The 72,089-nt window shown below is 39.2% G+C and overlaps 2 protein-coding genes across 8 annotated transcripts; both read right to left on the reverse strand.

The window, feature by feature from the left end:
- Positions 1–2,062: 2,062 nt before the first annotated feature.
- Positions 2,063–48,537, reverse strand: LOC149211148 (putative LRR receptor-like serine/threonine-protein kinase At1g67720). 7 transcript variants are annotated; one of them, XM_089394544.1, is made up of 8 exons: positions 48,383–48,537; positions 48,187–48,277; positions 3,492–3,670; positions 3,287–3,413; positions 3,120–3,188; positions 2,817–3,003; positions 2,597–2,703; positions 2,063–2,462 (listed from the first exon to the last, which is right to left on the reverse strand). In XM_089394544.1, the coding sequence occupies exons 1-8, from the start codon at positions 48,437–48,439 to the stop codon at positions 2,437–2,439; spliced, it is 843 nt and encodes a 280-aa protein (XP_089250670.1). In that variant the 5' UTR covers positions 48,440–48,537; the 3' UTR covers positions 2,063–2,436. The 7 variants fall into 7 exon arrangements, with proteins under 7 accessions (XP_089250670.1, XP_089250669.1, XP_089250665.1 ...); XM_089394543.1 differs by lacking the exon at positions 3,492–3,670 and adding an exon at positions 47,733–47,911; XM_089394539.1 differs by having other exon boundaries at positions 48,187–48,537.
- Positions 46,110–47,475, reverse strand: LOC149211149 (putative serine/threonine-protein kinase PBL9). Its single transcript, XM_089394545.1, has 4 exons — positions 47,322–47,475; positions 47,019–47,205; positions 46,773–46,905; positions 46,110–46,538 (listed from the first exon to the last, which is right to left on the reverse strand). The coding sequence occupies exons 2-4, from the start codon at positions 47,171–47,173 to the stop codon at positions 46,323–46,325; spliced, it is 504 nt and encodes a 167-aa protein (XP_089250671.1). The 5' UTR covers positions 47,174–47,205; positions 47,322–47,475; the 3' UTR covers positions 46,110–46,322.
- Positions 48,538–72,089: the final 23,552 nt, after the last annotated feature.

Raw genomic sequence — 72,089 nt, forward strand, 5'->3', positions numbered from 1 at the left:
AGTATGAGATTTAAAGTTCAAATCCCACTAAGTTAAGCCAACTAAAACGTAATATTTTGTATCTATTTATTTATTATATTTTTAGAATGTGGTATGTATATTGTAATTGTTTTGAAATACAAATATCTTTAATTTATTACTTTTATGTAATCTTTAATATGGGATAAAAAGAAGTTCCTCTTTGAAACTTTAGTCACTCCTGTTATCTTATATCGCTGTGAAGTTTGGGGCTGCAGCATCTCCAGAGAATCATGGAGAAAGATTGAGCAAATCCAGAAGCGTTTTATAACTTATAACCTGAAAATTAAAAGTAATACACCCTATCCTATTCTCCTTATAGAAGCAGGTCTTTCTCCTATTGAGAGCCTAGCTATGCTCAGGTTTCTGTTGTACAAGCACAAGCTCAATAACATAGACAATCATAGACTTCCTAAGCTAGCTTTAAATTCCAGCCAAAACCACCTAAGGCTTAACCGAGGATGGCATAATGACACAAGGGCCTGGTTAAACTATTGGGAGATCAATGAGAATGATGCTTTGCAAAACATAAATAACATTAAAGATATTGTTACTTCTAAGTTCAAAGAAAAATTGTGGTGTGAGAAAGATTTAGCGTCTAAAAGAAAATTAAGTTATTATAAGAAGGTCATCAACCCCACCCTTGAAGATCAAAAGTATCTCTCTATTTTAACTAGCTCAAAGAAGAAAATTAATATAGCAAAGATTAGAACGAATTCTCATGAGCTCCATAGTGAAACTGGCCGTTGGGCAGTTCCTAAAACGCCATGGATGGAAAGGATCTGCCATATTTGTGAGAATAGGAGCATCGAGGATGAAAACTACTTCCTCTTAGAGTGCCTTGCATACAACCACATTAGATCTCAATTTCACAACCTTTGTCACAATACTGACCTTCCTAGCCTTTTACAATGCCAAAATTATAGTGAACTCGGGAGGCTTCTCTCAAAGCTTTTTGAGCATAGGAATAAAATCTTAAATCAAAATAAATAATTTGTCTTTTTAGGTCCTCTCAAAGCTTTTTGAGCATAGGAATAAAATCTTAAATCAAAATAAATAATTTGTCTTTTTAGGTCCGATAGATCATTATTTGGTCTCAACGGACGTTAACCATCACCATCATCATCATCATCATTATAATTTTCAAATAAATATACATTAAATTAAATACTTAAAAATTAGTTAAAAGAAAAATTTTATATTTTAATTTTATAATAATTAAAAAATTAATATAATTAGCATATTCTAATTTTATATTTAATTAAAAATGATTAATGAAAAAAGAAAAGTATAATAAAAAAGAAAGAAATTGATATGATTAAACTTAATGTGGTTTGAATATCTACTTTCAAAAATTTAAAATATAATTATCTTCTATTTAGAATGCAAATTTCTAGAATGCAATGACAAAGGGATAGAAGATGAATTGATATTCAGTAAATCTTTCCACTAAAAGTTGTTGAGTTCTTCAGAGTTAACAAATAGTTGTATTTATAGAAGATGATGTGAATCGTAAGTGAAATAACAACCTCCATATAATTGCAAGATAGTAGTAGCCTGCAAATTGAGGGACTTACAGTGCACTATGAGAGTCAATTTTGTAGGTATTAGAATAGATATGGTTTTGTCTTAATTGTTCGCTGTCTTAAATGGGAGGTTTTGTCTTAATTGCTATTGTCTTAAGTGAGCATTCTCTTAAAAATAAAGTTTTGCCTTAAAATATTTAAAATTGTCTCAACGTGTTTTTGTCTTAAATATAAATTGTTCTATTAAATTTTAATGAAAATTAACTACAAGAAAAAGTGATTTTTAAAGATGTTACATAATATAACAAGACATGACAACATCTCTTCCATATTGGACCCTGGTGCTATAATTTTTCTCACTAATTTAAATTTGATTAGTCAAAATTAGCTATATTTGTTGAACAATATGCATTACTTAATGAACTACTTATATATAAATATTTCTCCAAACTCCACCCAACTTTACACAATATTAATAATAACATTTCATTTGCAGGTAGACTATATTTACATCCAACATTAAAACTAGTTCAACTTAATTTCAATCTAATTAAACATCCATAATATTTAAACTCTAATATCTTCCCGCTTAAAACTTTACCCGACCCCTCTATATCTCTTTGTTTTGCAACAGGAAGCTCTTTTAACTTTGCTTTCTTAAATGCATGTGAAGCCTCACTTTTTCATACAAGATAGCCTCTTTCAGCTCTCCCACTTTACTTTCTCATACATAAAAGCCTCTTTCAACTCTCCTACTACCGCACTGATGCCAGGCCTAGAAGATAAACTCTGAAGACATCTAAGGGCCACTTTGGCAACGATAGTGATTGATTTCATGTGATATTTTCCTTCCATTTCCTTGTCTATGATTTCCAATATTTTTCCTGGGTTTTCATTGATCCCCACATAATCTCTCACCTGGGAATTTAGAGACAAACTAGAAAATCAGAAATTGTGTAGTTAATTCGGATAATCATACATAATGTTTGGATAACTAATTATAAATAAAATCTATGTTTGGCTTACTAATAATAAATAAAATCCTTACCCACGTTGAGAGTAATCTTTCCGCACTCGGTAGATCCCTATCGAAGGCATTTCTCCCACTCCAAAACTATATACATCATTTTTCTGAGTCACATGACCAGTGGAAAGATACCTGTAAAAACATCTCTAGGTATAAATGGAATTGCCGCTACTCTTAACAATCAATTGAATTCCTATGGCATCCAAAAGAGTATTCGAAAGAGAATGCAAGTATTTGTAACTTACTCTGGATCCGCGTATCTGTAAGTTCCTTTCACTATATCCACGATAGGAGCCTTCCTATCCATTGTCATCTTTGACAAACCGAAATCGCCCAGTTTTCCATTCAAATTGCTGTCGAGAAGGATGTTAGCAGTCTTCACATGCCTGTGAATTATCATTGGAGTGCAACACACGTGTAGGTATTGCAGTGCTTCAGACAGAAATGGAGGATGGAATATCAGATGAAAAATATGGTTAACCACTATTTCTGGGATTCAAATACATTTACGCTCAAATAATGTAGTGCGAAAAACTTAAATTTATTACCCTCAGCCACATCGATTGCTATTTTGAGCCTGCTCTTCCAATTTAGTTTAGGAAGTCCTGCGCTCTGACCTGGAAAACAAATAACTCTCTGCCTGTCGTAAATCTTTTCAAAATATTTATTTATTGCGTCAACCCAACCAAACAATATTAGAGTGTAAAATATTTACCATAAAGACGGTCACTTAAACGCATTCCGCACATGTAATCATGAATAAGCATATGCTTTCCGGATTCATCGCAGTACCCCAGCAAAGACAACAAGTTCTTATGATGGACTCTAGAAATAAGGTGGACCTGCACATATTTTTTCTTGTCAATTCTGTGTGCACCCAAATGATTCAGAAATTGGATCATATTGAATCTCATAATTACCTCAGTGAGAAACTCCCGAATTTCTTGTTCGCTATTCGATGACAGCACTTCTACTGCGATCTCTTTTCCGTCTGGCATCTTGCCAAAGAACACCGGTCCAAAGGTACTTTCGCAAAGTTTCTGACTAAAAGTTTGCGTGGCTTCCTTCATCTCTTGCAGAGTAAAAATCATCGTGTCTTCTGCAATCCATGTAAATTTACAAAGTATGAAAGTGCCCTCTGGCATAGTTTTTTCTTCTTTTTCTATTTTAAGGGGTGTGCCAAGTCAACTCAACTATCGGAGACGAACCCATAATCTCAGAGCTAATGACTTAGCCCATTATTTCAACCAACTAGGTACAACTAAAAAAAATTCATAACTTCATAGGGGAGTTTCCCAATATATTTCTTCATAAAAATCGGGTTCCTTACCTTTATTGAGGATATGTCTTTCCCTGAATTCAAGTTCCTGACCTTCACTGAAGGGCTGTTTTGCCCTAAATTTCTTCCAATATATATTAATCTGTTTTGCCCTAAATTTCTTCCAATATATATTAATTCTCACCATCAAAGCTAAAGCAATTATTAAACCCCCACTTCTATTTATTCCGAGATTCACACTTACTCTGTTCTTTCTTGGATTATTTCTGGTTTCCTGAATACAATCCCCACCCTTATACATACAGAGTTAACGATTCCCAGAGTATCTGCAACGCACCGAATGAAGAGATTTTCAATGAATTCGTGAACCTCCTGCTGTAAGATTTTATAGACTTTCAACCGTATAGGTATTACTGTCTGTGCCATTCCTTTCTATGAACCACCAATACTTTTTAACCACACTGTCAAGATTGACATTTCGTGTCTGTCACGGAGACGTGTTGTAAACGCCATGGGTGTTTGACAATGCACTTTGAACCTCTGGTCAATATTACAGCAGCACTGTGTTGGTCACCGACCGCTCATTCTACTCCCCGCCACGGCGGGGTCCGAACTCACATAATTGAAGTTCTTAGTAAGGTGTAACTATAATTTTTTATTTAATTAGTTTTTTTAATTAAATTGAATTAAATTCATTCACTTAGCAATCAAAAGAAATCAATGTCACATAGTTTGATAATGATTAGGTTCATTATCAGGTTCGGTTTGAGTTTGAATTTTTTTGACTAGTTTAGATAAAGTTATATATTAGGTTAGTCTATATATATTTTTTATTTGTATAGATATATTAATTTGAAAATGAAATATAACATAAAATTGTAAGAAATCAATATTATTAAAAAAAATTGCTATCACTAACATAGAAACTGCAAAAATAGATTATAAGCTTGATTTTTAACATGAGATTATGAGTTTTGATTTATATACGAACATAAAAATTACAAAGATAAATTACAAACTTAAATTTTGACATAAAATTATAAATTTTGATCTATAAATTTATAATTTATAGAATTATAAAATTATAAATTATAAAATTATAAAATTATAAATTATAAAATTATAAATTTATAGAATTATAGAATTATAAAATTATAAAATTATAAAATTATAAATTTTGAAATAAAATTATAAATTTTGATCCATAAAATTTGATGAAATTCATCCAACCTCACTCTTTTTAAAGTTTGCCAAAATTCACACCTCACAATTAAACTTCGACCAACCTAGTTATGCATGGAGTTATTTAGGGGTGGTTAATTTCCTAATGGGTGATTTTGATAAAGAAACCGCTGACTTCCATGTGACATTCGCGTAGGCTGGTTAATTTCCCACCAACGCATGGGATTTTTTTTAATATAAAATTAATTAAATAATTAAAAAAATGATATTATTAGTGGGGCATAGAACCGTGAGTGGGTAGTTTGGAAACCATCAATCATAGATATAGGAATCCACCCCAAGTCAGGTCAATACAGTGTCCATCTAATTGCCAATTACTTTTAAAAAATTTAAAGATGCCAATTACTCTTTAAAAAAATATGATTCCACCCCAAGTCAGGTCAATACAGTGTCCATCTAATTGCCAATTACTTTTAAAATTTTTAAAGATGCCAATTACTCTTTAAAAAAATTGTATATTGTATTGTGTATGTTATATTTTTTTAAATGTTATAATTTAGTAATGGTTTTCTAAGGTGTAAAGGTATATTAAAAAAATAGAAAATTTGGGAAGATCATTTTGAAAAATTAAATCTATTATTATTATTATCTAATTTTAAAATCACATCTAAGCCAAACACTGTTATTTGTAATATAAAACTCTTATTTGTAATAAAATAAATATTATATAGAAATCAAGATTGAGCTCCTTCTAAATAAAATAAAAAAATAAATGGTAAAAGTCTTTTATTGCATTTAAAAGCAAGATGGTGTGGTATACTTTTGTTTGAAAGTAGGATGAAAGAATGTGACATTTAGGTTACGCAGGACTTTTTTCCCTTCACAACGAAAAGAAGAAAAGAACCGAAGCCACATCGCTATGAAGGATTTAGCTTAACTTTAGTTCACTGTGCTTCAGTGCCTTTATCCTTAAATATGGACTTGGCACATAACAAATTTGACAGAAAAGGTAAGTCAAGTTGATAATTATGCAGAAAAGAATGAGAGCAAGGAGAGGATGGGGGACATGTATCACTTAATAAGAGTAAGGAGAGGATGGAGGACATGTATCACTTAATGGCGGTCTCACTTCCACCTATTTTTGTGAATGACTTAGATAGATCCCTCCTACAAGATACCTTTGAGAGGCTCAATAAGAGAGTCATTTGGGAGGATGCCTTAGAGAGATTCGTAAAGTGAACCCTCCATCAATTCCATGATGATTCCGTCCATGGTCTTGTCATTCTATTATAAAACATAGTGAGTTGAGTTGTGAATTGCTGCTTCAGAGCTTTGCAATATCTATTTCAATTTCATTAAAAACTTACATATGGTAGAAGCCTCTCCTTTCCAAGAATTGTATTGAACACAACCAATCTTCTCCAAGTAAATCAAATATAAACACAATGCAATGCAACGGAGAAAAGCTCAGAGCTCAGAGAATTGAATTGGGATTTTGTTGGCAATGTAATGGGTGCTATGTAACATGATAATTTGAATAAAATTAAGTGATATTGTGATCAATGTAATGGGTGATTTGTAATATGATAGAATTAATATCTCCAACAATTTCTATATTATACATAAATTGTAGCTACAATAGCAATATGAACTAATTTGTTATATGATGAGCCATAACAAGTAGAATTAATAGCTCCCAACAATTTCTATATTGTAGATAAACTACATATACAATAACAAGATAAGTTGATTCATTGTTCGTGTAGAGTATATTGGACAAAATATTTTTACCAAATGGGAGCTTTCCATAAAAGAGTACCTTTCTCTGAGCAAATTGTTTTTTCCACAAGATACTAAGAGATATAAGAGAAGAGCTTCATTTGAAACAATAACAATTTTTTAAATCATATTAGAGTCCACAACCCCAAATTGAAGAGATTTCATAGCCAAAGAAGCCCTTAATTTCTCGTAGACTACGTATAACCCCTCACAGATTCACAGTTGTGGCTTCTCCGGATGTCTACCATGATTGTTGTTTAATTGAAATAACATCAATTAATAGGTACAAGACAAGTAGGAGCTAATTCTCCAAGTCCCTCCCTTAACGAGTTCTTGTCTTGATCTTCTTGTCTACAACATCTTCATTAGCTTCTTTAAAAATCCTCGAAATCTCATAGAGTGAACTCCATCAAGTTGTCTCATAACCCTCAGAAAGGTGTAGTTAGCAAATTGGATTCTCAAGTTCCACTCTCAAACTCCTGAACCATGGATCTCCCGAAGTCAATTACTAAACAACGTCCCAAGTTGTCGCATAACCTCACCAAAAGACCACTTTCATGTCTTCAACAAATGAGGGATCCTTCCCTAGATCCACAACTGCCAAACTAACTCGACAACCATCCATGTTGATTTTTACACCACTTGATCTCTTAAATAATAGCTTCAGACACAATCAATTACATGTTTGCAAAAGTTGAACTGCTAGTCATTCTATGGATGAGCTCCCATCTACCGAGATACATGGGTACCAATTGTTGTATTCACCAGTTATATAGAAGAGTCGTCTAGATACATAATGTATCTAGAGTTAGTTTTACAAATGACCTCCTTATCGGATTTTGAAGGTTCATCATTAATTAATTTTTACTAGCAAACTTCTACAAAAACAAACTTCTAAAATTTTATTAAAAAATATATTACTAATTAATATCATTGTCCCTCTACAAAACACACTCACAATAACATAGCATCATGTAGAATAGAACATCCATGTAATTCGACCACTTTTGTTATGAGCTCATTCTCCTTATCCGGCCTACCATTTGCTTTGGCAGTAACATCATTAGGTTGTGAAGACTGTTGGGTTGATTTATCATCATAGCTTAAACCAATCTCATTGGTCTTGTCACCAAGAGTTCCATCAAACAATGAAAAGAGGTCGAGATACTTCTTATTAAAATAAGCTAATTACTCCTGCATGAGGAGTTGGCTAAAATTAGAGAGTCAGTTAACTGAATGTTGAGTGTTGAGTGTTGAGCGTTGAGTCAAGTCGAGTTAAGTCATAGTCGAATTAAGTGTGTGGTTGCATGTCAAGATATTTTAGGCGAGTCGCTAGTTGGAAAAGGTTAAATATCCTTCACCCGGTTCATTGTAATTATCAAGTTTTGTGTGATCAATAGAAGAGTCACAACTCATGTGTTTTGTGTGTGAATTTTTGTTTAAGCTCCTCTTCCTTTCCAACAAATTGGTATCAGAGCTTTAAATTCATCTAACTCAAAATCACCTGTAAAAATCATGTCATCAACATATAAGCAAACAATCAAAATACGTCCATGCTCATTTACCTTTGTGTACAAGGTAGGCTCAATGTTGTTTTTGCAAAATCCATTCTTGATAATGTAGCTATCAATTCTACTATACCAAGCTCTAGGTGCTTGCTTGAATCCATAGAGCACTTTCTTCAACATATAAACTCTATCTTCTTTACCTTCAACTTCATATCCTGGAGGTTGTTGCACATAAATTTCTTCTTCTAGAATTCCATTCAAGAAGCCTGATTTCACATCTATCTGATATACTTTCCACTTGTTTTGAGTTGTTGTGGCTAGAACTGCTCTTACAGTATCCAATCTGGCTACTGGAGAAAATGTTTCTCCAAAATCTATTCCCGGTTGCTAGGAGAATCCTTTTGCTACAAGTCTTGCTTTAAATCTGTCAATTTCACCTTTCTCATTCAATTTTGTCTTGTACACCCACTTCACAGCAATGATATTTCTGTCCTTTGCTAAATCAACCAAATCCCATGTATTATTCTTTTTATCTTTCTTCAATTGTTCCCTCTTTGCATTAGTGAGAGCTTGTTCTTCTTCTTTAGTTTGAGGTTCTGAAAACCCAAACGCGACATAATCCCAAACATCATGAACCTGCAATGTGGTCACCATCTTACTGGACCACGCATCATAATCTTTCCCTGTAAACGATGGGAACTGGGGTTGGAAATTGGAGAAAGCCATCTTTCTTCAAAAACCCTAAATTTTTCTTTTTATAAACTTGCAAAGCTCCTCAAAAAACTCCTTATGAATAAATTCCTTTTAATAAAGCCCTTGTTATCTCTTTTTTTCATAAAAAATTTGACAAATCAAAGGTGAGACTGTTGAAGAAAGTGTAACTAGCTTCGGTCTTCATAATGACATGATCTTTTTATTTGATGTAATAAAAGAGAATAAATTATTTTTGTAATCTTTTTGCATGGGTTTCATGAGCAAGAAGTGTCACTAAGTAAAAGACTTCTTCTTGATGTCTTTAGGATTTATTTAAATGTCAAAGAGTCATGTCATGTGTACAAAAACTCTTTATGAGTTCATGTAAATATGTACAAGTCTTCCAAGTTGTATAACAACCCTCCAAGACCAAGATCAATGCCTCAAAAACAAGCCTACAAAAGTTTGCAAGCCAAATCATCAAAGGATCTTCATGTCGGCTTCAATAAATAAATTAAATATATATTTAAATGACATGTCGGATCAACACAAGGTCACGTTGGTTCAAAGGTTCATGTCAGCTTGCAAATATGGCACAACTACTATAAATAGCCTATTGAATCATCCACAAAAGGAAGAACAAAACTCACATAGAGGGATAGATGCAGTGAAGAGGAGCTGCAGTAAAGAGGAGACACAATAAGAAGGAGCCACAGTCAAGTGAAGTAGTCGTAGTAAGAATGAAGTCACAGTCAAGGTGAATGAAGTCGTTGTCAAGGTTAATGAAGTCACAGTCAAGGTTAGGTGAGCCGCAGTCTAGAAGGCAGAGAGAACACATGCTAGATCTCGCATGGAGAGGCAGGGTCTGACTACACCTCGGCTAGGGTATAAGGCACAATCATGACCAGCACTCATAAATATGATATGGATGCATATCAGGTTGATATTCTACCTGTGGATCAATCTCGAATGAGAGAAGGAGTATAGATCTCGGATGAGGTAACTATAGTAAGCTCTAAACTACATGGAGACCTAACCCTTGGTATGACAATCTTCATATTACATGGATAAGGTATGATAGTATACAGTCATGGTAATCCTGTAGAATACTAATCCGGATTTAAACAGGAATGCAACAAATTATAGAGATAACCATAAACACAAAGATGCAGCGGAAATAATACTTCATTTCATTAATGTAAAATACTAAAATATGCTTACAAACAGAAATGGAAATACACCAGCTAGGGCGATGGTAGCTTATCTCTGAGAAGAGATGTGGCGGCTACATGCCCTTTGAACTGAACCACAATGAGGCTCTAGGGCCTTTTTATTATTGAACAATAAGAGCAAACCCTAAACAACCAAAACCCTAACTCAAGGAGATGTAACACCAAGAGTTTATGGGCCTTGTTGGGGTGAGTTGGACAGCCAACTTCCCGGGTCGTGACTTGGTCATATTATCTCCGTTTGACGTGCATGATAGCCCATTGGAAAGATCTCTCTGAGGACTATGATGGAAAATCTTATTTTAGATAAAAAATCACTGGTGGTAGATTTCCAAAAAAACATCATTTAGGGCCTCAAAATGGCTTCGGAAGTTTAGGACCTAAAAAATTGCTAAAAATAGTAAAATGTGCTACAATTAAGGAAACTGAAAAACTGAAAGAAGCAATGGTGGGGATCCACGTGGAATTGGTGGGTGGCCACTAATATCCACCTGAATCATTCCTGCCCCCTTAGGAAGCAATGTTCCCCATTGCGTTGAGTTCCTCCATGAGATGAGGAAACTTCTGCTGAACTCGGTCCCTGGTGAGCCACTTGCCCTGGTGAAGGAGTTGGCTTGTTTTGACAACTCGATACAGTTGGATATTCTGCTGGTGAGTGTGCTTGATGTGTCCATGATCCAATTAGTTGCAGCTTGTTCCATGCAATCTGGATTTAACTCTGTGGGTGTGAGTTGTTCTGCAATGTCAGATGTGTCTAGTAATGGTGGAAAGTATGGCCGAAGGTGGTCCACATTGAACACTGGGTGCAGGCCAAGGAATGGGGGAATGCTGAGCTCAAATGCATTGTCTCCCATAGCCTTGGTAATGGTGTAAGGACCATATCAGAGTGGTCTGAGTTTCTGATAGGCTCCGGTAAGGCGTTCCTTTTGCAAATGCAACTAGACTTTGTCACCCACCTGAAACTTGTGTGGCACCCGATGTTGATCATGTCGCTGCTTGTACTTGGCATTTGATTTCTCCAGAATGTCATGGACCTACTGACGAATATGTTGGATGTGCTCAATGAAGCTATTTGCCTTATCTGTTTTAGACTAGACATGAGTTGAATCTACGTGAGTAGCTGCAAATGGCATGGCCACATCAATGGGACATAGTGGCTGGAATCTCAAGCCCACCTGAAAAGGGTTGTGGCAAATCGAGCTGTGGAGAGCCCAGTTGTAGCTGTTCTAAACATAAGGGAGGCTCTCGTCCCATGTGCGTGGATTCTTTGAGTTGTACATCTGCAGAATGTGTACGATCATCCTATTTATAACCTCTATTTGGCCATCAGTTTGAGTATGGAAGGTTGTGGACTTAGTGAGTTTGGTGTCCAGCATCAACCAGAGACTGGACCAAAATGTACTAAGGAACCTGATGTCTTGATCTAAGATGATACATTGTGGGATCCCAAAGTGTAACCACACTCGTTCAAAGAAGAGTTTAGCAGTGGCTTCAGCTGTGATATTCTTCTTGCAGGCCGCCATAATGGCCATCTTCGAGAACCTGTTGATGACCACAAAAACACAGTTGTTTCCATGCTTAGTGTAAGGAAGGCCTGACATGTAATCCATGGAGATGGATTCCCAAGGTCGACTAGGGGTAGGCAGCAGGCTATAAAGGCCTTGCTTCTTGATGGTCGGTTTGGCAATGGCACAGGCAGTGCATGATCTGATGTACTTCCCGACATCCTGTCAAAGATTTGGCCAATAGAAATACTTTTGCAGTACTGCCACCGTTTTCTCAACCCCAAAATGCCCAGCAACCCAAATGTAGTGTGCTTCCCAAATCATCTTGGCACGCTCGCTTGAAGGAACACAAAGGTGACGCAGGTGGCATAACAGGGCATCCTTGAGGTGAAAATCTGGAACATGTTGACCCTCCAAGAGTGTCTGGTATGTTTGGTTGAATTCTGGGTCACTTTTTTAGAGAAGTGGCCAATCAGAAGTCTCATGCCCACAAGAGTTGAGCACAATGGTTAACGCCATGATCGGTGGTCGACTAAGGCAATTGGCAACATTATTGGTGCTGCCCTTCTTATACTTGATATTCAAATGGAACTGTTGCAGGTATATGGACCACTTTTGATGGCGATCATTCTGCAATTTCCCTTGGGTCTGTATGAACTACAGGGGTCAGTGGTCTATGTGGATGACCGTTTCCTTCCCCAAAATGTAATGCTTCCATTATCGGCTGGCCTGAACAATGGAATACATCTCTTTGTCATAAGTGGGATACTTTTGGACTGTGTCTGAAAGTGTCTCACTGTGATATGCCACTAGATGCCCGTGTTGAGTAAGGACTACCCCAATAGCATAGTTAGAGGCATCTGTCTCGACCTCAAATGGTTGTTGCAAGTCTGGTAATGCGAGCACTGGTGCCAAGAAGAGGCAAGCTTTCAACTCTGTGAATGCCTTCTGTTGAGATTCAGACCAAAAGAATTTTGTTTTTTCTCCTCCCTTGGTAACTTGACTCAATGGCCAAGTGATATGAGAAAATCCCAACACGAACCTAAGGTAGAAGTTGGCAAGACCTAGAAATCTGTGAAGCTCTATCAGAGTGGTTGGAGATGGCCTCATGAAGGTTGCAGGAGCATTCGTCAATCCGAAAGGCATAACCAACCATTTGAAAAGGCCCTCCTTGGCTTTGAAGGCAGTCTTCCACACATCAAAGGGTTCGATTGGTACTTGGTGATATCCAGACTTCAAGTCGATCTTGCTGAAATATTTTTCCCCCTTCAGTTGGTCCAAGAGGTCATCAATCCATGGGATCAGGTACCTATTATGGACAGTGATCTTGTTTAGCGCCCGATAGTCAATATAGAGTCTCGAAGTCCCATCCTTCTTTTGTACCAACACGATCAGGCTCCCACAGGGCGATGAACTCGGACAGATGTGACCTTTCTACAGTAGCTCCTGAATCTGCCTCTTGATTTCATCATTCATGTTAGTGGCCCAGTCTATCCCTAGCAATGCAGGATACAGGCTACTTTCGTCCATGATTTCAATAACTTTGAAATCCGTCCAGGTACTTGCGCCATCAATATCTACTGTAATTCCTTGCAACCTTCCCATGGGCAAGATCTTCTGTTGATTGGCCATCCGCAATTGAATAGGCGACCATTGTAGTGTAGGCTTACCCATGCGCTCCCACGTCTGTTTAGGTAATATGTTTGCATCCGAACCTAGGTCCAGAATGACCTGATCCATCTCGTAGTCGCCAATCTGCACCGTTAATCGCATCTCCCGACCCATTCGCGACACATGTCTTCCTAATTTCTGGACCGCATGAGGTTCACCCCACCCTGTGCACCTATTAATCACTTCTTGTAACCCTCTAACTGCCCTGTTGTCGCGAAGCAATTTTATGCATGTCTCTAAGAAGGTAGTCAACATTGAGGAATCCCTATCTGGCTCAGGTCGATCCCTACTACCTTGGGTAGAGACACCCGTGAAGCTTTCCCTAGCTTCCATATTGGTCACCCCATCATCCTCTCCTATGGCTGCACCGCTCCATAATACCATGTTTATCTTGGGTTCGTCGTTGCGTGGTTCGGATCTCATCATCTGTACATTTTGCATTGTTGTAGGAGGCGCTGCCTTTTTGTCGCAGATCTATGCTATCAACATGGGGCAATCTAATAGCTCATGATCGAATTGCTCACAAGAAGGGCATGACACTCGAGTTGGATTGGTACAATCTCGCACGTAATGTCCTGGTCCCCCACAATTGTAGCAGATTAGCTACCCGCAACCCCTTCCTGGTCCCATTCTGCCCCGTCCTCGACCACGTCCTGGGAACCCACCGCGCACAAACACCACAGCTGAATCCTGACCTCGCCCCTTAGTCTGCATTTTGTAGGCCGGTGTCTGGTCCATCAACATTTGATAGCTACGACAATCTCTTTCTTCGTGACCCACCGATCTACAAAAGTTGCAAAAGAGCTACTAGGGGGTCTAGTTGTATCTTGGCAATAGATGACAGTTAATCAGTATTGTGCTTCCCTCCTACCTAACAGATTATGCACTAGAGCGGGGCAATCATGCTCGGTCCTGCCTGTACCTCTAGTCGCAAGGGTGTTGGCCCCCCTGTTACCACAAAATTCACTGAGACCGGACAGTGGTCTTTATCATGTCCTTGGCTCCTACACTTTATACACCATACTTCTTCCCAGACTTCTAGGCGCAGTATCTGGTCTTGTTTTAACCTTTGTATTTCTAAACATAGATTTTCGACCTGCGCTTGGATTTGCTGAACTCCCAACCCTGGGTCTCGTAACGAGGTTTCGTGCAGCCGCATTTCTGCCTCCAACGCTTCTGCTTGGGTTGAGATCTTCTGTTGTGACAAGGCTGACTTCAGATATGGCGTTACTGATGCGATGAACCAAGTGCGGTGCTATGCATTCATCAAGGTCATGTTGGCTTCGCGAATAGTGCTTTTCAACCTCTGATCCAAATCCCACGGGGTCTCACCAGGCATCATCATGATTTCTTTGAATCCCACAACCAACTGTGCTTCTGACTTAGGCCAGCTAAACTCCTTTTTTAATTCAGTATGGATGTCTGCTATCCTCGCCATTGTGTTGATGCTTGAATACTTCATGTACCATGTTAGCACGCGATCCTAGAGTACGCTGACTAAGATAGCTTTCTTGATATTATCGGCCGCGACCTGCTGCGCGTTCCATACTGATGTTAGTACAAACCAAAATTGTTCTGGGTCTTCGCCTCCTACTCCTTTGAACACTAGTAATTGGATCGTGTTCGCCATAGTTACCCTTGTTCGTCCCTAATCCTTTTGATTTTCCCATGCTCCCCGCACTTCACACCAGACACCCCTTATGCAGATCCCGGTCCCGGCAACCGAACCATTTGTTGGCTTATATGGGCCTGGCGTAGGTTCGGAAGAATTATTTAGCCCAACAAATCTCGCAGTTACCTGCCCTTTCGGCAATAGCCCGCGGAGTGCGGACTGAGGTCTCACCTGAGGTAGTAGGGGAGGGTGCTGGAACCAGGTTTCCGCACCCTAGGGATGTCTAGGTGTGGTCTGGAGGTTTCACACACTAGTTTACAGCTCCGCGCTGCTCGGTTTTCACACAAATCCAGCTCGATTATCTCTTTCTTATTAGTGCGCTTCTCTTATTAGATGAAGTAGTTACCAATTACCAAGGTCTTTGAGCAAACATTTAATCAACACAGCTGATTCGTGCATAAAAGTGAACCCAAATTTACATTCATTTGAACCATAAACAGATTTAATCAAATCGATATTATGACAACTCAGATGAAACACAAAATTTCAAACGAAACTTATCTTTATTTCCACTTCATCTTTAATACATCCAGATCCACCCTGCGCACTCAGTTGCAGGGGTCCGGGCACACAACTACGGAATTTCCAGGCCTCTGCACATACAACTGCAAAGCCTCTACCTACTACCCTTATCCCTCGACTCAGACTTACAGACGCTTTCAATCTTTCTACTTCAAGTACCCATTACATTTCATACTTTCCAAAAACTGCCTTTCCCTCATAGAGCCACACTCTATTTATACCCTGCCTTGGCCCGCGACCCCTGTGCGGGCCGACCCTATTTACATTCCTTTATATTATTTTTGGGAGGACTACCCTTTGAATCAACCTATTACAATTCGCGCTCCGCATATTTCGGTGTTTTTACAATAATTTAAACCTACTTTTTGGGCTTTCTACCCCAAAACCATTACGCGGGACCTCTGCTACCCAATAGTTTCTCTGATGCTTCTAGCTGCTTTTGAAGTCCTTCTTCTACTATTTGCCCATTGTGTCCCTATGATTCCCTTTGAGATTGGGACTCTCCTGGCACCTATACAAATGAATCTTCATCAAGTCTTCTTTCTAAATCAATTAATACATTATCAACAACAACCTCTATGCTATCTCGGTCTACCAAAGTGTTTTCCACCCATTCAAGTTGATTAGCATACTATTCAATTTCAGGAATTCTATGGTGGATGTAAGGAGATAATTTATTCTTTTGTCTCCTATTGCAAATGAAGTCTAAAGGGTCATATCTCTAGATAAAACTTTGTTTTAGTCTCAGTCTTTGGAGGATTTCCTCTGCTACCTTTCCTGCTTCCCTACTATTACATATGAAGGGGCCAAGCTGATCCTTTATCCTAAGTTGAGCTTTCTTCTTGGCCTTCACAAAATGCACCTCATCTGAATTGATCATTTGCCTGTAGTACTCCAGAGCAAACAATCTCATAGGGAGGTATCTGGGCAGTTTGTAGGGAGCTAGCTCACATCCATAGATTCTGATTTCAGTGTGGTTTTGGTACAAGTACCAATCCCCCACTCTATATTGTTTTGACAACTAAAGGACCCTCCTGATATCTGCACTGATTCTCAGGGAAGGGCTTCCTAATAGCATGGTTGTCACTGGGTGTACAAAGAAATCTATGAAATCAGTATAAGAATATTGAGAGTCATATAGGTGGATCAATGAAGTCCAGAAGACTACCGATCTAGGGTTGCCTCTGGTATCAAGCTTCTGGAGTGTGATTGGGAATTTGTCAACTTGATAATATAGGAAAAGATGATATAAAACTGAGGAATATTTGAACACTCTTTCATTATCCATCCTCATGAATTGATCATGCATCTTATCAGCAATGAACTTAGCATAGTCAAACATGATGGTTGGGGGCTGCCCAAGAGAGTAGATAGACATAAAGGCTACAATAATTTCATCAACAAATTCACTTGTGGTTTGGCCTAACACACTGGATATCATTTCTATGATGTCTCGGCCAAGATCAGAGAATATAGTCCACATGTAAGGGGGAGGATCCTTTGGAATGTATTGTTCTTCCCTAATGAAGGTCTGGAAAAACCTAGCAAGTTTGATTGAGGTGAGTGTAGGGAATCTATTAAGTAAATCTCCAACAGAAAGAGGGGTCAGGTTTTGGCTTGGTTGTAACTGCAGCATTTGATTTATGGACTCAGTAGTGATGGTAAACAATACAGACTGGTCTGGGGTCATTACTGCCCTTTGGTTGGGACTATAGTTCATATGGCAGTAGTGGATAATCTCTGGGAAGATATGAACTCTAGGGAACTGGTATTTGGGTAAACCTAATTCCCAAAGTCCTATGTAGTCTGCATGGTTCAGGTACTGGTCTCTATACCTGCAGTATAGTTTCAAAGGGGATTCCTGGATAGAGGTATCTTTAATCTGAAATTCTTTATTTGCCAGTGGGAGATGGTCTAAATCCCTGTGAGGAGTAGAAATGAGTAGGACATTCAATGCAATTGGGGTAGACATCCTTGGTTCTTGTGGATTCAAGGATGGGGCCGAAGGGTTTTTAGTGAAATTGAGGAAAAATGGTTTAATTTAGAGTATTTGGGGTCGTTGGGAAATTTTCTTACTGAATTACTTAGTAATTTGAAGCAATTGAGTTCAGGTTTGGGAATAAAACAGGGTTTCTCGACGAATTTGGGTAAATACCTAGTTCGGCTTTTGAACAGAGTAATGGCAACTATGCATTGTTTGCAGGAAGCGCACGTGACTGAAAGGTGGTCTGGAGTTTCAGTAGCTTCAATAAGTTGGCAGTTGGACGTGGGTTGATGGTTGCACATACTCTGGTGCTTGCATGGAGGTTTGAGTGGTCATTTTCATGATAAAACAAGAAACAATGAGTTTTTTAGTTTTATTCGTAAAGTCAATGATTTTGGTGGGTACACTGGGACAAAGACATTTGGCATTTAGCAAGGGGATGCGACATTTTGTCGTTTAGCAGGAGGCGGTAAGCGGGATCGTATCGCACCGCTTTTGGAATAAAGTGATTTTGGGGGGAGGCCGCCCGATGCCATTCATTGGGCGCCACGTAGTGGCGAAGTGAATAGTGAAACCACCCATATCGGGGGGGTAAAGTTCGGCCTTCGGAGGCTGCCCGATATAAGCGTCGACCATTGGATCAAAAAGGGGTTAGATCGCATGGTGATTGGGGCGATGATTTGATATGATGTTTAACAGAGGGGCCCGACAGGGTTTTAATGTGCGGAGGGATTAATTAATTGTGGATTATGAAGGTTTAATGACGTCGGGAATGATTTCATTGGTGGGGACAGATTATTAATTAATCACTAATTGATTAATTAACCTCTTTTATTCGGCGGTGGGTCATGGTTATTAATTAGTCATTGATCGACTTAATTAACCCATTAATCAGTTTATTAATAAAGTTTATATTTCAAACTTCGGGGTGGGATATTAACATATGGGTTTTTAATAAAATATACAGGAAAGGGTTTATTTTGGGATTTAATAATACGGTTAATAAATTAATATGAAAAGGGCGGAAAGGATTTTTACCATAAGTTTTAATGTATCACACATGATTGGCGCACTTTATTCATATACACAAAACACTTAGGGTAAGATGGTTTTTATGAGTTGTTTGAGTGAAAAGGGGTTTGCTTGGGGGTGATTACTTTCCCTAAGCAAATGGTGATTTTACCTTAGGAAAAGGGATTTTTTAGGGGAAAATGAATGAATTGAAGGGGGTGAATGTTTGTGAGGGGGATTTAGTACTTAGGACTTATAAGTTATTGGGCCGAAGGTGTGGTCCCTCCAGAAGTCAGAGAAATGATCTAAGCCCCTTTAACTTAATGTTTTAGGTACTTTTGACTTTTCTTATGGGAAATTAGTAAAATTAAGGGTAAAATGAATGGGGAAATTAATCACTTGACTTTGTGTAAATGCTCAATTATCATCCATACTTTAGCAACTTGATGATGAAAGTAAATGATATGATTTTATCTAATCAATCATCACAATTCTACAACCATGCAACTACTTACCCATCTACTCATCCTACCATTTTTTCTACTCTTTATTAGGGTGCACTTAAGCTGGCAAACCCTTATCAAAACATTTTCCTTTTCTTTTACAATAGAAATCTATCTAAGTCTATCCTTATTACATCCAAGGGCTCAGATTAAACTGTTGAGCTCCTTTTATTCACTCTACCTATCTACTTATCTGCCAAGATTAAATAGTTTGGTCAGATTTTATTCTCTATCTCTAAACATGAAATTCAAAACATGAAATAACCAAGATTAAACTGTTTGATTACCATGGATTGTGGCATGAATAACAATTTGCACACAATCATTATTATGTAGAAAAGTAAATAGTAGTGGCATTTGGACTTGCACACTTTCATGGTCTTTTTGTTTTTGGGGTTCATATTTTCATCTTTTTTTGACCTTTTTACTCTTTTTTGTCCTTTGATTTTTCTTTTAGGACATACCCTCTTTACATTTTTTAATTTTTTTGATTTTTTGAATATGGAAAACATTTGCAGAAAGCAAAGGTATGTACATATTACAGATTTGACCTCAGCCATTCAAAAATTATGACTCCTATTGGTATAGGAACATAACACAAACCATCACATATAAGAAACACACATGAACACCAAGATTTAAGGTGGAAACCCAATGCGGGACAAAAACTACCTGTTGTTGTCTTCTTTTAATAAAAGAAAAACATGTTTACAATCTTGTACTGGTGCAGACTCATACCAGTACATAGGCACCCGCCTGCAGAAGGCTACAACCTTTTCTCGTTCTCCAGCTTCTACTGGAAGGGAGCTACAACCCCCTAGCTCTTGTACTAGCTGATCTGTTTACTAGTACATAGGCGCCGGACTACAGAAGGCTCCAACCTTCACTCATTTTTTAGCTGCTACTGGAAGGGAGCTCCAACCAACTAGCTCTTGTACTGGCTGATATGTTTACTAGTACGTAGGCGCCAGCCTACAGAAGGCTACGACCTTCACTTCTTCCTCCAGGGACCACGTTTCATAAATTTTCAGACTGGATACTCCTGGAACACAACACCATAATCTGAAGGCCTCGTTTCATCAAATTTTCATACTGGACCCATCAACAACATTGAAGCTAAAAAACAATCAACACTTCTATACAACCAATCACTGACAACCTGCTATCACTAAAGAATATCACAATCAATCAATCTGAACATTCAGAACACTGTCACCAGAATACAGTCACCGGAACATAGAGCAGAACCCAGAACTCTTCAATATCAACCAAGACCAACTGCAACTTCAAATATCATATTTCATAATGTATACACTACTTTGATGTGCTGAACCAGCGTGTATATGCACTTTTACCAAAGCGAACCAGCGTATAGATCTACAAATTCTAACTTCAAACATCACAACTATTTCAGACATCAGTCATAACCAGATCCGAACATTTTTAGTGTAAATCACGCGTTAGCATTTAGATCTAGACTATCCATGATAAAACCATATAATAATAATTAATTTCAGATCCCGATCCATCATTAGATCTCATCCCTCATCAGCCGCTAAGGTTCATCCTTAGTTCAGATCAAGCAAAGCACCATAAACCCATAACATGCATATTTGTTTTTGATCTCTCTCTTCATAAGATATTCATTCATTACACACCTTGGCCTAATGATCTTCTCCTCCTTATATAGCTTTAGGCCCTTTGTCAATAGCTTGGACCAAAACCACTTAGGACTAATACCTTGGACCAAATACCTAGGGTCAATACCTCAGACCAAATACCTTGGACCAAAACCTTAGTTTTCTAACATGTACACGCTTTTCTTCCTGTGGGAGTGCGTGTATACGTATAAAATATTTTTGTTATGTGTGCCTGCATGTATATGCTACTTTGACACAGTGAACTAGTGTATACGTCTCTTTCTCCAATCTTTGGAGTATGATCTGTAATCCTTTGTTGTTAACCTCTTGCACTATGAACTGTCATCTATGTGAGTTGTCATCAAGGACAACCCCTGTATCATAATGCCAACAACAAGTTGTCTTTATTTCTTTCATTTCCTTGCATGTCACAGTTAAAAGTATGCATATGCTTAACATCTGCACGTAGTATCACACAACGCTATGGTAAGTCCATGGATTGCATGTCATGCACTCACACTCACTTATGTTATGTGGACACATTTAAAATCGGAGTGTGTTTGTCTTCATTGTTATATCTTTCATGTTTACTGGTTCACACAACTGTGTTGTTCGCAAACCATGCCTTCACCAACATGGGTCGACCAATGCGCCGGTGGCTGCAATGGAAGTATCACTTCACGTGAGCAAACCCATGCACCATTAGCTTAGGAGTAGGAGTAGCATTTTCTTTTGGTTTGTTTGCTTGCATGCATGTTTGCTTCTTACTTTGTTCGTTTTCTTTCTTGCTTGCTTGTTTTCTTACTCTCTTTGCTTACGCATTTACTTCTCCTTTTGCGTTGTTTTTAGGTTTGTTTACTTGTATACGTTCGCAAGTTAGTTTCACGTGAACCATGTGTGACTCTTGAAACAAGATGGGTAAAGTACAAGAGGACTTGTGCAATTATCAATACTTTGTTATCTGTCATCCTGCCTCTGTATGAAGAACTTGTTGTCTCCATTCCATGACACACTAATGGAAAATACTTGTTGTTCACAGTGAAGCTTGGTGAAAACACAATGCTTGCGTGCTAACTAGTATCACCTACTCTAGTCGGTTGTTTTTGGGTTAATCCTTGTCAGCTCAGTCATGCAGAGTAAGGTGAGGGGGAAAACCTTAGAAATCACGTCAGAGGTATATACAAATTGTTTCTCTGAAGGAAAAATCTCTTCTTCTCTCAATAAGTTGGGATCCCTCTTTCGCCTCTATAATGAATAAGTGCTATGCACAATTACGAAATGAAAATGAAAAAAATGAAAATGTGAAAAAATTTGAAAATTTAAATAAAAATGAAAATGAATAAGGTGAACAAAGAGAAAGGCTTCCTTTGCAGAGAGGTGATGCAATTAACGCCATCGGGGTATTGACCAGGCTCGCTGGCAGTGGAGTGATGCTTGTGTTCCTACGTGACTCCATCGGGGTACTATCTAGGCCTGCTGGCAGCGGAGAAACACTAGAGATGAAAACTTAAACTCTCACTATCATATGGCTTATGCACCAATATACCCCGCATCTCCAATCAAAACAACTACGTTGTCTTAGCTTGGAATGTGTGTCGACCGACCAAGAGCTTGGAAGATGCTACATCTTACAATCAAGCAAGTGTGGAAATCAAGACATATAGAGAACTGAAAAATACTTCCAAAGGTGTTAGAGTTTCTTTTCACGAACAAGGTACATTCAGAGAGCTGGAGTTCTACTAGTGTGTCGCCAAGTGTTGTAGCGGCTACAACCACCCTCCAAAATTTTGCTTTAGCTTTGTTTTGGAGCCTCCCTACTAGCCATCCTTAGTAGCATGTCTTGCACTGTCAAGTACATAGACTTTAGCTAATTTTTAGTGGCTTGCCATCCTATGCATGTCAGTTTGCTTCACTCCCTTCACAGGCTACCATCCCAGACTTAGATGATTTTCTAGCTGAGAAGCTCCCCCAGATAATTGCGCAATTCTAGGGGGAACCAACCTTCCATCTAGAAATTACACAAATCTACTGGATAGCCTGTTGGGATCTACAATTATGCAGAACAGTTAGGCATGCTTCCCACAGAAAACTGTGCAATATGGCCCAACATTGGGCCTCAGCCCAGAAATTGCGCAATTCTGGGAGACAATTATCTTCTCAGCCTAGAAATTGCGTAATCCCTCAAGGACAACCAGCGCAGCTCAACCCAGAAACTACGCAAATCCCTCTCCCAGTCTCATGGACTGATGCATGTGCCTTTAGGTTGATCGGTTCCCTCTGGGACCCATCAAACCTGATTTGTATGCATGGGCTTCTTTTCCCGAAATACCAAAAAGCAACATGAAAAAAGCATCCCTAGATTTTAGGGATCTATTTTTAGCAGCTGGATGTTACATGCAAAGATCGTTTTAGAAACTGCCCTCCAAGTGTCGTTTTTTCCTAGATTTGTGGCATGCACGTCATGAGCCTCAAAATTATTTAATTGATGCTACAAAGCTCAATATACACATTGATCTTGGAGCTCTAGCATCCCACAACACATCTAGGAGTCTTCGGCACATTCATCTCAACTATTTCCAATTAAGCCTGCTTTATATGTCTTTTGCAACATTTCTGTCACTTTTTGTGTTTTGGCTTGTGTGAGTGTTGTCTGCTTGATTTCCATTAAAGATTGCTGTCATTTTATCCATGTTAGCTTGTACAAGCACCGTTTCAGTTTTCATTTGCATCTCACTGTTTTCGCATGCATGACATTATTTTTGCACCGACAGTCGCCGATGCGGCAACCCGTTTCACACGCATGCATGTTTCCCATTTTTTGAATCTTGCATTTGTTGTTTGCATGCATGATCATTCACTCTTGCCTACACTCAGTTTTTCCATGCATTTGAACCTTCACATGTTTTCAGTCACCCATCGGTAGCTCTGGGCAAAATTTTCCCAGGCCTTACCTTGCTCGGACAACATTGCACATTTCTGAGAGGGAAGGCTCTACCTTCCTCCCAGAAAATGTGCAAAACTAGCTAGAAACTGTCCTCCAGGCTTGCTCTACGCAATTCTGAGAGGTAGTGCTTTGTTGACTGAGAAAATTGCACAATGCAGTCCCTGGGCCTGCATGCCTTGCTAACTGAAATTGAGCAATCTAAACCCCCATCAGGTCAACCTGGATTGCGCATTATGAAATTCTAGCAGTGAACCAGTCTCCCAATGGTCCAGACTATCTTTTGTGCAGTTCTTGCAGTCAGTCTCCCAGCGTCCCGGTGAAAATTGTGAAATCCTTGCCATCAGTCTCCCGGGTATGTTGCGTGTTAGTCCTCAAGTTTGCTTTAGTTTTCAACTAACAGATTTCTTTCCATGAATGTCGCCATGTCTCCAGGTATAGCAAGTGTTCGTCCGTCTCTCAGCATTTTAGGTCCAATGGCCTCCAAGAGGTCAGGGTCAAAGGACACCGACGGAAGTGCAACTGGAGACGCAATTGAGAAAGTGTCTATGAGTTTTCCAATTTACGAAGACACCAATTTGCTCGTAGACAAAGACATCAAGTTAAAGTGGCAGGATATCAATGATACATTCTCAGGCACATTTGGGGAAGATCTTGAAGATCTGGCTTGTACCAGATTGCATGCAGGTATCCCGCGTTTCCATACGTAGACATGATACATTAGATCATCTCGCACACTGATCCCAAGATGATGGTGTTAATTAGTGTCATTGGGATAGAGATTTCTACCTTCAGGGCACAGGGCTATCAACAAACGTACCACTTGCCGCAATCGGTGATCATAATGGAAACACCCTTTAGCAGACCTAGTAGCAATGAAAATTCCAGGGATATCTTGAAGAGCAGGGTGAAGGAGCTAGCCAAGTTCAGGATGACACCCAACCAAGTTTACAAGATGAAGATACTGTGGAAGTCATATCAGTACTTGGTCATATTTGCATGCCGCTTGTATGACCAAGAGAGCACGGAGACCTTCCTGTAGAGTTGGGTGATCGCATTGGACCAACTAGCTAGTGAAGGAAAACCATGCAAGTGGTCCAACATGTTGGCTCATAGGCTAAAAGCATAGGTAACAGGAGTGTGACAGCCGCCCAAAGGTAAGAGAGAAGAGATATACAAGTCTGCAAACATTCTGGATGCAATTTGTGACTGTTAGTGGTTCCTAGGCTTGGGTTGGGCATGGACATCAACAGAAACCTCTGTACACACTTACTGTAGACTATTTTCAAAATGAAGCTTCTGTGGAGTCATCACGCAGTTGTCAGACCATTTTTTCACCCCGGTATACAAGATCATATTTGAGCAGGATCCACCTTGCATGTCATAGGAAGCAATGGAGGCATTGATCGACATAGCACATTGGTATGCCTCACCTCTTGGCACCTTCATACGGATGTACAGCACGGAGAAGCCTCCGCATGTTTTACTAAAGTTTACCATGGACAAGCTCGTCATGCAAGAAATTTCTTACCACATCTCAACAGGACTGTTAGCTAAACAACATCGGAAGAAGAAGGCACCCTAGCCCGCTCTTCTATTGTGGATCGGGTTGTATTAGATACGAATCTTAAGGATATTGATTTCGAGAGAGAAGAGTTCAAAAGATTTACTTTCGGCCCTAGAAGCTTCAATCCGTACGACCCGCATTGCTTTGTAAAGGACCACTGTGCGAGAGTGCAATTTCCTTGGATCCATGGAGCGTGTCATTGGGCTGAGGAAGACCCATGGAGATATTTCCACAACTTCTCCAGGCTCAAGGTCGGCATATTTGTGGAATGGTTAGCGAAGTAGCATCTAGGAGAGCACCATCATTAGCAGCAACAGAGGGTATCATACATGTGCGTGACAAAGGAAAGAGAAAGATTGTTGACAGCATAGAGGCAGAAAAAAAGTTGCAAGTTCAAAGAAGACCCATTTGTGGAGAAAGCAACTTTGGAGATAGAGGCGACAACACGACAGGAGGAATGCACAAAGGTAGAGAGATAAACAGAGGATGGAGGAAATAATGGAGTTGCAAGAGTTGAAGCAACAACTCTAGGAAGAACAAGAGCTGCGCAGACAGGATAAGGAAGTGCAGAGGGACATACACAACAGGAGGCGCAACATGCACAGATTGATGAAACTATGCCCATACAGGTTGTAGACTCATCCAATCAGCTGACAAAAAGTAGGCAAGGTGAGCAGTCGTAGGAGTAGGACTCCACTCAAGAGATTGAATAGATTCTTGAGAAGATGGATACAGAGATGGAGCAGCCAGAGTTAGAACAGGATATTGACCTCATGCCTTACAACCAAGAGGTCAACCCACCAGCTTCACCAAATCCAAAAGCAGAGCAAGTCCTGAGTGATCAAGGAGATACTGAGATCCTTGGAGACAATCCAGAAGCAGAGATGCACAACATATCATTCGACTAGCCGCAACATAGAGTTGTGCAATCGCGTAGAGTGACTACTCTGGATGTCCACACATCTCCTACGCAGTTTGAAGAATGAGTGATCATATCTGACGTGCACAAGCATCCAGCAACGTTGGCTGATGCTACCAGAGCATATGTCAAAGCCACCATCTCAAGCGTTCGCTTCTTGATAGCAGAGAACAAGTGAATGTCTAAGGAGTTACAGATGGCCAAGAAGGGAGGAGAATAGGTTACAACATCTGTCAGAGCAGAGTTGAAGAAAGCGATACTAGATGAAGTATCGTCCCTTGAGAGAGTCACGTAGATGTTGCATTCCAGATTCGGTACCGTGCGTAAGGCAGTTGTCCATTTGAATGGTTGGCAGCACCATTGTGCTAGGGGAGCACACACCTTGTCAATTTTGCATACTGCTTTCGACCACATGCAAACATGGACAATGAGATACAAGGGAGCCCCATTACACTTGCCCAAGTTGATGAAGCCCAAGGCGGTAGAGTTGAAGGCACACATCCAGAGTCAGATCCAGAACTATGAGGAACTCCCGCAGCTCATCACCAGTTTGTAGGATTCACATGCACGAGTGTTCAAAAGCATAGATGTTGTTGTGCGCACATGCGATCCCATCCATTGGGACACTCACCGAGACAAAGACAAAGAATCAAGTCTGACTAGAGCTGGACATGTACTTTGACGAGTTGATGCACATAGCCACCAGCGCAGACTTGGCGATCAACACAGACATTATGCATCAGTATGTCATTGACCCGACCGCACTCAAGAAAATGATGTGCATGTTATCAGACGAGTTGGACAGAGGAGCCAAATCAGTGTACCCAGATGCAATAGAGGCAAGAGTTCGTTTCCAGAAAGATGTCACCATAGAGTACATGGACATCATCATAGACTACCAAGCTTGGCATCAGTTCGCCACCATCAATCATGGTGAGGATGTCGAAGAGTTGATCTTCCCACAATTGTCCGAGTCTTAGTGATGTCTTACATGGCTTGCTCAAGCCTATTTTGTCTCACATGGGTATATGTGCATATTGTATGTAACATCTTGTAAAGTGAAATTCCAAGTGTCGATAGTTGAATGTAACAGTCATAGAGTAGTTGAAGAGTCATGAGGTTAGGTGAATAGTCACAAAGGGGAATGTCAAGGGTCACCCCACCCTTTTCTATTTATAGAACCTCATAACTCATTGTAGAGGCTTTTGGGTAGCCAAGCTTCTGATAGGAGTATCTTAGAGAAAGCTTGGAGAGTATTGTAATGAGCCTTGACTTCTCCACAGTGTAGAGCTAGTACATCTCTTTGGAGGAGCAGGCGGCAGTGACTATAACACTCCATTATAGGGACTAGTAGTTGGTCATGGTTGTACTGTATGTTTGGAACTTTCACTTCTTAATATAATAGATCCAACACGTTTCATGCATATGTTGTTATTATATTTCAGTTATCTTGGTTACTCTAATGATATATGTATATGTTTTCTTACGCATGTATGTGTAGACTCTTTCTGCACATGTATGTATGAATCTTACTGAGATTTGTTTTTGGATTAAACATCACTTTGGACTGTTGGTTCACCTACCTTCCATTTTGTGATGCATATTTGCTTGTGTGTTCCCTTCCAAGCTGCATGTTTCCACAGGTTTCCAAGGGGTGCACTCACCCCACTTTCTGTGTGTTAGAACCGTTCATGCACCTTCCTTGGCTTGTTGCGCATGTCACACCCTTACTACCAACAAGGACATCTTACTTACCTTTGCGCGCAACTGCGGTCAAGGCGATACCATATGACCCACTGTTGGGACTCGTACACCAAACGGTCTGAGGTCTAGTTGGGACTTCTTATCGGGGAGATCCCCTGACATGTTGGTGGGTCCAGCACCATCAACAAAGCCTTGGCTTCTCTATAGCATAGAGAGAGTATACTTCTTTGGAGGAGTAGGTGTTCTTGAATTTAATTTTCCACTATTGGGGCTAGTGGTCATCAATGATATATGTATGTATGGAACTTTCACTTATAATAATAAAATTAGATCCAGCGCGCTTTCATGCATATGTTGTTAATACAGTAAGACTATTCTTATTGTATTGGCAATGTATGTTATTTAACTTACGCATATGCTTATGAAATATTTTTTTTGCATTTGTACGAATCATGTTAAATGTGTGTTGCTAGATTAACTCATCACTTTAACTTGTGGATTATTCCGCATCTTAGCTTGTGATGTCAATTCGCTCGTGTGTTCCTTTCAATCTGTGTACTATTACAGGCTTCCAAGGGGTGCACTTCCTTTTCCCTCCATGTGTTGAAACCTTCATGCATCGCACTTGATTCTCCATAGGGTCACACACTTTCTCTTACCCAATCTTATCATACTTTCCTCTGCGCATTTCTGCGGTCAAGGCATTAGATTACCACCCACTCTTGGGACTCCACGAGAGTACTTACTATTTCTATCAAGTGAAACAATTTTGATATATGACAAAGTTGCGATCGATGAAAGTAAACCAAATAGGAAATTTGGGGATAGGTTTGTATGAATTGTGTGCTCTTATAATTTTTAAATTGTTATACGAGACTAGAGTTCTCATGGTTGTAACACGTTTGAATATTTGACAACTGTTAGGCCTGTTGGGTTGTCGATTCTATAAGACAACTTTCATTCATATCATTTTCATATTGATTATGTTAAGGCATAATTGTATGGAATGATTATCTACATGCTTCAATAAGTGTTAAACTTATGAAATTTAACAATCGTGAAATATAAAAAGTGAGGTGTAGTATGGAATCAAGTAGTTTTAGATTGAGAAAATCGATGAGATGAAATGAGTCACGATGCACCACAAACTTATATTGATGGGCCATCTGGGTGCGCTAAGTCATCCTCCGATGTGGGTGACTATATGATGCATGAGCATCCAGACTTAGCCAGCAATGTGATTGTATGTTCACATGTTGTGCTAATAAGAGATGAATTTCATTGACCTGAGTGGTCAAAATCAATTCTTAGTAGAGAGGGTTGGATCTCTCGAAATTATCTTTACTCCAATTATTGTAATAATTAGAATATTGTATTATTTTCAGAATAGGAGATAAGTTGTTAGGATAGGTGTGAATCAAAGCTTGAGAATAGGGATTTAATAGTTGAGCTGATAAAAATAGAGATTGAGTTGTCAAAGTGGTTAGGATACGATTCGTTCCATAAAGGAAATGAAAAAAATGTAATGATAGAGAGGAATCGAATAGAAGAGTAAGCGAGAGGTGTAATCGAGGCAAGAGGGCCAAGACTCTGGAAATTCTATTTTATTGAATAAATGATTAAGTGTGGTGTTGTTTGTTAATCCTGGTGCAAAAATTCATTTGTATCTGTGTTTCGGCGTTCTGGACCCAAATCGGGCATTTTTCTCTATTTATACATTTTATTGATAATCACAGTCGATTAGTATTAAGGGTTAATATTGAGCTTAAGTGTTAAACCTTTCCTTAAATGTCTTTCTTAAAAGTATGAATTAAGCACATGGGTAGTATACGGAAAGTGGTAAGCGGTATCTCGCGTGCCCTAAAAGTGGTAAACGGTATTTCTAAAATTCACGCAATTAGCCTAAGTGGGTGACACGTAGCATGAGAAAACCAGAAATTTCACGCGCTCTCGACCTGGTATCAGTCGTGCAAGATTTCATGCGAGATTGCGTGATATCCGTTGGATCTAAAGGAGTGAAATTGACGGCGTGGATTGAAGCGCCTGACAAAAGGAAAAGTCAAAGAAGGACCGACGATGATTGGTCAGGAAGGTGGGACCCTCAGGAGGAAATACACGGACAAAATCTGATTAAAGCACAGCTAATTGGTTCTAAAGTTAACTAGTAGTCTAATTCCATACTACTACCCCATTTTCGTCAATCTCCTACATCATTTGGTTTCAGAGCTGGATTAAGTTTTGCTACAGTAAAGATGCCACCAAGGAGAGGAGCTGGCATAGGTTGGGGAAGACCTGTAGCAAATGCAGTTTTGCTAGATGAGATTCGAAATCTGCGTACAAGGATGGAGACAATGGAAACTGCTCAAAGGAGAGCACCTGATCAAGGAGATGCCAGTGTTGCAGAAGAATCTTCTGAGCAAGAAGAAGAGGATGAAAGTGAAGCTGCTAAATTTCTCAAGATATTAGCCAAAGCAAGTGGAAGACCAAAAGTGGAAATACCTTTGTATGATGGGAATCTCAATGTAGAAGAATTGATGGACTAGATCAGTTCAATAGACAAGTATTTTGACTATGAGGAGGTTGATGATAAAAAGAAGGTGAAATTTGCAGTTACCAAATTGAAGGGTCATGCAGCTATCTGGTGGGATGAATTACAAACATCCAGAGGGAGAAAGGGAAAGCCCAAGATCAAATAAGGGGATAAAATGGTGAGTAGATTGAAAGCTAAATTTATGCCAAAAGATTATCAATTAAATCTTTTCAGACAATTGTAAAATATGAGACAAAAAGGACTGACTGTCAAAGAATATACAGAAGAATTTTATACAGGATGAAATCAGCTTGCTAAGTCTGAAGACAATTGAAGATGCCTATCAGGCAGCTTTGAAAGCAGAGGAGAAGATGTTGAGGAAGCAAAATCAAAGGAATAGAGGAAAAAGTTCAGCAAGAGGTAAAGGAATTACCAGATCAAGATTTTAGCACCCTCAGGGTGAAGCAGGAGGTTCAAGTAGTAGACCACCACAAAGAGGAGAATGTAGTAGAGGAAGATTTGCACCCAGAGGAAGAGGCCAAGGAAGAGAAATTCGGTGTTATACATGTGGAGAATGGGGACATGGATCATGGGACTGTCCTCATACTAAAGAAACAAATCAACAGAATGTGAATGTGGCTGAGGAAAAGGAAGAAAAACCTCAAATTGCAAACAAGGAAGAATCACCTGAAGTAGGAGAATCCTTGTTGTTGAAAAGGGTATTGCTTAAGGCAGAGAAAGAGACAAAAGAACCAGCTCAGAGAAAGAGTTTATTCAGAACTACATGCAAGTCCAAAGGAAAATGTTGTAAAGTGATAATTGATAGTGGAAGAACTGATAACCTTGTTTCTACAAAAATGGTGGACAAGTTAGGACTAGTAAAAACAGTACACCCTACTCCTTACAAAGTATCATGGTTGCAAAAAGGACATCAACTTATTGGAACAAAAAAATGCAAGGTAGAGATACAGATTGGTACTTATAAGGATGTGATATTGTGTGATGTAATGCTAATGGATGTATGCCATGTGTTTCTGGGAGGACCTTGGCAGTTTGATCGGAAATCTATTCATGATGGGAGAAGAAATACTTACACTCTAGAGAAGGATGGAAATAAACACACACTGCTGCCATTGAAGGATGAAGCAGGAAAAGAAGCACCTGGAAACAGTATTATGCTGATAAGTGGGAAAGAATTGCTGCAAGAAGTCAAGAAGGATAAACAGATACATTTTTTTGTCATAAGAAGACCTAAGGTAATTTTAACTTCCACAAACTTGGATGATTTATCTGAAGAAATCAAAACTTTGTTGAATGATTTTGTTGATATTATTATGGATGAGCTACCAAATACATTACCACCAATCAGGAGTATTAGTCATCACATTGATCTAATACCTGGAGCAAGTTTGCCAAACAAAGCAGCATGCAGATTGACTCCTCAGGAGAATGCAAAAGTCGTGAGACAAGTGTAGGAACTAATGGATAAGGGATTAATCAGAGAGAGTCTTAGTCCATGTGTTGTACCAACAGTACTCAGTCCAAAGAAAGGTGGTGAATGGTGTATGTGTACAGATTCCAAAGCCATAAACAAGATTACTATCAGGTATAGATTTCCTTTACCATGCATGGATGATTTGATGGATTGTTTAAGTGGGTCAAAGTATTTTACTAAAATAGATCTGAAAAGTGGATATCATCAAATAAGGATTAGAGAAGGAGATGAATGGGAGACTGCATTTAAAACAAACAGTGGGTTGTATGAGTGGTTAGTGATGCCTTTTGGACTCACTAATGCACCCAGTACATTCATGAGGTTGATGAATGAAGTCTTGAAGGAATATGCAGGCAAGTTTGTCATTTTTTATCTTGATGATATTCTAGTTTTTAGTAGAAGCAAAGAAGAACATTTGGAGCATCATAAGTTGGTTTTAAGAACTTTGTAGAAAGAGAAACCGCTGATAAATTTGAAGAAATGTAGTTTCATGAAAAAATAATTAATTGATTTGGGGTTTGTAGTTTCTAAAGAAGGTCTGAAAATGGATCCAGAGAAAGTCCAAGCAATTTGGAACTGGCCTATTCCAAGAAACATATTTGAGGTAAGAAGCTTTCATGGTCTTGCAAGTTTTTATAGAAAATTTATCAGAAGTTTTAGTCAGATTTGTGGACCAATTATTGAAACAATCAAAGATATTAATCAGCCATTCAAGTGGACAGAAGCAGCAGACAGAAATTTTAAGTTGCTGAAGAAGAAAATTACAGAAAAACCAGTTTTAGCTTTACCTGATTTTGGAAAAGTTTTTCAAGTTGAAACTGATGCTAGTGGAGTTGCAATTGGGGCAGTTTTAAGTTAGGAACAGAGATCAATAGCCTACTTTAGTGAGAAACTAAATAAAGCTAAGAAGAAGTATTCTTCTTATGATAAAGAATTTTATGCTATTGTGCAAGCTTTAAAAAAATGGAGACATTATTTGCTACCAAAGGAGTTTGTATTATATTCTGACAATCATGCATTACAGTTCATAAACAACCAGTGAAAATTGAAACAAAAGCATGCCAAGTGGGTAGAATTTTTACAGAGTTTCACTTTTGTGATAAAACATACAAGTGGTAAGTTGAACAAAGTTGTTGATGCTTTGAGCAGGGTAAATTTCATTGTACAAGAATTAAGAGTTGGTGTTGTAGGATTTGAAGAAATGGTTGATATGTATAAAGATGATGCAGAATTCAAAGATATTTATGCAGTTGTACAAAATCCAATAGTTCATAATAGAAGTCAGTTGTTAGATTATTTTATCCAAGGAGGTTTACTATTTAAAGGTAACAAATTGTGCATTCCCAAATGCTCTATGAGGGAAAACATAATCAAGGAGAAACACAGTGGAGGATTATCTGGTCACTTTGGACAAGACAAAACCTTTGCTCAGGTAAATGCCTTTTACTACTGGCGAAAGATGCAAATTAATGTTATTAAATTTGTTGATAAATGCAGGATATGTCAGCATGCTAAGGGGAGAAGCCAAAATACAGGATTGTACCAGCCATTGCCAATACCAGACCGACCATGGGATGCAATTAGTATGGACTTTGTTTTGGGATTACCTAGAACTTAAAGAGGGAATGATTCCATTTATGTTGTGGTAGATAGATTTTCCAAAATGGCACATTTCATTGCATGTAAAAAGACTAGTGATGCAACACATATTGCTAATCTATTTATTTCAGAGGTTGTAAGGTTACATGGATTTCCTGTAAGTATTGTGTATGATAGGAATACAAAGTTTTTTGGGCATTTCTGGAGAACTCTTTGGAAGAAAATAGGTGCTAACCTTAGTTTCAATTGAACATATCATCCTCAAACAGATGGAAAGACCAAAGTGGTAAACAGAAGCTTGGTAAACATATTGAGAAGTTTAGTGTATAACAATCCTAAGCAGTGGGATTTAGCACTTGCTCAAGCTAAGTTTTCTTATAATGACACTCCAAACCGAAGTACCAGGATGAGTCCATTTCAGATTGTTTTTGGAATGAATCCAAGAGGTGTGTATGAACTTAAAAATTTGGGTAAACAGGAGACAAGAAGTGCAAAAGTTGAAGATTTTGTAGAGAAGATGCAGAGACTACAAGAAGATGTTAAAGACAGATGGCAGGAAAGCAGTGGAAAACTCAAGTTGATATGAGGAGGAGAGAAAAAGAATTCCAAGTGGGAGATCTAGTGATGGTATACTTGAGGAAAGAAAGGTTTCTTGTTGGGACTTATAATAAACTAAAGATGAAAAAGATAGGGTCATGCAGAATTGTGAGGAAGTTTTCAACTAATGCTTATGAAATTTAATTTCCAGAAGGGATTGGAATATCACCTATCTTCAATGTTGTAGATTTATATCCATACAAGGAGATAGAGGTAGAGTTACAGAAGGAGCCTGCAGAAGATGAAGAACAGATTGTACATTGCGAAGAACAAATGCCAAAGACAATCAAGAAAGAGGTAGAAGCTGTTCTGGAGAAAAGAGTAACTAAAAGAACCAGAGGACAGGTTTATTTTCAATATTTAGTCAAATGGCAGGGACAACCTGTTAGTGTCAGTATCTTCATCCCTCCATCAGTGATCAAAATTCTCTTGTTGCATTGCATTTTAGGTGTCTCATCCGATCAGCTGCATTCCATTAGGTCATGGATCATCTGATGGAAGTGGCTTATTATCAATTTTCCCTCATGATCTTTACCTACTGGCCTATTTTCATGAATTCAGATCATTTACAGTCATTTTTGTCTTTACATTTGCAAAAGCAATTTTTAGGGTTTTAGGTCTCATTAGGTCTAGGGTTTGTCCTCATAGTCTTGTAAAAGCTTAATAATGGTCAGCAGGCACATGAGGAGGTCAAATAAGGTCTCAGCATCAAAAATTTCAATAATCACATGCTCAGTGATTGATTTTTCCTCAAAACCCTATTTTGAGGAAAAACAAAGTTTTATTGTTTTATGTATAAAATTTCATGTAATTTTATTCTTCCTATATGTAATAAGTCTGGAAATGCAGCCCTGGTCACCTTGCCAAGCTCCTGCACTCCAGCTCCTGTAAAAGAAACAAGAAATTCAAAGCATTAGTCCATCAAAAGTCAAAAAGAAAGTCCAACTCCAAAACAAAGTTTTAAATGATAAAGTGAAAGGCAAAACATTAGAAAGTGGGTTTTTGTAAATGAAAAATCAAAGCCAGTTGTATATAAAGTGTTTTTCATGTAGAAGGCTTCATTTCTTATGTTAAAGAGAAAAGAACAAGTCAAAATCGCGATTTTTAGACGAAGGAAGGCGATTTGCAGCAAAATTTGCAAAGCTTACTAGGCGCGGCGCACCTGGGTTGAGGCACGACGCACTTGGTTGGCGCGGTGCACAAAGTGCAGGATTCACATATAAACTTCAACGGGCGCGGCGCACCTGTGTCTGGGCATGGCGCACCGGTCCTCTAAGCCCAAAATTCACCCAATCAACTTTTCCAAGCTCCAAATCTTGCAAACTTCATTCTTTCAAGTAAGTAAATCATCCCTAAGTGCCATTGCAAGAGTTTTCATCCTCCTTGATGGTGTGTAAATAGGTGAAAAGACAAACCCTAGTTTGTTGCACAGTGTATTGAAAAATTTTCTAGGGTTTTCAAAAGTTGTCATTGTTGTTGTTTGCTCCCTGCATTCATTTTCACATTCCTCCACTACACTCCCCTCATTTCATATCCCTTACCCCTCTCTCATTCACATTCATCCTACCCCCCTATCCCCAAAATCCTAAACCCTAACAACAAATTCCCATTATTACCCTAAACCCTAATCCTCATTCCCCAAACCATATCACTCCCTTATAACCCTACAATGAACACAAAATCCCTCATTCACAGGCCCACTCATCAATTCCATTCATCAAATAGCAAACACTTATTCTTAATATAAAATCTCTTCATACTCATCATTGAAAACCAAACAGTGGCAAATATGGAAACAGATTTAGCTTATGAAAGGGATGAGGAAACAGTGAGTGATTCCTCCCAAGAAATTCATGCACCGAGAAGACCACATAAAGGAGGAAAACACACCCTGGAGGAGCCCACTACACTTACAGAGCTATTGGCTTGTCCTCTTGCTGTAGCATGTTTCAAACATCAACCTTGCTACCAGTTTTATGAGATGGTGGAAAGAGTGAAATATCACCATGAGCTTGCTAGACTTTTTGTCCTTCATCTTCACAATGGCCAGGTCAATTTGGCATGTGTTACATTCACTTTGACACCTGAAACTATAGCTGAAGCAACAGGTATTCCAAATGTGGGAGAACAGTGGAACAAAGGACAGCTAGTGGACAAAGAACATTATGAGCCTTATATCAAGGCTAGTTATCAGAAGCAGATCAGTAGGATTTTCCTTTTCAGATACCTACAGGACACATGTGCTCCACTCATGAAGCTCATAATCAAATACTTCAGCTGTGAAGGGATATTTTCTCGCTTGTACACCTATCATATTAGATTATTGATGCATTTCACTAGAGTGAGGATGATGAACCTCTCCTATTTCATATGCAGAAATATTGAGAAAATGACCACATTGGTGCAAAGAAAACCTCTTCATCAACAGTACAATAGCATTTATCACTTTCCATTGATCAAGATTGTGGTTTTGCATCAGCTGAGTTTGCTGAATGTTTCATGGGATGATTTCATTTCACTTGAGGTTTTCAAAATCCCTCAAGTGACCTCATCAGTATTTCAAGAGGCAGGAGAGCCTTGAAATCAGCAAGAGGCTCATGAGACTCAAACCACCAGTGTGCCAGTATTCATCAATTATCAAAAGGGGACAAGGAGGCTATTTACAAACTGCAAAATGAGTACTATCTCCACCTGGGGTGGAAGGGGTCTCGTTTCCTTCATCAGATGATAGGCAAATGCTATCTTCACCCGGGGTGAAAGGGGCTTTGCCTTCTTCTTCAGCAGAGTAGGTACAGGAGAAAGGGAAGCAACCATTGCATGAGGTAGGGCCTTATGAAGGTCAGGAGAAATATTTCATTTTGATCCAGGATGATGATGTTGATTTGGGCCCCCAAAGCTCAAGACTGAAAGAGATCATCAAAGAGCAAGAATCTGACATTCATGCCTTAGCTCTTAACCTTGAAAGGGCTAAGTGGATCATCAATTACCTTGAGCAAAGGAACAAGCAGCTGGAGGATCAGCAGATGATCATGGAGCTGCAAACTATAAGGGAAAACCGGCAAGCAACAAAGAGGAGGAAAGTCAAATTGACACCGCTTGAGCAAGAGATTGATGCTGACCGGGAATCTTGGCTAGAGAGGACAAATATGCACTTGGAGAAGCTGCTTGAGAAAGTAAATAAGGAGAAAAAGATGTTGAGGCACATGGCTTTTCATTATTTGGCAAGAAACAAGATTTGCAAAGCGAGAATAAGGAGCTTAAAAGCCAAGTTGAGGAAAACTTTGAGGAGGAAGAAAGACCAAGATAGACTCAAAATCTTGGCTGAAGCTTCCTTGGCCCAACATAGTACTTAATTCAGGTCACTCAGTCCAAATTTCAATAAATTTGGCACACTTTTTGACAATTTTGAAATTTTGAAGGATAAAATAGGTTTTTCTGCCCTGTGCTCGCTTTTGCTAGGGACCTCCTTTGGAGGAAAACTCTACATTTTTGGATTCCTTGTGAAAAATTATGAATACTCAGAAATTACTAGAAAGTTTTGTCAAGTTTTGGGCCTCCAAAAGGGTAAAAAATACCTCAAAAATGCCCTCTCTGCCCCTTTTTGGCCACACAGGAAGCAGTGTTGGGAGAACTCACTTTTGGAGGGGCAAATGGACACCAAATTCAGAAATTTCACTTGTTCTAGAAATTAGACAGACAAAACTTTCCAACAAGCCCACTTGGAGCAAATTTGGTGCACGGGAAGGCTTCCAAAATCAGCTGCAAAAAAGTGATATGCACAGGGAAAGTGGCACGACGCACAGGATGGAAAATTGCTATTTTTGCCAAAAAAACTCTGTTTTTCACCTAGTTTTTCCCAGTTTGACTTTTTCTCTGTCATGGTCAAAATCATGATGTAAATTGATGTAACTTGATGGACTTTGATGTAAAAATGGTGAAAATTCACTCATGGAGGTAGATACATCATGTATAGGTGGTTTTGAAACTGAATGAATCAATTTCCTAGGTTTTAGAGGCAAGTTGTTCCACTGCCTATTTTTCAATTCTTAGTTTAGATCTTGTTGAAACAGCTCCTAAACTCATGAATTCGACCCCTAAAGGCTAGCATGGGTTGTTTGTTGCCTATATCTAGTACTTTTTCAGCCATTTGTCAAGGTTGGACTCTTGTGAATGCTTTGAGCATTATTGTACATTCATCTTTGTAGTTTGGCAAGGAAATAGACCAGGGTTTGCAGCATTTTGTGGGATTCTTGTGGCAAGGTGACTTAGTATTATTTTTCCTTCTGTGATTCAAGTTATCATATGTTTATGTGTGCCATTATCTCTCTCTTTTCAACTTAACTAAATGAATCAAGTATAAAGGTGGAATTCATTGATGTTGCAGTGCTCTACCTTAGGGTTTGTTTAGTTTTATATGTTTTCAATTGTTTGAAGAGGATTCCTAATACTTTCATGCCCTCTTCAACTCCTCACCAATCTTAAGACTTTCCATTTCACTTATTTCAAAGTACTAAAGCATTTGCCTATCTCGCCCCACAAAAAACTCTGCAAGACTGAGTCCATTCCCTAGACCCAAAACTACCTTTCACATTTGATCTAGCAACCAACCATTAAAATCAAACAAATTCTTCTGAGCAAGCATACCTAGCCTAAAATTAGTTTTTCAATCAGTCATCTCAAGCCTTCCTTGATAAATTTTCATTGAGATTGACAAGGAGAGAGCCCTCTCCCGACCTGGTAGGGCTAGCTACCAGGTTAAGCGTGGTTTGATATTACCCTAAACCTACCTTTCTCAACCTGAGGTATATTTAGGCACTAACACAACCAATAGAGGATGCCAGTTGGATAACAACGGCAAAATTACAAAAGTATGGAGTTAATCTTGAAAGTTTGACGAAGGATTCTTTTCTTTCCTGGGAGTTAGATGTAGGAGCATCCAGACTTATCCAGCAATGTGATTGTATGTTCACATGTTGTGGCTAACACGAGATGAATTTCGTTGACCCGAGTGGTCAAAATCAATTCTTAGTAGAGAGGTTTAGATCTCTCAAAAATTATCTTTACTCCAATTATTGTAATAATTATAATATTGTATTATTTTCAGAATAGGAGATAAGTTGTTAGGATAGGTGTGAATCAGAGCTTGAGAATAGGGATTTAATAGTTGAGCTGATAAAAATAGAGATTGAGTTGTCAATGTGGTCAGGATAGGATTCGGTCCATAAAGGAAAGGAAAAAAATGTAATGATAGAGGGGAATGGAATATGAGAGTAAGAAAGCGAGAGCTGTGTGAGAGATAGGGTTGGAGAGTGAACAGAGGTGAGACAAACTGTTGTAATCGAGGCAAGAGGGCCAAGACTCTGGAAAAACTATTTTATTGAATAAATGATTAATTTTGGTGTTGCGTGTTAATCCTGGTGTAGAAATTCATTTGTATCTGTGTTTCGGCATTCTCGACCCAAATCGGGCATTTTTCTCTATTTATACATTTTATTGATAGTCACAGTCGATATATTGAGCTTAAGCGCTAAACCTTTCCTTAAACGTCTTTCTTAAAAGTATGAATTAAGCACGTGGGTAGTATACAAAAAGTGGTAAGGGTATCTCGCGCGCCCTAAAAGTGGTAAACGATATTTCTAAAATTCACGCGATTAGCCTAAGTGGGTGACACGTAGCACGAGAAAACCAGAAATTTCACGCGCTCTCGGCGTGATATCAGTCGTGCAAGATTTCACGCGAGATTGCGCGATATCCGTTGGATCTAAAGGAGTGAAATTAACAACGTGGATTGAAGCGCCTGACAAAAGGAAAAGTCAAAGAAGGACCGATGGTGATTGGTCAGGAAGGTGGGACCCTCAGGAGGAAATACAGAAACAGAATTTGATTAAAGCACAGTTGATTGGTTCTAAAGTTAACTAGTAGTCTAATTCCATACTACTGCCCCATTTTCGTCAACCTTCTACATCACTATAGGGGCATGACAATGAATTTTTAGATTAAGTTAAAGTTTATGCTAGAGGTACTCTTTCAACCTCCTTCATAATTTATTTATATATATCTCTATTAAGTGAGGAAGATAAATCACATAACAAATATTTCTTAGTTTGAATGATATCAATTACTAATATTACTTGGTTTCTTAATAATGCATTCATGGTTTTCTAATTACTAGATGAAAATCTATACCAAAATCTTAATATCAAAAAATACTAAATTGCATTTTGTATATGTCTTTTTACAATATTAGTAGAATATTTTTTTACAATAATATCTATATATATATATATATATATATATATTATCTAAGAAATAATTAAATTATTGTTTTTTATCTCTTTGATATAATTGTTTAATAGTGAAAATAAAATTGAGATGTGGCATGTGCAAGAATCAAATTTCTAACTTTTCATTTAGAAAGAAAAAGTGAAAGTAAGAAGGTTTAAAATGTATACATTGATGAATTTGTATATTAATTTTTTTGAATTTATTTATGTATAATTTTGAAATATATATATATATATATATATATATCAATTGTTTTCTACTTATATATATATATATAGAGAGAGAGAGAGAGAGAGAGAGAGAGAGAGAGAGAGAGAGAGAGAGAGAATATTTAATTTTAAATGAAGGTTTAAAATGTATATAATGATGAATTTGTATTTTATTTCTTTGGGATTTTTTTTATGTATGGTTTTGAAATTAATATATATACATATAAAAGAAGAAAACAATTGAGAAAATAATTTTTTCACATATTTAAAAAAAAATAGCTCATGTAACTCAATTGACAATCACCTTGTTATGAAGTATTATGTAAAAGTATGAGATTCAAAGTTCAAATCCCCATGAGTTAAGCCAACTAAAAATAAATAGTTTGTATCTATTTATTTATTATATTTTTAGAATGTTAAAAAATAATATTTTTTATCTATTTATTTATTATACTTTTAGAATGTAGTATGTATATTGTAACTGTTTTGAAATAAAAATATCTTTAATTTATTACTTTTATGTAATTTTTAATATAATTTTCTAATAAATATCATTAAATTAAATACTTAAAAATTAGTTTAAAAAATTATATTTTAATTATATAATAATTAAAAAATTAATATAATTAGCATATTCTAATTTTATATTTAATTAAAAATGATTAATGAAAAAGGGAAAATATAATATAAAAAAAAAGAAAATCATATGATTAAATTTCATGTGGTTTGAATATCTACTTTCAAAAATTAAAAATATAACTATCCCCTATCTAGAATGCAACAATAAAGGGATAGAAGAGGAATTGAAACGTTGTTGAGTTGTTTAGAGTTAACAAATCGTTGTATTTATATAAGATAATGTAAGATAATGTGAATCGTTGTATTTATATAAGATAATGTAAGATAATGTGAATAGTAAGTGAAATAGCAGCTAGTAGCCTGCAAGTTGAGGGACTTACCGTGCACTATCAGAGTCAATTTTGCACTTGTTAGAATAAATATGGTTTTGTCTTAGTTGTTAGCTGTTTTAAATGGGGGGTTTCGTCTTAATTGCCATTGTCTTAAAAATAAAGTTTTGCCTTAAAATATTTTTGTCTCAAAGTGTTTTTGTCTTAAATATAAAATTGTCTTAAAATATTTGTGTATGTTTTTGTCACGCCCCTACACCTGCGGTGATCTTCCAACCGCTTGTAGCGAGGTGCGGCACCACCGAATGTTTTCTTTTTAACAATACTAGCACCCATGGACTACGCCTATTCCAACATAAACATACTTATCTTATGTTTTGCAACCGAATGAATGCATTATCCTTTATACTTTAGTGAAAACCATTCTCAATCATTAACCATGTATAATAAACCGAGAACATCAACAATACACAAGTATAAAGGGAGGGGCGACTCCCAGAAAAGTCTGCCCAACAATATATTATAACAGCTTCTTCAATATTACAATACAAGTGATGCTTGGCAAGCTCCAAGCCAACACTTAGAATTTTACAACCAAGGCATAGAACAGCCTTTCATCATCATATGCACTCTTGCACAAAGAAGAATGCCCACCCGGGCCACCTATCTTACTTTGTCAAGTCCTACACACAATCTGCACATAATCTGGACCTTGGCACACTTGCCTCACCCAAACCAGCATTTAGAACCCAAATCTGCACTCACAACTGAACCTTCATACCTCAAACTGCAAGTCACTTCCTCCTCGCACTTGGGTTAGACTACGCATGAGATATGCGTATCTACCTCCAAATATGCGCAAGTGTTTTACCCCTTGAGCGTATGAAAGGTGAGCGAAGTTCATGATCCAAAATGACTCAACGCATGTGTATATATATGCTTGTTAACATGTTTTCATGTGTGGTCCTGCACATGGGCGTTAACCCCTTGGCCGACCCCAAACTGCATTCACACACCCATAAAACGTTCTTTTTCAAGTCGGCCTTGCCTCACGCAAGCCTCCTTCCAAGTCGCTATAAGTTGTCCATCGTTCCACGCACTTTTCCATAAGTGTCGCAAAATTGTTCACGTTATCGTCGCAAGCAGCTCGCAGAAACGTCGCACCGTCGTGTGCGCTCACCCGCCGTGCACCCGTGCCCACCTGTGTGCCTACGCCCGCCCGCGCGCCCGCGCCCGCCCGCGCGCCCACGCCCGCCCGCGCACCCGCGCGCCCTCGTGCAGCTCGACTCGCCGGTCACCCGCACCCGCGCCCGCTGTGCACGTCGCCTTGCCCGGCGCCCAACCGTGCTTAAGCTCGAGGACCTTACATCCTCCTCCACCTGAAATCGTTGTCGTCCTCGACAACATACCATCATCCATGATGTTGTCTCCTCCACATAAGGCAAACATCACTGCAACATATGTAGAACCACTGTCATCTGCAATATGTTGTCCATGTGTGTGTCTCCTCCAAAGTGAAGAGATCATCTCATCAACCAACTCTCGATGTGCCCCAATCAGGTCTATGAAGCCTCTTCATTATCTGCAATGTGCCACCCTCAAGTCTCCAATCTTATCAACTCTTGATGTGCCCCATTCAGGTCCATGAAGTCCTCTTCATCATCTGCAATGTGCCATCCTCAAGTCTCCAATCTTATCAACTCTCGATGTGCCCCATTCAGGTCTATGAAGTCCTCTTCATCATCTGCAATGTGCCATTCTCAAGTCCCCATGTCACACTAGCAAGTCCTCCTACATAACATTCCTGCCCTAGCACTCCTCTTTGGATGTCCCTTGACATCTCTACAAGTGCTTCCACACAATGTCCTTGCATAGGTCTGCCATGCTCCATGTCTTCAAGTCTCCAACCTGATGTCCATGACTAAGCTGCCCATGTAGTCCACCCAAGTAGACACATCACAACATCTGACCATCCCATCCAAGTCTTCAATCTTCGGTTTAGTGAACTCGGTCACTCAACCATCTCATCATCATCATGTCATGAGTCTCTTCATCATAGCTCCTCCACCAAAGTGTCCATCAAGACTATCTCTTGGTCTCAGCCATGAGAAGTCCACCCAAAACATCACAAGTGTGTGCCCTCCTCAATCTGTCCATGAGTCATGCCGGGCACTTAGCCAATTCTCCATGTGGCTAAAGCATGACCCAATCCTCCACAACGATCATCATGTTCCTCCCTTGTCACGGGTCCTTGCACCTTTCATCATAAGGTCACAAGTAACCCCAACAAGCCCTGCAACAATCGACAATCCTTGCTTCTCCATACAAGGTTCCATCATAGTCATCCATGGTAAGATGTCCTCTTGCCTTGGCAAACTGGCTTTGCCCTTTTCTGCACACGGTCCATCTCCCAAATGCCCAAATGAAACACAAGTATCATCACTTACTTCATCATCATGAGGCTCCTCCATGTGAGTGACCTCATTCATACATGTTGACAAACTGCACGATCCTGGTTCGACTTGATCAACCTCAAGTTCATCCTCCATCGTAGTCATGTCTGCAACATCTTCCTCTATCACGGCTTCCTCTTCCTTGTTGGCACAATCTGCAACTTCACCTTGCTCCATTGTCCAACCAAGTTGAAGAAGTTCTTTCTCAGCTTCATCCTTCCTCTTCAAGGCTAGGAGATGCCTCACTTCTTTCTTTCTTATCTCAAGCTCCTTGAATTCTGCTTCAATCAAGTCTACTTCCTTTGCAAGTCGAAGAGCTTCCCCCATATCAGGAACCCCTTCCTTAACCAAGGCACGAAGAGCATCCCTTGTTTCAAACAACCTTTTGCCACATTCTACAAATCCTTGTTTTACTCCTTCTGACTCTTCAAGTAGACTCCCTTCGAATTCTTCGAAGGATGTATGATCCAATTTCTGCAAGATAGACATCTTCACCTGCAACCTGAACTGGCCCTTGTCTCACTTCATGTGAAATGGTCTCCTTCACCTGCAAGTACCCTTGTCACTGTCACGAGCAACCTTTGCTCACCAGCTCTAACTGAGCTCTGATACCAACTGTCACGCCCCTACACCTGCGGTGATCTTCCAACCGCTTGTAGCGAGGTGCGGCACCACCGAATGTTTTCTTTTTAACAATACTAGCACCCGTGCACTACGCCTATTCCAACATAAACATACTTATCTTATGTTTTGCAACCGAATGAATGCATTATCCTTTATACTTTAGTGAAAACCATTCTCAATCATTAACCTTGCATAATAAACCGAGAACATCAACAATACACAAATATAAAGGGAGGGGCAACTCCCAGAAAAGTCTGCCCAACAATATATTATAACAACTTCTTCAATATTACAATACAAGTGATGCTTGGCAAGCTCCAAGCCAACACTTAGAATAATTTTACAACCAAGGCATAGAACAACCTTTCATCATCATATGCACTCTTGCACAAAGAAGAATGCCCACCCCGGCCACCTATCTTACTTTGTCAAGTCCTGCACACAATCTTCACATAATCTGGACCTTGGCACACTTGCCTCACCCAAACCAGCATTTAGAACCCAAATCCGCACTCACAACTGAACCTTCATACCTCAAACCGCAAGTCACTTCCTCCTCGCACTTGGGTTAGACTACGCATGAGATATGCGTATCTACCTCCAAATCTGCGCAAGTGTTTTACCCCTTGAGCGTATGAAAGGTGAGCGAAGTTCATGATCCAAAATGACTCAATGCATGTGTATATATATGCTTGTTAACATGTTTTCATGTGTGGTCCTGCACATGGGCGTTAACCCCTTGGCCGACCCCTAAACTGCATTCACACACCCATAAAACATTCTTTTTCAAGTCAGCCTTGCCTCACGCAAGCCTCCTTATAAGTTGTCCATCGTTCCACGCACTTTTCCATAAGTGTCGCAAAACTGTTCACATTATCGTCACAAGCAGCTCGCAGAAACGTCGCACCGTCGTGTGCGCTCACCCGCCGTGTGCCCGTGCCCGCCTGTGTGCCAGCGCCCGCCCGCGCGCCCGCGCCCGCCCGCGCCCGCCCGCGCGCCCACGCCCGCCCGCGCCCGCCCGCGCGCCCGCGCCCGCCCGTGCGCTCGCGCCCGCCCGCGCGCCCTCGTGCAGCTCGCCTAGCCGGTCGCCCACACCCGCGCCCGCCGTGCACATCGCCTTGCCCGATGCCCAACCGCGCTTAAGCTCGAGGACCTTACAGTTTTTGTCTTAAATATAAATTGTCTTAAAATATTTTTGTATTAAACTGTTTTTATCTTAAATATAAAGTTTTGTCTTAAAATATTTTTGTCTCAAAATGTTTTAAGACAATTCAATTGATATTAAATTTTAATGAAAAATAACAAGAAGAAAAAGTGATTTTTAAAGATGTTTACATAATATAACAAGACATGACAATATCTCTTCCATATTGGACCCTGGTGCAATAATTTTTCTCACTAATTTAAATTTGATTAGTCAAAATTAGCTATATTTGTTGAACAATATGCATTACTTAATGAATTACTTATATATAAATATTTCTCCAAACTCCACCCAACTTTACACAATATTAATAATAACATTTCATTTGCAGATAGACTATATTTACATCCAACATTAAAACTAGTTCCAACTTAATTTCAATCTAATTAAACATCCATAATATTTAAACTATAATATCTTCCCGCTTAAAACTTTACCCGACCCCTCTATATCTCTTTGTTTTGCAACAGGAAGCTCTTTTAACTTTGCTTTCTTAAATGCATTTGAAGCCTCACTTTCTCATACAAGATAGCCTCTTTCAGCTCTCCCACTTTACTTTCTCATACATGAAAGCCTCTTTCAATTCTCCTACTACCTCACTGATGCCAGGCCTAGAAGATAAATTCTGAAGACATCTAAGGGCCACTTTGGCAACGATAGTGATTGATTTCATGTGATATTTTCCTTCCATTTTCTTTTCTATAATTTCCAATATTTTTCCAGGGTTTTCATTCATCCCCACATAATCTCTCACCTGGGAATTAGAGACAAACTAGAAAATCAGAAATTATGTAGTTAATTTGGATATAATTTCCAATATTTTTCCAGGGTTTTCATTCATCCCCACATAATCTCTCACCTGGGAATTAGAGACAAACTAGAAAATCAGAAATTATGTAGTTAATTTGGATAATCATACATCATGTTTGGATGACTAATTATAAATAAAATCTATATTTAAATGACTAATTATAAATAAAATCCTTACCCACATTGAGAGTAATCTTTCCTCACTGGGTAGATCCCTATCGAAGGCATTTCTCCCACATATGATTTCTAATAAAACCACTCCAAAACTATATACATCATTTTTCTGAGTCACATGACCAGTGGAAAGATACCTGGAAAAGCATCTCCAGGTATAAATGGAATTGCCGCTACTCTTAACAATCAATTGAATTCCTATGGCATCCAAAAGAGTATTCGAAAGTGAATGCAAGTATTTGTAACTCACTCTGGATCCGCGTATCCGTAAGTTCCTTTCACTATATCCACGATAGGAGCCTTCCTATCCATTGTCATCTTTGACAAACCGAAATCGCCTAGTTTTCCATTCAAATTGCTGTCGAGAAGGATGTTAGCAGTCTTCACATGCCTGTGAATTATCATTGGAGTGCAACACACGTGTAGGTATTGCAGTGCTTCAAACAGAAATGGAGGATGGAACATCAGATGAGAAATATGGTTAACCACTATTTCTGGTATTCAAATACATTTGCACTCAAATAATGTAGTGCGAAAAACTTAAATTTATTACCCTCAGCCACATCGATTGCTATTTTGAGCCTGCTCTTCCAATTTAGTTTACGAAGTCCTGCGTTCTGACCTGGAAAACAAATAATCTCCCTCTCTGCCTGTCGTAAATCTTTTCAAAATATTTATTTATTGCATCAACCCAACCAAACAATATTAGAGTGTAAAATATTTACCATAAAGACGGTCGCTTAAACGCCCTCCGCACATGTAATCATGAATAAGCATATCCTTTCCGGATTCATCGCAGTACCCCAGCAGAGACAACAAGTTCTTATGATGCACTCTACAAATAAGGTGGACCTGCACATATTTTTTCTTGTCAATTCTGTGTGCACCCAAATGATTCAGAAATGTCAATTCTGTGTGCCCCCAAATGATTCAGAAATTGGATCATATTAAATCTCATAATTACCTCAGTGAAAAACTCCCGAATTTCTTCTTCGCTATTCGATGACAGCACTTTTACTGCGATCTCTTTTCCGTCTCGCATCTTGCCAAACAACACCGGTCCAAAGGTACTTTCGCAAAGTTTCTGACTAAAAGTTTGCGTGGCTTCCTTCATCTCTTGCAGAGTAAAAATCATCGAGTCATCTGCAATCCATGTAAATTTACAAAGTATGAAAGTGCCCTCTGGCATAGTTTTTACTTCTTTTTCTATTTTTATCCAGCGATTGTACAGGGCATAGTCAGTTTAAGGGGTGTGCCAAGTCAACTCAACTATCGGAGCCTGAACCCATAATCTCAGAGCTAAAGACTTAGGCCAGTATTTTAACCAACTAGGTTACTCATCACAACTGAAAAAAATTCACAACTTCATAATAGGGGAGTTTCCCAATATATTTCTTCATAGAAATCAAGTTCCTTACCTTTATTGAGGATATGCCTTTCCCTGAATTCAAGTTCCTGACCTTCACTGAAGGGCTGTTTTGCCCTAAATTTCTTCCAGTATAGATTAATCTGTTTTGCCCAAAATTTCTTCCAATATATACTACTAATACTCACCATCAAAGCTAAAGCAATTATTAAACCCCCACTTCTATTTATTCCGAGATTCACACTTACTCTGTTCTTTCTTGAATTATTTCTGGTTTCCTGAATACAATCCCCACCCTTATACATACAGAGTTAACGATTCCGAGAGTATCTGCAACGCACCGAATGAAGAGATTTTCAATGAATTCGTGAACCTCCTGCTGTAAGATTTTATAGACTTTCAACCGTATAGTTATTACTGTCTGTGCCATTCCTTTCTATGAACCACCAACCACACTGTCAAGATTGGCATTTCGTGTCTGTCACGGAGACGTGTTGTAAACGCCATGGGTGTTTTGTTGTTTTGTTGGAACTCTGGACACCACATATCTCCACAATGGTATGATATTGTCCACTTTGGGCCTAAGCCCTCATGGATTTGCTTTTGGACTTACCCCAAAAGGCCTCATACCAATGGAGATATTTGTCCATCCTTATATACCCATGATCCTCCCCACTTCTAGTCAATGTGGGACTATTTGGTCGTATACCCAACAATCCTCCCCTCGAACAAAGGACCATCGAGCCTCCCCTCAAACGATTATCCATCCGTCCACTCTCTACCAACCAGGATTCTCTGCTCCAATGCGTTGGAAGCACACGCCTTACATGGAGCACCACCTACCTCGAGAGCTTGCTCTATCCCAGGTCAACTCCTCTTCACCGTGTTGGGGCCACGACACGTCCATGAAGAATCCGGAGCACACCGCCTGTCTAACCGAGCTCAGGGGCATGGCTCCGATACCACTTGTTGGAACTCTGGACACCACATATCTCCACAATGGTATGATATTGTCCACTTTGGGCCTAAGCCCTCATGGATTTGCTTTTGGACTTACCCAAAAGGCCTCATACCAATGGAGATATTTGTCCATCCTTATATACCCATGATCCTCCCCACTTCTAGTCAATGTGGGACTATTTGGTTGTATACCCAACATGTTTGACAATGCACTTTGAACCTCTGGTCACCGAACGTTCATTCTACTCCCCGACAGGGCGGGGTCCGAACTCACATAATTTGTTTCTTTAATTAAATTGAATTAAATTCATTCACTTAGCGACTGAATATAATATTATCAAAAGAAATCAAAGGTTATTCATTAAGTTAGTTTAGAAAAAGTTATCCATTAAATTAGTTTATATACATTTTTTATATGTATAGATATATTAACTTGAAAATGAAATATAGGATAAAATTGTAAGAAATCAAAATTATTAAAAAATTGCTATCACTAACATAGAAACTGCAAAGATAGATTACAAGCTTGAGATGAGATTATGAGTTTTGATCTATGGATAAACATGAACACTCCAAAAATACATTACAAGTTTGAGTTTTGACATAAAATTATAAGTTTTGATTTATATACGAACATGAAAACTACAAAAATAAATTACAAACTTAAATTTTAATATAAAATTATGAATTTTGATCTATAAATTTAATTAATCCCCATACAATTCAATAAAATTCATCCAACCTCAATCTTTTTAAGGTTGGCCAAAATTGAAACCTCAAAATTAAACCTAGGACGAAATACAAGTTTACACCGCAATTCGAATTTAGTTATGCATGGAGTTATTTAGCCGGTGGTTAATTTCCTAATTGGTGATTTTGATAAAGAAACCGCTGACTTCCATGTGACATTCGCGTAGGATGGTTAATTTCCCACCAACGCATAGGATTATTTTTTTAATATAAAATTAATCAAATAATCAAAAAAGTGATATTATTAGTGGGGCATAGAACCGTGAGTGGGTAGTTTTGGAAACCATCAATCATAGATATAGGAATCCACCCCAAGTCAAGGCAATACAATGTCCATCTAATTGCCAATTACTCTTGAAAATTTTAAAGATGCCCATGACTCTTAAAAATTTTAAAGATTTTTTTCCAGTACGGAAAAAAAAACTGTATTTATATTAATATAAAAAGCAGTATTTGTATTAATATAAAGTATATTTACATAGAGTCATATATTTTAAGAAAAGATAAAAAATTGTGTTGATCAGAGCATTTTTGAGTCTGAAAAAAAACTCACGTGGAGATGAAAAAAGAAATATGTAGCAAACAGACGATATCCATCGATAAACACATGATGACCATTCAGGTCCATATAGAAAGAACATCCCCATCACATTGAGAAATACAAGAAAGTATAAACAAACATACCTTTTGTGACGAGGAAGAGGCATTGAGCAAAAGAGATATAATCTGGGAGGGACAAAAAACAAAAATGGTTTAACAGCAAGGAGAAATCATCAATCTGATATGTGCTTGTGCCCATTTGAATCTCCATTTTCCATATACCCGGCTGGATTGAGAGCCCTTTCTTTGACAGGTCATCAGCATGAGTATTGAAGGTTCTGTCAACATGGTTAATAGAATAATCCTTTTTTCTACTCCATAATGCATTTATGCTATTCATCCACACTGCTAACATTGATTTTTTTATAGATAATTTCCCTATAACATGCTCAATCATAATTTTAGAGTCACCGTAGATCTGAAGATTCTAAATATTAAGGAAAGTGCTTAAATGTAGGAGACCAACAAGGGCCATAGCCTCAGCCTTGTTGTTTGTACCTTTACCTCCGTTCCAATAAATGGAAAAATGAAGGTCTTGATTCATTGATATGAGAAAGCCGCAAGCACATATACCATGTTATGTTGCTCCATCAAAAAATGCTCTCGGAAAACTCATCTGGACCCTCCTATGAGCCTTGGAATTCTTGTTTTTATGTAGAAACATCTTACTTGGAAGAGAGTTATGAATAGAAATAATCTTCTCAAACACAGTCATTTTATCTTCCCTTCCATCTCGTAATAATAACTTATTCCTCCACTTCCAAACTGACCAAAAGAGAAGTTGAGGAATCGATCTAATAGTAGATTTTTGAGTGCTCCACCAAACCAGTGCATCTTGCATGGATAAGTGAAACACCAAACTGAAACCAAAATAGGTTGCAAAATCCTTCCACAATTGAAGAGTGAAACTGCAGTTTAGGAACATGTGACAGTTGTTTTCTCCCTCCTTCTTGCACATTAAGCATATACCAGGACCTATCTAGTTTCTTTTTTGAAGACTCTCCCAAGTAAGGTTTTTATTGTTAAAAACTAGCTAGGAGAAATGAATCATTTTATAGGGAGCCCCAATTTTCCACAGAGACTTCAGGAAAATCTTCAGAAAAGGGGAAGGGATTCCTTTAGGTAAAATTAAATAGATTTCCTTTACTTGTACTTCTTCCCTCTCCCTTTTTCCCCTCCAGGTAAGGGAATCATTTTCTTCCGTTCTGCATATACCTGAGTTTCTCATAGTCATCATAATATTGTTCCATTGCTGTAATAAATCTCCCCTTAGACCCAAACCCTGTGGATCCCTCCAAATAGGAGCGCCTCCCTACCACCCTGCTATGATTTGACTCCATGTGAAAATTCCCTTTCTATGAAGAGCCATTATGATGTTTGGTGGAATAATGAAATTCTCCCCCGTACCTGTTAACTCCCCAAGAAACTCTCCTAGGTTGTAGCTCGGAGATGCTCGTGACATCACAAACTCAACTCAATGTTGGAAATGGATGAATGGAAGAAATGATGCATATTCAAGCCAGATAACCACTTCTACTTTGCTTGACTCCAGACATGCGTGAACACCCCCAGACTACAAGGCTTTAGACCACCAGTTACTCACAGTTTAAGGATTGGGTGAATATGGAGAATACTGACCACACCAGCAGATGCACAGGACCCTGTGATGGCCGGTTGCAACTAGTAAAGAGGCCTGCAAATCTAATTCCCTAGTGCATAGACAAGATGACAACTCTCTGTCACTAAGTGAAAAGAAACCTGATTACAGATTCACTGATATATACAAGATTCAAACACAAAGGTGGGATGACAGCCCCTCTAATGCTAAACATCAAGAGTTCAGAAAGAATGCAAATCAAGCACAGCCTAGAACAGAATAGAAATGGAAAGTGAGCAATTAACAGCAAAAGAATCTTGTATTAGCTGAAAATGCCGACGAGACGTTGCAAGTATCAAAGCAGTTACAGTCTCCAAAAGTTGAACTTTACATCAAAACAACAATCATCAACCCTGATTTCATCTATTTTTTGGGTATATATAGAGTTTCATTACAAAAATGTTCTGTTGTTCTATGCATGGAGGGGTCATAATGGACCACCAACCGCTTTAGCTTCCTGGCAAAACTTCTGCGCAATCTGTCTGCTTTAATGAACAAAATTGATCTTCTTGGATGCTCTGTTGTCCTTCTCGAGTAGGTGGAGTTTCGTATGGGTGAAGTTCCATAGATGTTAGATGCATTTATCTGCTGGAGGCTGGTCCTTTCTCTCACAACCATCCTTCCGGTTAAATGTAGTTGTTGAGGAGTAACTGCGCAGAGTACTGAACACTGGCCACCTTCATTCTCCGGAAGTAAGGAATGATTGAGGACGAGGAGACTGCATGGCAGATGAATAGAGGAGGAAACACGGCCGTTAGATCGGGCGGATTGACAGCAGGAAACATTTTGTAGGAGGAATCGGGAGATATGGGATCGGGATGGACATAGGGCATTGGATCTCAGGCAAGCAGATCCAATGGTTATCAGGAGTCGAAGGTACACAAGAGATAACAAGCGGGAAAAATAGTTCGAGCGGTAAGCGATATTCCCCACACCGATATCAGGGGTCGAGCGATAATCGTACGAAGGCACGCGATCCCATTCAACGTGTGCCGTGTGGCGGATGGGACATGTCAAAACCGCTTTGATCGCGAGTTAAAGCGTGATCAGCTCACGGGTGCGGGAGGAGTGGATACCATTGGATCTAGGTGGGGCGATCAATGGTTGTGATCAACAGACGACGACGGGTTACGGTGAAGGTTTGATGGAGGCGTATAGAAGTGCAAGCGCGGGTTATATGTGGTCCAAAACTTATCGCTTGGGGCTTAAGAGTAAAGGTTTTCATATGATTTTTAATAGCTAGCCCTGGGAAATGGAAGTGCAAGGAGGACAGATGAGGCAGAGGGGAAGGTGAGAGCTACCAGTAAGGCTCTCCTTTGAGAAAAACCAAGAATCCAACCCACCTCAGCTTCCTTGAACTGTAGCAGAGCTAACACTGGCTCCTTCTGGGGATGAGATCCTCCCTGTGAGGTCTCAAGAACCATAGACCACTGCCTTATACATTAGAACAAGACTAAAAACATTGCCTAGTATTCCATTGGGCATGGAGTCTAATTAAGTTTACACTAAAAAAGAACACATTTACAACATTAAGGCTTAAAACCTCAAACAACCAAAATCTTCAAAAACTGCCCATTTGCTGGGCCACCAAAATTTGTTTCCCCTTCTCTTGGTCAGCAGGTTCATCAAATATTTGTAAAATCGGATTTATTTGATCATCTACCTCAAAAATTTTAGGGCATTTGACCTTATCAGGTAGAGATGGTTTGTATCTCACCCCCTCGCTATACGCTCTTATCCTTAGATGTTCTTCGCTGAAGCTTTTGTACACCTGCTAAATAACAATGGCTGCTATGTACCCAGTTGTGTCATTTATGCCCCACACAATTAATATAACTGGTGAACCAATGTATTCTTGTGCGGGGGACACAAAGACCTCACCTGCTTCTGTAGCTTTCTTAGAACAAACCCCATCCAAGGAGGTGTCCCAAATCTGCACACCTTCTTCCTCTGTGATCTAGCAAACTGCCCTTTCAAGCTGTGTTGAGTCCATCGGGGCAGGCTTCATGATATCAAGACTGAGATTATCACTATCAGCCTTGATCATTTAGTTATAGCTGGCCTCGGAGCCTGGGAGGCAATTATGAGTGGTTTTATCTTGAACAGATAGAGAAGCACAAGATGATGGGGAGCTTTCTTCACCCTTTTTGATCACTGGGCTGAGGATAACAGCGGGTTGGTCAATTTGCAGAGATGCATAGTCATCAGAAGCTGGGAAAGCTTTACACTCAGGCTCTTCAAGGATGGTGGGGCCTGCCACTGGTCACTTCTGCTTATAAGCTTGTTTCTCTGCAGGTACAACAAAATTATGAGTAGGGCTTTTGGATAATGACTTTTCATAGGCAGCTCTGGTTAAGAAGGGGGCATTGCCCTTGTCTTCTATACCATGCGCTTCATCCTCTTCTTCAAATTGCTCTTCTTCCACGACTATACTTTGGAAAAGGGTCTTCACCCTTTGGTCTTTGTTTGCATCTTTGCTTCTCTGCAAACTCTGCAACTGCTCCTATGCTCCTCTATATGGATTTGGATTTGGAAGAGAAAAGGCACTAGGAGCTCCTATTTTCCTATAGAGCTGCTCAGCCCTTAATTTGGAAACTTCAAAGGCTAATGACTCAATCATCATGGCCATTTTGTTGATCTCGGGATCTAAGGATGATGAGAGCACATCCCTCCGCAAGTTCCCAAATTCAGTGTGATAAGAGAGCAGATCTTTCTTATCCCCCCAATGCTTTAGGAATACATCATCTAAGGCCTCAATGTCTACTATAGACCTATGGGGAAATTCTCTGAACCACTTTTTAGCCTCACTATCAAGGCTCTGGACAAAAACTCTCATCCACACATCATCTTCATTGATATCTAAGTTATCATCATAACTATAGAAAGATTCAAGGTGTTCTTCAGCTGTTACTCCCTCTGTACCAATGAACTTAGGCATGTATTTATGATATTCTCCTGCAAGCATGGCATTCAAAGGAACAGGCAAGACCAGGGGTCCATACCTAGCAGCTATTATTCTTTCCATCTTCGTGGGAGCTTGCTGGCATGCCATGACTGGGATATGTGGAAGGATATTGGCAGATTAAATGGTAGGAAGTAATGAAATGGATGACAGAAATGAAGGAATATGATGGACTGTATGGGAGGCTTTCTTTGGACTGAGATCCAAAGAGGAACTGACTGAACAAGGAGCTATATGAATCTCTGAAGGTATTTCTTTACTAGCAGTGCTAGGCTCTAAATCTTCAAACTGTGTATTCTCAGCTGTAATATTTCCTTTCAGAGACGTATAAGATTTCTTGGGCTTACCTGATCCTGATGCTCCTTTCTGTGAAGTTTTCTTCTGCTTAGAAATCTTCTCAGGGTCAGGCACTGGGTTAGTTGGTGATTTCTAAGGATTTCTCCAGGTATGCCTCACAAACTGAGCCAGAAGTGAAACGTGGAGTCGTCACCAGGTAGTTTCTCCAGTAGAGTCGCCGGATAGATGATTACAACCTGCAATGTGTCCAGAATTTGTCTATCATCAAAGCATGGAACTGTGTCATTCTCCCAGGGAAGTTGAGCTTCAACCTCCTCTCCCCAACAATGGTGCCAATTGATGTTATCTCCCCAAGAAAATCTCCTAGGTTGTAGCTTGGAGATGTTCGGGACATCACAAACTCAACTCAATGTTGGAAATGGATGAATGGAAGGAATGATGCATATTCAAGCCAGATAACCACTTCTACTTTGCTCGACTCCAGACATGCATGAAAACCCCCAGACTACAAGGCTTTAAACCACCAATTACTCACAGTTTAAGGATTGGGTGAATATGGAGAATACTGACCACACCAGCAGATGCACAGGACCCTGTGATGGCTAGCTGCAACTAGTAAAGAGGCCTGCAAATCTAATTCCCTAGTGCACAGACAGGGTGACAGCTCTCTGTCGCTAAGTGAAAAGAAACCTGATTAACAGATTTAATGATACATACAAGATTCAAACACAGAGGTGGGATGATAGCCCCTCTAATGCTAAACATCAAGAGTTGAGGAAGAATGCAAATCAAGAACAACATAGAACAGAATAGAAATGGAAAGTGAGCAATTAACAGCAAAAGAGGCTTGTATTAGCTGAAAATGCCGACGATACGCTGCAAGTATAAAAGTAGTTACAGTCTCCAGAAGTTGAACTTTACATCAAAACAACAACCATCAACCCTGATTTCATCTATTTTTTGGGTATATATAGAGTTTCATTACAAAAATATTATGTTGTTCTATGCATGGAGGGGTCATAATGGACCACTAACCGCTTCAACTGCCTGGCAGAACTTCTGCGCAATCTGCCTGCTTTAATGAACAAAATTGATCTTCTTGGATGCTCTATTTTCCTTCTCGAGTAGGTGGAGTGTCGTATGGGTGAATTTCCACAACCGTTAGATGCATTTATCTGCTCGAGGCTGGTCCTTTCTCTTGCAGCCATCCTTCCTGTTAAATGTAGTTGTTGAGGAGTAACTGCGTAGAGTACTGAACACTAGCCACCTTCATCCTCCGGAAGTAAGGAATGATTGAGGACAAGGAGACTGCATGGCGGATGAATGGAGGAGGAAACTTGGCCGTTAGATTAGGCGGATCGACGGCAGGAAACATTTTGCAGGAGGAATTGGGAGATATGGGATCGGGATGGACACAAGTCGTTGGATCTCAGGCAAGCAGATCCAATGGTTATCGGGAGTCGAAGGTACATGAGAGATAACGAGTAGGAAAAATAGTTCAGGCAGTAAGCGGTATTCCCCGCACCGCTATCAGGGGTCGGGCGATAATCGTACACGAGCGCGCGATCCCATTCAACGCGTGCCACGTGGCGGACGGGATGTGTCGAAACCACTTTGATCGCGAGTTAAAGCGTGGTCAACTCACGGGTGCGGGAGGATTGGATGCCATTGGATCTGGGTGGGGTGATCAATGGTTGTGATCAACAGACAACGACGGGTTATGGTGAATGTTTTATGGAGGCGTATAGAAGTGCGAGCGTGGGTTATATGTGGTCCTAAACTTATCGCTTGGGGCTTAAGAGTAAAGGTTTTCATATGATTTTTGATAGCTAGCCCCGGGAAATGGAAGTGAAATGAGGATAGATGAGGCGGAGGGGAAGGTGAGAGCTACCAGTGAGGGTCTCCTTTGAGCAAAACCAAGAACCAAACCCACCTCAACTTCCTTGAACTGTAGCAGAGCTAACAATACCCATTATATGATCATACCCGATATAAACTTTCCTGCCATTCTGAAGATTCCAATAGAGGTTTTGCAAGAAGAAAGACTCAATTTTCCGGAAACTCAACCATATGGAAAATCCTTGATGGGAACTAATAGTCCCTTTCCTGTACCAGTATAGTAAGTCTTTGTTTCCCATGTACTTCTTCCTTATAGATGTGCTCCATAAACTGTCCCCATTTATACCTCTCCATAAGGACTTACATAGAAGAGCCTTCCCAAAATTTCTTATGTCCATGATTCCCCAACCTCCTAATTGTTTTGGAAAGGTAATGTTCCTGAGATTAGTCAAATGATATTTCCTTTTTTCTTTACTACCTCCCCATATAAAATCTTCCATTACTCTATTTAGCATAGGAATGATGCCTGAGGGGACATAAAATAGATGGGCCCAATAAACTGTCATCTGAGCTATAACAGACTGTGCGAATACCGCTTTTCCTGCCATAGAGAGACACTTATACTCCTACCTTGCTATTCTTCTAAAGAAGTGACCAATGATCCACATCTAATTAGCTTTTGTGTAGCTCACTGGTTTTAGATGAAAACCCAGATATTTTGTTCCTTCCTTTATGGGTTTTACTTCTATATTAAACAAATCTCTCAGATACACCATTGGATCCATATCTCCTTCATCAAAATAGAACAAGGATTTTCCTTTGTTTATTAGGATTCCAGAGGCTCTTTGGAAATTATTTAGAATGTCATGTATGCATTTCCATGTAACCCGACAGAGCATTCCAAAAATCATGATATCATCCATGAATAAACTGTGGGATATGTGATTTCTCCTATAGATCATCATGGGCCTACATTGTTTTTCCATTACAGCATTTTTAATGTGTAAACTCAATGAGTCCATCGCAAGAATGAACAGAAGAGGGGATAGGGAGCATCCCTGTCTGAGTCCTCTGGTTGCCAAGAAAAAGTTTGATGGCAAATTTGACATTTTATACACAGGCCATAATCCAACTTATGCAAGCATTGTTTAGTCCTATTTTTCATAAAATACATCTAAGAAATCCCTAATCAAGGCTATCATAGGATTTCTTTAGATCTAATTAGAGGATTGCTGCATCCAACTTTTAAGTGTGTAAAGAGTGTAAGCTCTCCTGTGTGTTAGCCACTGCCTCAATGATATTCCTATTCTAAAGAAAACCATGTTTTTCCTGGGATATGAATTTTGAAAAAGTCCCTCAAATTCTACTTGCTATAATCTTTGAGATGATTTTGTAAATCGTGTTACAGAGAGAAATTGGTCTAAAATCCGAGAAAACCGATGCTTTTTTCTTTTCAGGGATGAGAGCAATGAATGTAGATGAGATATGTTGATGAATACTACCCTTCTGTCTCGACTCCTCCACCAAATCTAGAAGGTCCTTCTTGATCAAACCAAAAAAATGTATGAAAAACTCGATAGTCCACCCATCTAGACTTGGACTTTTTTCTTTTTTGAAAGTCTTCATAATTGTCAGAAGTTCTTCTTCTGAAACAGGTAGGAAAAAAGCATTGTTCTTTTGATCATCAAAAATTGTAGGAAAGAGTTCAATTCCCCATAAGATATCCTCCATCTTGTAGTTCTCATTCGTTTTATATGAATTTTCAAAATGTGCCACAACCTCCTTTGTGATTTCCTCCTGGGATTTTAGTAAACTACCCCCTTCACTTTTAATTTCCCAAATAGAGTTAATTTCCCTCTTACAATTTGCAAATCTATGATAGAATTTTGTATTTCTATCTCCTTCCTTGAGCCATAAAGCTCTGCTCTTCAGCCTCCATGATGCTTCTTCGATAGCTAGCAATTTGTGTCTTTTTTTTCCAAATCCTTTAAACGGCTTTGGGTCTGAAGAGAGATATTACTTCCTTTCAGCTTCTCAACAAAAACATCCAATTCTTCTTGAATCTCTTTCAAAGCCTTCCTGTTGGATTTTTTCTTATTTTCCTGCCATGATTTTACCTTAACCTTTCGAGCACGTAGATTATCTAGAAGGACTTGGGATGTAGAATAATTTTCCATAGGGAGGCATGAAGACCATGATTTTTTGACTAGGTCATTGAATTCTTCATCTTACAGCCATACTCTATTAAATTTAAATGGGAGACCCTTCCTGAACTTCCTTTTTCCCCATTGTAAAGAGATGGGCCTATGATCAAATATAAGACAGTTCACAATATTAGATAACGGCTTGCCCATACGGTCCATAAGTTTGTCATTTATCAAAAAGAGGTCTAACATTTTGGCAAGATAGGAAGTTCCTGATCTGCCATTGTCCCATGTAGGACCCATGATTTGTGGGTATACATCAATCACATTATGATGGAGAATGGGCCCCTTGATGAGTCCAGCGATAGGATCTTCCTTTTTGCCCCTCCCCCAAACCTCATCACCGCTCAAAGTACAATTCAAATCACCCCCAATAAGGAAAGTCTAATCCCAAAATTCAGAGGATAAAAACCTGTTCCAGAATGGACAACGATCCTTGTAGGGGGCATATACATTTAGGACATGAATAGAACCAGCTACACCCTGAACATTTGCTAATAGGAGAATTCCTGCAAAAGGTTTAAATGCCTTTGCTGATATCCAGAGAGGATTCCATAAAATCGCTAAACCCCCCGATAATCCATTTGCATGTGTGGCAACAATATTCCATGAAGGGAACATACGCTTGAAATATCTAAGAGAAACAACAGTAGCATGCATAGTCTACTATATGAGAATAATATTGGATTGAGCTGTAGAAAATAAATCCTTTAGGGCTAAGAATTTGTGGTCCGCCCCTAGACCCCTAATATTCATAGAAATGATGTGAGTCATGATGGCTTGTCTCCGGCCTGTCTTGCTCCAAGGGGCCCTTTGTCAGAGAGATCAATAATAGGAATGTCAATCAGAGAGTGGTCCATATTTAGGTTAATAGGATTTTCCATTCTGCCACGGAAATTTCTTGTTCCTCTATTCTGCTTCCTCCTTACAGTTATATTACTTGCCGAATTAGAACTAATATGGGGAGAAGATGTCGAACAAGGTTTATGGATAGTAAGAGGGCAAAGTTCCAGGGATTTCTTCTTCAAGAGAATATCCAGGTCACTTCCTACAGAATTTGTAGGAGAATTGACCAGATAATTTGGAGGAGTCACGATAGATCATGGGTCCTTCCCTTTTGAATTTGGAGGAGACACAAAAGAGCATTGTTCCTTCCCTTTTGATAGGTGATGGGATTTAACTGGGGAAGGTGAAGATGATGGAATGTACGTAATATGTAAGGAATATGGGATATTTGCCATAGGATGGGGAATTGGTGATGGATGAGGGACTTCTCGGCGTGGTATAGGCTCAGGGGGATATGAAAGATTTAGAGAATCCTTCTCCCTCTCCTGGGGAGAAATAGATTTTGGAGGAGAAAACAAAGCAGAGGGAGGATACATCGAATAGATACCACTAGGCTTCATTAATGGAGATAGTAGGGAAGAAGAAAATTTAGACATACCTAAGAGTGAAGACCTCCAATCCGATATCTTTCTTTCCCCTTTGGAATTCCTCTACTTAAATTCCGAGAATTTTGAATTATTTTTATTTTGAAATTTCCTGTCTTAATGTCTATCCCCCCGATGGAACGGACAATTCTCAATTAAGTGACCTGTTCTATGACAGGAAGAGCAGCGAAATGGAACCCCCCAAAAGTCTTATCTTTGTTTCACATTTGATTCCCCCCATAGAAGATCAATATGGGCAGGGAAACCTCCTCGATATTCTTTCTCAATTAAAATCCATGCCACTCTCTTGGCTTTTTCCCCCAGACACTTCGGGTCCACATAGATAAATTTCCCTATCACATTCCCCATATCAGTCAGAGTCTCTCTAGTCCATAATTCAATTGGTAGCCCCAGGAGTTTAACCCAAATAAGGTTTTTGGATGGAGTGTTTTTAAGAGGATTGTATCCTATGTACCAATGATGAAGAGCTAAAGAACTCTTACCATGGACCCAAGGAAGAGTACAAATAATCTCCAGGTCTTTCTCTCTAAGGAAGTGGAAGCTGTACCAGTTTTTTATCAGCCTAACTATAGTAGGAATATATCCCAAAAGGGCTTTCCATCTTTTTCCCAGCCATGAGTGCATCTGGGAATCCTCCATATCTACAAAATACCATATACCTACTAGAGCTCTTTTTTGAAGACTTGTAATTCTATCCGCCAGAAAAATACTATCAAGATTACAAGATGAGGGTGGGGGAATGGTCTTAATTGGATGTTGCTTCTTTCTATGACGTGGGAATTCATATTCGCCACTCTTAATTAAACGTGCCGCTAGAGAGGATGTTAAAATAATAGAATTGGCCAAAACAGACTGCCATCCCCCCTGGCGACAAAAGCCACTGTAAGCCTTTTCCACCTCGAACGTGGCTCGCACCAATCCTAACAAGGCCGACACATCAGAAGGAGTCTCCATGATTACCTCGAGATGACAGAGGAGACGTCAGCAATAAGACCTATTACGACATACCCCAAAAGTGGAATCACAATCCAGAAAGGGAAGGCACATGACAAGTACGCTAGCCTGATATGGAAGAGCATACAGAGGATACGAAACAAATCTTTTTAAGGGGGATACTGATAAAATCTTAGCCACCTTTAGAGAGATTCATCATAAAAGGTTAAAAGTCTTCCAGAAGGTACATATACTGACTAAACCATAGGATAATGCTTATACCGAATATTTGTAGGAGATTGAACAGAAAAACGTCAGCGGGTAAAGCATGCTTCACTTGCCAAACATCTTATCACCTCATTCCAACACCTTCCTCCCTCCAACACCCCAGACAGAGCTACCAGGAAAGATATCCATCATCGGAAAGACTCGTCAACTGGCCAGAACCAGAAAGCCGAGCTTAGCCAGGACTAACCAGGCTTCCAGTTTGAAAACAAAAAACTCAAAGATACTACAGGCATGGTAGGGAAAAGACTCAGATAGAAGCCTGGCAGAAAAGTTACAGAGAAGACTAAAAGTTTTGTGGTAATCGCATTTTTCCTCCTTTTCTGTCGCTTTTTGTTGCTTCGCTTGTGTGAGTGTTGTTTTTATTATTTCACAAGTTATCATTTTATAAGTGTTGTTTCAAGTTATCATTTTCCTTTCACACGTGTTGCATCAATTTCTTTATTTTTTCACCTATGGTCTTCGCTGCAGCGACTCTCCTCATCAATTTGATTCTCTTCCAAATCACTCAATTTTTGCACTTGATTTATAATGATTTATTCACACTTAGTCAGATATGCACTCAAGCTCACACCATTACTTAGATTTGTTCATTTTTCACACTTCCCATGAGAAGATCTTCACTTCCCTCTGTCAGATTTTGCCTTGCCCAGCTAGGAACTACGTAATCCTAAGGATGAAGCCATAATTTTGGCCTCTAGAACTACATAGTGCATAGTACAGGTTCGATCCAACTTCGCAGTTCCAGGGGTCAGCCTATCACCTTGGCCACTGAGACTATGCAATACGTAGTCTCTCCCAGTCTCTGCCCAGGTTGGGACTGTGCATTGCATAGTCCTAAGCCTCAAGATTCGTCCTTGGTTATTGGGACCGCACAATGCGCAGTTCCCATAGGCAACCAGTCTCTCTTGCTAATGAAATTTGTACAATCCTTCCCATGAGATGCTTAGTTTTTTTCTTCATCATGCTTTGAAGGTAGATTTTTTGAACCTAATGCTTTCTTTCCATGAGTGTCCTTTTTGTCCCACAAGTACCACACATGTGAAGCACTTCTCTCCAACAGTTATTGTTACCATGGTACCAAAGAGAGCCTCTTCAATTGAGACCACTGAAAGAAGTACTAGGGAAGCATTTGAGCAAGTGTTAGTTAACTTTCGAATATATGCAGACACTCAACTATTTATAGAAAATGAGTCAACACTAACATGGCAACGAGTCCAACAACAGTACCAGAAGGCAGATATCTAGTACAAGATTAGGGAAAGAGAAAGGTTTCTAATGGAATAGAGGGAGAAAAAGCTGTAGAGTGAAAGTGGATTCAATCCTTATGCAAGCAGCTTTGGCAGAGGAAGTAGGGGAGACAAAGATCATAGAAGGAAGAGAGAAAGGCATAGCTTGCGAGAAGAGAAACTGAGATCAAAGCAAGAAGAACAAGAACTGAAGGAAGAATAGAAGCTTGGGAGGAATGAACATGAAGAGAAGCTAAAGTAGTAAGAAGAAGAAAGGCAAGGCACAATGGTAGAATAGATAGTGTTGATTCAAGAACAAAACTAGGCAGCAATAGAGGGAAAGAGAGAACATATGCAAAATCGGGAGCTTGCTCAGTCGATCAAAGATTTGATTGAATTTGTGGACATGGAGTTGAGACCGGAACTGTAGGATGAATATATTGATTTGATGTTGAATGCCCCACAGGTCATCGTTCAGTCTCCACCATCTCCAACTGCAGAGTTAGCCTCAAGCAAGGAGGGGGACATAACTCCCCTTGCCAATGATCTAATAATAGATGTGTAAAATTTTTCATATAATGAATTTCAGAAGAATATTGCACAAGCGTGGAGAGAGCATTTTTCTTATGGGCAGGCATCACCTGCATTCATTAGAGAAAGGGTGATAGTGGTGGACACCAACAGGAATCTAAATGCCATTGCTGGAGCCAACTTGGACTTTGCAAGTGTAGAAAGATCAAACACTCAGTATTTAATGGAAAAGAATAAGAAATTGGTACAAAACTTACAGGCTTCCTGGTAAGAGATAGACTAGCTCCGTGAAGCAGCATAGAATGCAGCATTCACATAGGTCTACTTGGAGGAAATGAGAGAAGTGATACTTGGTAAAGTATCAACAATTGAAGAGACCATTCAAGATCTCCATGAGGAGCTCATAACTGTACATAAGGCAGTTGTCCGCTCACATAGCTTGCAGCAACAAAACATGGAATTTATCAAGACTCTTAGGAATGTGTAAAATACCATCACTTTCATGCAAGAATGGACAACGCGATAAAAAGGGGCATTGCTTACTTTGCAAAAGGAGACGAAGCCACCGGAATAGCTAGAGAATGCAAGAGTTTAAACATCAATTTAGAACAACAAGAAACTCACCTCATTCATGGTAAACATTCAAGCATGATATGTATCATTGTATAACAGTTTGGATTTCATAGTGAGAACCCATAAGATCCCATCAATCAGTGCTCTCACCGAAGCTAAGCACAAACACCAAGTTAGGAAGGAGATTCAAGAGTACTTGGAGTAGCTGAGATGGGTCACCACCAAGGAGGATTTAGAGCTGAACAGACATAACATGTAGAACTACATCAATGGTCCCATCCAAATCAGAACCATGTTACTCATGTTCAAGAAAGAAGTTAAGATTGGTTCCAAATCATTGTACCTGGATGCTATGGAGGCTAGAGTCTGCTTCCAACCTGACAGCATCATGTTGATTGGGCAGGTCATTGCATAGTACCAAGCTTGGCATCGTTACATGGCTGAGAAGCATCAAGTGGGAGTTCTCAAGCTAGAGTGTTCCCAAACTCAAGCATCGTAGTGTCTAGTCTTGTTAGGTTGTCAAGGTGTCTCTAGCCTATTTTGTCTTATATGGGCATGAGTGTAAAATGTAATATTATTTGTAATTATGTTGTACGTGAAATTCCAAGTGTTAATATTAGAATATGAAGAGTCATCATGTAATGTAATGTGTCATTTTGTAAAGAAGTTGAAGATTCATGAGGCTATTCCAAAGGTCACAAAGGGGATTTGAAGAGTCGCCCCCTCTTTTTATAAATAGAACCTCATAACTCATGTAACAGGATTTTGGGGAGCCAATTTTTTGGCTAGGCTTAAGCTTAGAAAGAACTTGGGAGCATTGTTAAGAGCCTATTGTAGTGGCTACAATCACCCTCCAAATGTTTGCATTAGCTTCGTTTTGGAGCCTCCCTACCAGCCATCCTTAACAGCATGTCTTTCACTGTCAAGTACATAGGCTTCAACTAATTTTCAGTGGCTTGCCAACCTATGCATGTCAGTTCGCTTCACTCCCTTCACAGGATGCCATCCCAGACTTAGACTATTTTCTAGCTGGGCAGCTCCCCTAGAAAATTGCACAATTTTGGGGGGGAACCAGCCTTCTATCTAGAAATTGCACAAATTTGCTAGGATCTAGAATTTCGCAGAATAGTCAGACATGCATCCCACATAAAACTACATAATCTGGCCCGAAATTGAGCCTCAACCCAGAAATTTCACAATTTTGGGAGACAGTCACCTGAGTAGCCCAAAAACTGCACAAATCCCTCTCCAAGTCTCACGGACCACTGCATGTCCCTTCAGGTTGGCCAGTTCCCTCTGGGACCCAGAAAACCTGATTTGCATGGATGGGTTTCTTTTCCCGAAATAGCAAAAAGAAACATGCAAAAAGCATCCCTAGATTTTAGGGATCTATTTTTAGTAGCTAGAGGTTACATGCAAATATCGTTTTAGAAACTGCCCTCCAATTGTCGCTTTTGCCTAGATTTGTGGCATGCGCGTCATGAGATTCAAACTTATTTATTCGACACTACAGATCTCATTCTTCACATCAATCTAGGATCTATGGCATCCCACAACACATCTAGGAGTCTTTGGCACATTCAACTCAGATATTTCTGGGTAAGCCCGCTTCACATGTCTTTTGCATTTTTGTCATTTTTTGTGTTTTGGCTTGTGTGAGTGTTGTTTGCTTGATTTTTGTGAATGCTTGTTGTCGTTTGCATGCATGTTAGCCTATATGAGCATCGTTTTAGTTTTCATTTGCATCTCACTACCGTTGCATGCATGACACTATGTTTGCACTGATAGTCGTCGATGTGGCGACCCATTTCACACAAATACATGTTTTCCCATTTTCTGAATCTTGCATTCACTATTTTCATGCGTGATAATTTACTCTTACCTACACTCAGTTTCTCCATGCATTCGAAGCTTCACATATTTTTGATCGCCTGTCAGCAGGTCTGGGCAACATTGGCCTAGGCCTTGCCTTGCTCGAATATCATTACGCATTTTTAAGAGGGAAGGCTCTGCCTTCCTCCAAGAAAATGTGAAATATTGGTCAGAAATATCCTCTTGGCTTGCTTTGTGCAATTCTGAGAGGCAGTGCTTTGCTGGCCCAGAAAATTGCACAATGCAGTCCCTGGACCTGCATGCCTTGCTGATTGAAATTGCATATTGCGCAATCTCATGTCCTAGTAGGTCAGCCTAGATTGTGCATTGTGCAATTCCAATAGTCAACCAACCTCTCAATATTCCATACTGTCTTTGGCACAATTTCGGCAGTTAGTCTCCTGCCCTCTCGGTGAAAATTGTGCAATCCTCGACATCAATCTCTTGGGTATGTTACATTTTAGTCCTCAAGTTTGCTTTATTTTTCAACTAACAGATTGCTTACCATGAATGTCACCATGTCTCTAGGTATAGCAGGTGTTCGTCCGTCTCTCAGCAATTCGGGTCCAATGCCCTCCAAGAGAGTAGGGTCAAAGGACATTGACAAAAGCACAACTTGAGACACAGTTAAGCAAGTGTCTATGAGTTTGCCGATTTACGAAGCCACCAAGCTGCTCATAGACAAATACATCAAGATGAAATGGGAGGACATCAGTGATACATTCTCAGGCACATTTGGGGAAGATCTTGAAGACCACAGGGTCTATGCGAATATTCACAGGTCTGTCCTGTACCAAATTGCATGCAGGTATCCCGCGTTTCCATGCACGAACATTATACATTGGATTGTCTCACACATTGATCCTGAGACAATGGTGTTAAGTAGTGTCAGCGGGACAAAGATTGCTACCTTCAGGGCACATGACTATCAATAGATGTACCACTTTCCGCAACCAGTGATCATAATAAAAACACCCTTCAACAGACCCAATAGCAGTGCAAATTCCAGGGATATCTTGTAGAGCTGGGTGAAGGAGCCAGCCAAGTTTAGGATGACACCCAACCATGTTTACTAGACGAAGATACTGCAGAAGGCATATCAATAATTGGTCATCTTTGCATACCACCTGTATGACCAAGAGAGCATGGAGACATTCCCACAAAGTTGGGTGATCGTGTTGGAGCAACTGGCGAGTGAAGGAAAACCATGTAACTAGTCAAACATGTTGGCTCATAGGCTGAAGGAACAGGTGATAGGAGCCTGGTAGCCACCCAAAGGTTAGCAAGCAAAGATATACATGCCTGAATACATTCTGGATGCAATATGTGCCCGTCAGTAGTTCCCAGGCTTGGGTTGGGCATGGACATCAACGAAAACCTTTGTACACACTTACTGCAGACTATTTTCTGAATGCAGCTTCCATAAAGTCATCACATAGTTGTTAGACTATTTTGTCACCCCGGTATACAAGATGATATTTGAGCAGGATCCACCTTGCATGTCACAGGCAGCAACGAAGGCATTGATTGAAATAGCGGATTGGTATGCCTCACCTCTTGGCAACTTCATATGGATGTACAACGTGAAGAAGCGTCTGCATGTTATACCGAAGTTTTCCATGGACAAGATCATCATGCAAGAAGTGTCATACCACATCTCAACAGGACTGTCAACTAGACTACATCAGAAGAAGAAGGCACCCTGGCCCACTCTTCTGTTGCAGATCAGGTTGTACGAGATACAGAATCTCAAGCATGTTGATGCTGAGACAAAAGAGTTCAAAAGATTTAATTTTGACCCTAGAAGCTTCAATCCGTATGATTCACATTGCTTTGTAAAGGACCATTGTGTGAGATTGAAATTTCCTTGGATCCACGGGGCATGTCTGTTATGAAACCAGCTCACAAAAAGATAGAAAAGATAGATCAACACCTTAGAATTCGGCCTCTTGGAGGGGGAAACCTCCTTTACATTACACAAATGAATGATTCTTTGATGATTCAAATGACAAAACCTCATTTCTATATATAGGAGTCTAAGGAGTCACAATATAACCCAGCCGACCTAACAATAATAATATAAAGGCACAAAAATAACAATAGAGGGATTTTATGGGGCATAGTAATAACAATATGGGGACAATAGGGGCACAACAATATTAATAAGGGATATAACTACAATAGTAATGGGGTAATCACTAGTATTATAGGGACCTAACATGCCTCTCTCCTTCAAAAAAGTGTTGTCCTCAACGCTTGAGTAGTTCTGGATGCTTTTGTATAAAATTCTCATCCTCCCATGTGGAATCTTCAACAGATAAGTTCTTCCACTTGATGAGATACTCTGAAATTGATCGATTTCGTAGCTGTCGAGTTCTTGTTTCCGTGATTGCTTCCGGTTCCAATATAATTTTTCCTTCCTCGTCAAGTTCTAGCAATATTGTTTGAACTGGGAGCTTGTCACCTATAACCTTCTTTAAACATGAAACATGGAAAACTGGGTGCACTCAAGAAGCTGTAGGAAGCTCCAAGTTGTATGCCATAGTACCAATCTTTTGCAACACCTTGTATGAACCGTAATACATTGGTGATAATTTATTATCCTTCTTAGCTTGCTTGAGGGACATTTGTTTATATGGTTATAGCTGTAGGAATACCCAATTACCTACATCAAAAATTATTTCACTGTGATGTTGATTTGCCTGTTGTTTCATTCTATTTTGTGCCAACACGAGGTTATCCTTTAAGAGTTGGAGGACTTGTTGTTGATGCTCGATGTGATGTTCCACTGCTTGAACCTTAGAATTTTCTCTTAAATATGATGTGATGGATGGTGGCCGATATCCATAAAGTGCCATAAATGGGGTCATTTTTGTTGCTGTATGGAAGGAAGTGTTATACCACCATTCAGCCAGAGGCAACCATTTGACCCATTGTGTCTATTTATCAGATACAAAGCAACGAAGATATCCTTCCAAATATTTTTTTACTATCTCAATTTGCCCATCATATTAAGGATGATAAGATGAGCTATGAGCTAACTGAGTACCGAAACAAGAAAATAATTTTGTCCAAAAATTTCTAGTGAAAATGGGATCTCTGTCACTTACAATAATCTTTGGGTTTCCATGTAGCTTTTGAATTGTTTCCATAAATGCAGTAGAAACTGTACTGGCTTTAAATGGATGTGATAATGCACAAAATTGTGCATACTTGGTAAGTCTGTCAACTACCACCATGATGACACTCTTTCCCTCAGACTTGGGTAAACTTGTGATAAAATCCATTGAAACCTCCTCCCAATATTGGCTTGGAATGGATAAAGGTTGTAATAGAGTCGGGGTCTTAATTGTTTCAACTTTATTTTGTTGGCAAACCAAACATTCTGCCACAAACTTTTGAATATCCGATTTAAGGCCATCCCAAAAAAAATCCTTCTTAACCCTGTGGTAAGTTTTTAAAAATCCTGAGTGTCCTCCTAAGGGAGAAGTGTGCAATTCCATAAGAATCTTTTGTTTGAGTTGGGAATTCTTACAGAGGTATAAGCGATCTTTGTACCATAACGAATCATTTTTCCAACTAAATGTATCAGATGTACTGGAATCTTGTTGTAACTTTTGAATAAGTGCCTACACTTCATCATTTTTCCATTCCTATCTTGTTTCATTTATCCAATCTGGTTGGATAATAGAAATGGCGCACAACAATGCTTCCACATCCTCATCCTTTCTTGAGAGTGCATTTGCCACCTACTTCCCTTTTTTGTAGATTATTTCAAAGTCATAACCCAACATCTTTGTGACCCACTTTTGTTGCTTTTCATAGGATAATCTTTGTTCTAAAAAGTATTTAAGGCTATCATGATCCGTTTTTACCTTGAAGTGTCTTCCCATTAGGTAGGGTTGCCATTTCTTAAGTGCATGTAGTATTGCCAACATTTCCTTCTCATAAATGGCTTTGTGTAAAAACTTTCCCTTGATTGGATGACTTTAAAAAGAAATGGGTCTTTCATCTTGCATTAAAATAGCACCAATTCCATTTCCTAAAGCATCACATTCCACAATAAAGGTTTTTGTGAAGTCCGATGTAGCTAAGACCGGTGCTTGGCACGTTACCTCTTTAAGATGTTTGAAGGCCTTTGTTGCTTCTGGAGTCCATGAAAATGCATCTTTCTTCAATAATGTTGTTAGAGGTGCTGCTATTCTCCCATAATTTTTAACAAACTTGTGATAATACCCTGTCAACCCAAGAAATCCTCACATATGCTTTATGGATGTGGGGATTTTCCATTCCTTAATGGCTTTAATTTTACTAGGGTCTACCTTAACTCCTTCATGAGATACAATATGACCCAAATATTCCACCTCTTGTACTCCAAAGAAACATTTGGATATTTTTGCATATAATTGTTTCTCCTCCAATAGTTGTAGCACCCTATCAACATGTTCAACATGATCCTTCCAAGACTTGTTGTAGATTAGTATATCATCAAAAAATACTAACACAAATTTTCTAAGGAAGAGTTTGAAAATGGAATTCATCAAACCTTGAAATGTAGAAGGTGCATTGGTAAGGCCAAAAGGCATGACCAAAAATTCATAATGACCCTCATGAGTTATAAATGTTGTTTTTGGAATGTCTTCAGTCTTCATTCTGATTTGATGATATCCTGAATGAAGATCTGACTTGGTGAAGTAAATTGATCCATGCAATTCATCTAGTAATTCATCAATGATAGGAATGGGAAACTTATCTCTAATAAAGAGCTTGTTGAGCTCCCTATAATCTAGACACATGCGCCATGATCCACTCTTCTTGTGCACCAATACTACTAGAGCAGAGAAAGAACTTTGACTAGGTTGAATTATACCAGCCTCTAGCATTTCTGCAACCATATGTTCAATTTCACTCTTTTGGGCATAGGGATATCTGTACGGCCTGATGTTTGGAGGAACAATTCGTGGAATCAGATGAATAGCATGATCCTGATCACGAATAGGTGGGAGACCTTTGGGAGTCTCAAATACCTTGGAATGATTGTCCAAGACTTTTTGGAGATCTGGAGAAATAGATGATTTCGATGTGGAAACGTCTAGCGAACATAATTGTGCCACTACACCTCTTTGTTCTTTTTTTAGAAGCTTTGTCATACCATTAGAGCTGATTATCTTTCCCAGTTTCCCTGCAATACCCCCTTAATTCAAATTCCTTTCCTTCCGTAGAAAATTTCATGAAAAGTTCTTAAAAATTAAAGGCTATTGTACCTAAGGGTTGTAGCCATTGGACTACTAGTACAACGTCAGCACCTCCCATTGGAATGGAAAGCATTGGACTAGTCAATACATATTCTCCCATGGATAGCTTGATATTATGGCACTTTCCAGAGAAATTTATTTTTCCTCCATTTGCAACCATCACTTGACACTCTGGTGCTGGATATAGGAAGCAATTCAATTCTTTTGCTACCTTACAATGAATAAAATTGTGGGTACTTCCTGAATCAATCAACAATATTACCTTTTTCTTCTTGATTTGTCCTTCTATCTTGGTGGTTTGAGGAGTGGTAATTCTTGCTAATGCATTACAAGATATGGTCAAATTCATTTCTTCTTTATCTAGGCTTTGTTCCTGGAGTATATCCTCTTCTTTTGACCTTTCTTGCTCCTTTTCTTCTTCCTCTTCACAATATATGTAGAATAATTTCTTCTCAACACACTTATGACCTTTAGTGTATTTTCTATCACAACTATAACAAAGAACAATGTAAAATTTGAAACGGGAACTGATACTGTTACCCGTTTCGTAGAGATAG

This window comes from Pinus tabuliformis, chromosome 1_2 (assembly GCF_031772625.1).
Source record: "Pinus tabuliformis cultivar Carrire ecotype Pingquan chromosome 1_2, CPIR1, whole genome shotgun sequence".
NCBI lineage: Eukaryota > Viridiplantae > Streptophyta > Pinopsida > Pinales > Pinaceae > Pinus > Pinus tabuliformis.

Bases quoted from the DNA above. Each gene is read 5' to 3' on its own strand.
- LOC149211148 (XM_089394539.1), bottom strand. From the start codon at position 48,439: ATGTATAAGGGTGGGGATTGTATTCAGGAAACCAGAAATAATTCAAGA. The intron at 3,671-48,186 runs GTAAGGAACTTG...CATGGATTGCAG, and splicing joins AAGGCATATCCTCAATAAAG to AAGACACGATGATTTTTACT. The intron at 2,704-2,816 runs GTAAGTTACAAA...ATGTTTTTACAG, and splicing joins TACAGATACGCGGATCCAGA to GTATCTTTCCACTGGTCATG.
- LOC149211149 (XM_089394545.1), bottom strand. From the start codon at position 47,173: ATGATAATTCACAGGCATGTGAAGACTGCTAACATCCTTCTCGACAGC. The intron at 46,906-47,018 runs GTGAGTTACAAA...ATGCTTTTCCAG, and splicing joins TACGGATACGCGGATCCAGA to GTATCTTTCCACTGGTCATG. The intron at 46,539-46,772 runs GTAAGGATTTTA...TCTAATTCCCAG, and splicing joins AAAGATTACTCTCAATGTGG to GTGAGAGATTATGTGGGGAT.